The 72,089-nt window shown below is 33.3% G+C and overlaps 6 protein-coding genes and 2 pseudogenes across 7 annotated transcripts; 6 read left to right on the top strand and 2 right to left on the bottom strand.

Annotated features, from left to right (window-relative positions):
- Positions 1–17,935: 17,935 nt before the first annotated feature.
- LOC106427685 (cellulose synthase-like protein B3) lies at positions 17,936–24,795 on the bottom strand. The gene is made up of 10 exons (XM_048754955.1): positions 24,400–24,795; positions 23,972–24,269; positions 23,477–23,593; positions 23,280–23,402; positions 20,574–20,777; positions 20,308–20,443; positions 19,485–19,666; positions 19,265–19,399; positions 18,811–19,026; positions 17,936–18,606 (listed from the first exon to the last, which is right to left on the bottom strand). Exons 1-10 carry the CDS (start codon positions 24,660–24,662, stop codon positions 18,484–18,486), a joined length of 1,797 nt encoding a protein of 598 aa, XP_048610912.1. The 5' UTR covers positions 24,663–24,795; the 3' UTR covers positions 17,936–18,483.
- A 2,555-nt stretch (positions 24,796–27,350) lies between these two features.
- On the top strand, positions 27,351–30,583 carry LOC106427643 (annotated as a pseudogene).
- A 5,015-nt stretch (positions 30,584–35,598) lies between these two features.
- Positions 35,599–38,280, top strand: LOC106427664 (transcription factor MYB101-like). Its single transcript, XM_013868384.3, has 3 exons — positions 35,599–36,485; positions 36,711–37,530; positions 37,783–38,280. The coding sequence occupies exons 1-3, from the start codon at positions 36,186–36,188 to the stop codon at positions 38,082–38,084; spliced, it is 1,422 nt and encodes a 473-aa protein (XP_013723838.1). The 5' UTR covers positions 35,599–36,185; the 3' UTR covers positions 38,085–38,280.
- A 3,264-nt stretch (positions 38,281–41,544) lies between these two features.
- Positions 41,545–45,629, top strand: LOC106427697 (protein RRP6-like 3). 2 transcript variants are annotated; one of them, XM_013868414.3, is made up of 10 exons: positions 41,545–41,860; positions 41,945–42,189; positions 42,254–42,352; positions 42,497–42,667; positions 42,764–42,884; positions 43,107–43,291; positions 43,359–44,372; positions 44,456–44,597; positions 45,007–45,322; positions 45,401–45,629. In XM_013868414.3, exons 1-10 carry the CDS (start codon positions 41,632–41,634, stop codon positions 45,462–45,464), a joined length of 2,586 nt encoding a protein of 861 aa, XP_013723868.1. In that variant the 5' UTR covers positions 41,545–41,631; the 3' UTR covers positions 45,465–45,629. The 2 variants fall into 2 exon arrangements, with proteins under 2 accessions (XP_013723868.1, XP_013723866.1); XM_013868412.3 differs by having other exon boundaries at positions 43,104–43,291.
- Positions 45,630–47,922: 2,293 nt separating this feature from the next.
- LOC106427644 (F-box protein DOR-like) lies at positions 47,923–48,855 on the top strand. Its single transcript, XM_048756037.1, has 3 exons — positions 47,923–47,976; positions 48,043–48,575; positions 48,630–48,855. The coding sequence occupies exons 1-3, from the start codon at positions 47,923–47,925 to the stop codon at positions 48,853–48,855; spliced, it is 813 nt and encodes a 270-aa protein (XP_048611994.1).
- A 4,086-nt stretch (positions 48,856–52,941) lies between these two features.
- LOC106427698 lies at positions 52,942–55,543 on the bottom strand (annotated as a pseudogene).
- A 1,946-nt stretch (positions 55,544–57,489) lies between these two features.
- LOC106427659 (putative F-box protein At2g19630) lies at positions 57,490–59,205 on the top strand. The gene has a single exon (XM_013868381.3). The coding sequence runs from the start codon at positions 57,801–57,803 to the stop codon at positions 59,022–59,024; it is 1,224 nt and encodes a 407-aa protein (XP_013723835.2). The 5' UTR covers positions 57,490–57,800; the 3' UTR covers positions 59,025–59,205.
- An 8,460-nt stretch (positions 59,206–67,665) lies between these two features.
- On the top strand, positions 67,666–69,382 carry LOC106427676 (putative F-box protein At2g19630). The gene has a single exon (XM_013868396.3). The coding sequence runs from the start codon at positions 67,959–67,961 to the stop codon at positions 69,255–69,257; it is 1,299 nt and encodes a 432-aa protein (XP_013723850.2). The 5' UTR covers positions 67,666–67,958; the 3' UTR covers positions 69,258–69,382.
- Positions 69,383–72,089: the final 2,707 nt, after the last annotated feature.

Below are 72,089 nucleotides of genomic sequence, written 5' to 3'. Positions count from 1 at the left end.
TTATAATTTGATTGGCCGATGATTTTTAAATTTATTTATTATAATTATATCTAAAAGGAAAGGATAATTGAATTACAACTTTCTAAAATAATCTACATAATTTTAGAAATAATTATTTATGGTAACTAATTGTTGAGACTATGAAAGAGTAATAATGTGATCAATTTTTTTTATATATTTATAAATTACATAAAATAAGAAACAAAAATGTTTATTTGAATTGATATAATGATTTTATATTCGTATTGAAAGCCTTATATTTGTATATAAAGTATCATAATAACTATTAATGTCTAATAAATTCCATGCATGCTTTATAAATAATTTATTAAATTATAAATAAATTTATAAAATTTATTATATTGTAGACATGGATCTTTAAAATGTAATTTACATTGATGTTTTAACTAATTGTAACGTCTATAATAACTTACCTTAATTTTCTATTACTTGCGTAAGTTGCTAATATTTATTGCATTGTTTAAATGTAATTTACCTTATTGTTTTTAATAACTTACCTAAGTAACCTTAATGTTTATAATTTTTTTCCCGTTTATTTATAACTTTATCATTTTTTGAATTCCCCTATTACTTGCGCAAGTTGATAATAGTTAATGCATTCTAATTTGTTAGCTCGCTTTTAATAATTTACCCTTTTTGAATATGGATTACTTGCGCAAGTTGGTATTGTGTTTATTGCATTTCACCTTATGGCAATATAATTTTAATTTCTTTCTTGATAAAAATCATTTCGAAAACGTCATTTATTATGTAAAATATCCCCTAATAAATGTCTAACGTGGAAGGTAGACTATATATATATAACTGAGATCCCAAACGTCTAACGTCTTACAATACAACTATTCTCTTTTCCTAACAATTTTTAAAAATCCATCTCAAGATACATGGCGTATTGAAGTACGGATTCTTTGCTTGTGGAGATATTATAACAAAGAATCCGGCAACACCATCGAAATGGTATTTGTTTTTATTACTACATTTTTCAAAACTCAGAATCGTCATATATTATATTTACTTTACAATGAACAATATTTTTTTATAGTGTTTCATAACTACTTATTCTGCTTTTCGTCAACTCTTATAATTTATTTGTCTAACTCATAACTTTCATATATTCGACCAGGGACAGAATTTCATGCTTCAGTTTGTGAACAGCTCATCAAAAAATTTGAAGGTTGTCCAGTTATTCAAAGTGTACGATGCTATTGGTGATTATCGGACAAGCTCTCATCCGTACAAAATTGGGTTCTTCCACGTGACTTTTGTTGCAAAACCAAATGATTTTCCAAGTGAAGTTCCCGAGAAGTATTTGGCTGATTACACTGAAATTCCTGGTGGAAAAGCTGATAACAGCCGTTTGGTTGGTAAGTAATTTTCAACTTGGAATTGTTCATGCACTAATAATTTGTATATGATTTTAAAGCTATTAATCTGTTTGTTAAATAACTTTAATATTATACCTACTTAATTGAATTTTTAATGTTTAGATATTCTTTTGGTTTTGTATTATTTGTGTTAATTTAATTATTTTTATTTTGGAATGTAGATGTTGTTGGTCAAATAGTTAACTTCGGTTCTCTTGAAAACAAAATGATAAAAGGAAAAGATAACATGAGGCTCTTGATTGAGTTACGTGACCAAAATTAAGCTTAAGTACTTTACCTTTTCTTATTTGCTACCTAAATATGTATATTAGATTTATTAACTTAAGTTTATATTATACAGTAATGTGAAGATGATGTGTACTCTGTAGGATCGTTATGCTAAACAAGTATACGATTATAGTATGAGTAACATACCCACAATGATTATTTGTGTTAGTTCTCTTCTATTAAAGAGTGGAAAGATATATAATACATCTATCTTTCTAAAATAATTATATGTACAACATGTTAATAAAATCTATATATTATAGGTGCTTACTTCATATCTAGCGGGTGGAAATCCAAATTTTACTTAACCCAACATGGATTTGGTTGACCAGTTCAAAACAAGGTACTCCTCAAGTTAGTACTCTTTTGTTAGCTAATTTTGAATTTATATACATTACCTTGGCAACATAATACAATGTTTTTATAAGCTTGATTTATCTTGATTTTGCAGTCTCCCTAATGATTCACTTGCTCTTACAAACAACGATAGTACCCAATGGTCTATTGGTACTGCTACATCTGTTCGTGCCAAGTTTTTTGTTCTTAATGAGAAGAGAACCATAAGAGAGATCATTGATAGTACTCTGGTATATAAACTAAACTCTCCATTTTAGTTGACTACAATCCAGTTTTCACACTATTTCGATGATGGTATGTAAATTTAATATTATTTTCTATTCAAGAAAATTTAGAAATTTATAAATCTATGAAATTATTTTATTTCGTACAACTGCTTACAAAATTAATAATTTTTTGCATGTTTCTAACGGATTTTGTTTTCTTTATCGAAAATAGTACTTCTTAATTTATATTACTTATAGATTATATTCTGACTTTTATTATATTTTCCTTAAATATGTCATTATTTTTAAATACAATGGAAGATATATAGAGTTGGCAATCCAATCTCTTTGGCAAAACTTAATATGCAGAATATGTATGCATATGAAGCTCTATTTATAATAACATAGATCCATGAGAAATAATATATAGAATTTTGAAAATATATGCTAGCTAAAATTTATAAAATTATATATCTATGAAATTATTTTATTTCGTACAACTGCTTACAAAATTTAATAATTTTTTGCAGGTTTGTTTTCTTTATTGAGAATTGTACTTCTTAATTTATATTACTTATAGATTATATTTCGACTTTTATTATATTTTCTTTAAATATGTCACTATTTTAAAACGAAAAATATAAACATAAATATATTTGTCACCTAAAATACACAGTTACAACATATATACAATACAATTTTACTTAGTGATAATATAAAATCTGTAACTTCAACAACTGTATACTATTTATTCAACATTTTGAATATTTTTAAGTCCGCACAGGGTGCGGACCAGTCACCTAGTACAATGATTAAATAAAATGTATAAAAATCCCTTATATATTAATTGAGAAACATTACAACATTGTTTTGTAGGCACGTGTCACCATGAGAATAAAATTCAGAAATCTTAGAGAAATAGGTTGGTCCATCTTAACTTATATTATTCTTTTTATTAAACTAACTATTAAATTGATAAATAGCGTACAAAAGAATATTCTCACATTTTTTCTTATAATAGGGTTAAAATAGGGCTGAGTTAAAATAGGGTTGGGCTTATAATAAACAAAAGAGGATTGGGCCCTAACCCTGTAGTTAACATCCCTAGTCTAGTTGGGCTGAACACCAAATTTGCCCATGGAAAAGTTGGGCCAATCCAATTGCGTAATGGGTTAACCCATTACATAAAAAAATAGGTTTTTTAATATTAGGAGAAAATTGAAAAATCAATTATACGATTCATCTGCGATTTTGTGACTTGATTTCTCCGGCCTGAACCAGATTTCTCCATTATATAAATGGCAATTCTCCTAAATAGACTATTTTTAAGTTTTGATCACAAAAATAGATCACAAGGAGGAAAATGACCAAAATGTTTCTTTTAATAAGTAAAAAGACCATAATACTCTAGATATATAAAAAATTTTAAAAAAATTAAAAATTAAAAACAAATTAAGAAATTTTTTTTTATAGTTTTAGATTATATGTTTTCAAACTCGAACTTTTTTATAAAAACTTTTTTATAAAAATTTTTTTTTTTTTTTTTTTTCAAATTTTCTTTTTTGTAATTCGAAAATACTTTTTGAAACTATTTTAAAATTTTTTTTTTTCAAATTTTAAATATTTATTTTTATTTTATAAAATTTTAAATGTCAATTCCAAATCACCACCCCTTAACTCTAAACCCTAAGGTTTGGATTAGTTAACCCTAGAGGTATAAGTGTATATTTACCTCTTTAATGAAACATTTTGGTCATTTTGATCCTTAAAGTCTATATTTGTTACATAAACTTTTTTATTGCTATCTTAGGGTATTTTCCTTGTATAAAACAGAGTTACAATTTTTTTTTTACATAAAACAGGGAGTTATAATTTTTTTTAATATAAAACAGAGAGTTATAATTTTTTTTACATAAAACACAGTTATCAAAAATTGAAGTCTATTGAATTTATTTTACATCACATTTGTATTCATAATTTTTCAACTACATTAAAATTGGACTTAGATTGAGTTTAAACAGATTTACTTATAATTGGGCGGGCTTGGACTGTTCAGCTAGGTGATGGGTGAAATTGGGTTCGGGTGTTATTGTGTGTGGGCTAAATATGAGTCCGGGTGTTTTGGGTCAAAAAAAATATATGCCAAACTGGACACATCCATTTGGGTGTTAGCTGCCCAGTAGACATCCCTATGTGCTCTCATGTCCATCTCTCTATTCAACTTAACTGCAAAACACACTGCTTTGATGACGATCTCCGACGAGCTATGTGTTTTTCTGTAAACCTGGATTTTTTTCACTAATTCTTTGATTCTATATTGGACTATTGGAGTATATGAATTCAATAATAAATTTTACTATTGCATTGATACATGAGTCGGAATGGCGTATTCACACAAACTCAATCAGTACATGCACAGCCAGACGTGAGTTATGATCAAAGCCGGCCTGAGTTTTAGAAAGCGGCAAGCTACAGAGAAAATTAGGTCACTTTAATTAAGAAAAATGTAAAAGAACAACAAAAAAAATTGCATGTTCAAGATTCAAAGTTGTTATCTCTTTGAAGAAAAGCCTTTGTACTAAATATAGAACATATTGAAAATTAAAAGCTTATATTTTATTTAAAGGCTGCAAGCATGAGCGTGTTATGCTTGGACTAGGATCGGGCATGATTATCATTAATTATCGATTCTGAAATTTATTAGAAGTATATGATTCCATGGGTAATTTACATAATATGTGCAACTCTCTTTCAACTCCCTTCTTCTACTTTCATTCACTTATGTTTATGCATGGTCGGCTTAAACTTTTACTGGACTCCAGGACAAGTTTTTTAATTCATTATAGATGATTAAATATAATATTATGGATTTTTGCTAAAAAAATAAAAATTGAACCTCTTTTTATAGTTAAATTTGTTTGATTTTGGGATGGGCCATGGGCCTTTGCACTGCTGACCTTCCCTTTTGAGCCGGTATTTATGATATTAATAAAGAAACATTGGCAACCAAGAGCGGCCAACAAGAACTGAGGTAATCGTCCCACAAGAGATTGAATAAAATCCAAAATCCTTCGAAAAGAATGACCCGTAAGTAAACTATTTGATCAATACATTAATAAAGCATCTTTAACAAGTACTCTTATTTTTGAATGAAGAACATCTTTAAAAGAGGTCGAAGTTTGTTGCCCCAACAATGATATTTAAATCTATTTTCTAGAAAAATATTTATATTTTAGTCTTTAGTATAATTAGTTATTATATCCACTAAATTTTCGAAAATTAAAATATATAATAATTAATAACTACTATAATGTAACTAAAAATAATATAAAACATGTCAAAGATATAAGGAAAACTACTAGAAATAACATCAAGATTAGTCACATAAATGTGAAACATATATAATTATAATGACTAAAATGAAAATAAATAGTGTTTTGAGGAAGTAAATAATGCACATTTTAAAAATTTCAAATTGAAGAGGATATAAAGTTGTTACAATGCAAAAGCTTTAAAAATGAGATGATAAAGATTTGTTGGAAATGCTGAAAATCTACTATACGTCTCTACTTGATAAATCATAGAAAAATAGAGCATTTTTGTAATTTAGATACTGGCATGTCTTCTTCATTCGACATCATTCAAATAGGTGGGAAACACAAACAGTAACCAATATTAAATAAAATATTAAACGCGTCAGTAATTGTTACGTTACGTAATAAATTATGATAGATTTTATGGATCTGCGATGCCTGTAATCAGTTAATGTAATAGTACGGATGGAACATTTCCATCGACGCTATCTTGATTTTTTGCAATCGATGTTAAGGCTCTGAATATTGACGGTGGATTTGGCATTAAAAACGGTGCAGAATTAAATTGCGGGAAGGTGCAACTGCTGTTATGCAGAATTAGAATACGATACGGAATAATTGCGGTTTTAAGTAAAAAGCGGTGCGAAATATTGTTTGATTGGTGACAATACATATTTGCGGTATTGAATAATTATTTAATAAATAAAATAATAATGATATAGAATATATTAACATAATCAGGGCCGGCTCAATGGTGTCATGGACCCTAGGACAAAAAAAAGAAGTTATTCCCAAACTATTATTTTTCTTTAAAAAATCTGACAGATATATGTTTTTTTCACAATACCAGAAGTATTTTTAAAAATAAATCTATGAAAATAAAAAAATACTTTCATATAAAAAAGGTTTGAGTCCATTTTCTTATTTTTAATATAAAAATACAGGTATTTTTTTAAAAAAAATCAGTCTCTTATCTATTAAGAAATAGGGGACAACGAATTGGGTCCGGGGCGGTCGCACCGCTCGCCCTCCTATCTAAGCCGGCCCTGAACATAATATATATGATTTAAAATAAAAATTTCTTTAAATGAAATGTGTTTGATAAGTGTGATTTTGATAAAATAAGCGATACATAATAATGTTTGATTGGTGAAAAATATTTTGCGGTTTTGTTAGATAAATATTAAAAACAGTGTGAAATATAAAATTTTATTTCGATTTTTGGTTTCTAGAGATATAAGATTTGTTCGGATAATTGGTGTGATCCAAACCCGAACCGACCCGAAAAGAGGTCTGGTATGGTTCATTTTTTTGGTTCAGGATAAATGTACACATGGCTATATATCCCTATATTTAATAAGTTTTGTTTTGTTATTATTTTTTTTTATCTTTTTGAATACATATTTTGAAAACTATTTCTAATAATTATTAACAAGTTCAATTTAAATATCCATGATGTAAAAGTAAGTAAAGACTGATTACCTATAATATAAGCTTTTATTAAGTTTATATAGTGTCTGTTTTACAAATCTGATTAAAATAATGTGGCTTGAAACCTTTAAGAGTATAAAAATAACTCACAAGTATCCCCTATATATTAATTGAGAAGCATTTGAAAAATTAGAACCTTAATTTTGTATTAATTAAAAAAAAACTCAAATCCTAGGTGGCACTCTAAATGCCTTCTAAATTCCATTTCAAAGAATTCTAGAGCATCTAATATAAAGTATAGTTTAATCTAATGGTGTCACATTATTCCATAATTATATAACACTAGAGAACATTATATTAACATAAAATATAAGAAGTGTGTATTCTTTCCTTAAATAAAAGCTACGGAATTACCTAATATGATTTACATATATATGCCAATTAATGATTATGAATAATAAAGATTTGATAACAATTTTTGCATCCTTCTTCATTTTTGTTTAAATTTATATTATTAAAAAAAATTAAACAATTACATTAACCATATAATAAAAAATTAGTTTTTTTTCTTATATGTTATATTTTTAATTTTTTAAAATGACTTTAAATTACAAAAATGAGGAAACCTTATATGTTATATATATTTTTTTTAAAACGACTTTAAAATACAAAAACGAGGACACCTTATATGTTATATTTTTCTTATATGTTAGAATTTCCTTATATGTTATAGTTTGAATTTTTTTAAAACGACTTTAAATTACAAAAATGTAAGTTTTCCTTAAGTATACGACTAAAAACATTAAAATGACATATATCAATTCGATGGTTGATTTGAAAGCTTTCAAAACTATATGGAAGATAAAAGTCAAAATAATTTAACTGTGGAAACAATACTGTTCACTTTTTTCAAGAATGTGTTTGATGGAAAAAATAAAGTTTTTATGTCATAATTTGTTTAATGTCCACTAGAGAACATTATATTAACCTAAAATATAAGAAATGTGTATTATTTCCTTAAATAAAAGCTACAGAATTACCTAATGTGATTTACATATATATGACAATTAATGATTATGAATAATAAAGATTTGATAACAATTTTTGCATCCTTCTTCATTTTTGTTTAATTTTATTTTATTAAAAAACATAGACAATCATATCAACCATGCATATAATAAAAAATTATATTTTTTTTATATGTTATATTTTGATTTTTTTAAAATGACTTTAAACTACAAAAATGAGGAAACCTTATATGTTATATTTTTTTTAAACGACTTTAAAATACAAAAATAAGAACACCTTATATGTTATATTTTTCTTATATGTTAGATTTTTTCTTATATGTTATATTTTGAATTTTTTAAAACGACTTTAAATTACAAAAATGTAAGTTTTTCTTAAGTATACGACTAAAAACATTAAAATGACATGTATCAGTTCGATGGTTGATTTGAAAGCTTTCAAAATCATATGTAAGATAAAAGTCAAAATAATTCAACTGTGAAAACAATACTGTTCACTTTTTCAAGAATGTGTTCCAGGGAAAAAATAAGGTTTTTATGTCATAATTTGTTTAATGTCCACTAGAGAACATTATATTAACCTAAAATATATGAAGTGTGTATTCTTTTCCTAAATAAAAGCTACGAAATTACCTAATATGATTTACATATATATGACAATTAATGATTATGAATAATAAAGATTTGATAACAATTTTTGCATCCTTCTTCATTTTGTTTAATTTTATATTATTAAAAAAATAAACAATCACATTAACCAAATAATAAAAAAATTATATTTTTTCTTATATGTTATATTTTGAATTTTTTAAAATGATTTTAAATTACAAAAATGAGGAAACCTTATATGTTATATTTTTTTTAAAACGACTTTAAAAAACAAAAATGAGGACACTTTATATGTTATATTTTTCTTATATGTTAGATTTTTTCTTATATGTTATATTTTGAATTTTTTAAAACGACTTTAGATATTTTTTCTTATATGTTATATTTTGAATTTTTTAAAACGACTTTAGATTACAAAAATGTAAGTTTTCCTTAAGTATACGACTAAAAACATTAAAATGACATGTATCAATTCGATGGTTGATTTGAAAGCTTTCAAAACCATATGGAAGATAAAAGTCAAAATAATTCAACTGTGAAAACAATACTGTTCACTTTTTTCAAGAATGTGTTCGATGGAAAAAATATGGTTTTTATGTCATAATTTGTTTAATGTCCAATCCGATCAACCCATGATGTATTAATTATAGTTTTGTTCCATTATTTTTAATAAAAATTGATCCGATCCATCGGAAATAAATTATATAATAACAACAAAAAATATTTTATATATATAAATAAAATGATCAATTATATAATAAAAACTATCGATAATATATACAAATAAACTCACCCTGCGCAAGGCGCAGGTCTTATCCTAGTAAATTATTAATAACAACATTTATCTACAGGTTCAGAAAGGTAACAGACGGTTGAGCGGTGCGGGACAAGCGGTTCAACTGTAGTGCGATTCTAACAGTTATAAAAACGTATAGATATGTGATAAAGATTTTTGTTACTGTTAACTGTGGTGCGTGCGGGGCGGATTAAAACAAATATTTTATCAGTGCAAGAAATTCCGTGAAATACTACGTGGAGAGTGTGTTATTTATACCAAGTGCGTTTTTGCAAAATGGTGAATTAACAAAAAAAAAATTGCTTTTGTTTTTACATGTGTGTTTTTACGTAAAATACGTCTCGCTTTAGCATATTTGGGTGAATGGCAACTTAGTGCGTTTTCTGTTTCATAATTACAAATATGCACTGCAGTCTGCAGACAAGTATCCATTCATAACCTAATTTTATCCATGTTTATCACGCTAGGCGTGAATATGACAATTTGGACCTAGCAAATTGTAGAAAATTTTGGATACTTATGATTTTTATATAAGTAAATTTATTATATATTTAATTTCAAGAAGAGGAAAGAGGAATCAACGTGGTGTAGTGGCAGGAAGGCGTGTTTAGTCATCCTATCTTTAGTTTGAAACGAAAGCTAACTCGGATTCCAAGCTATTAGAAGACGCTTTTTCCAATTCTACGGTCAAGACTCAAGACACCGCGTCAAGCCTCTGATCTGCTTCTCTTCACCACTGTGACTCTCCGATCAATAACTATTATCTAGTTTCCTCTAGACCTGAGCATTTTTACCCCGAGTTAAAGTCTCTACTTTGACCTGAACCGAAAAACCAAATCTGATCCGAATTGTTATTCAAAATTATCTGGACGAGACTTAAGAGCTTGATACATTAGAGTTTGGGTACAATTTTAACTGAACCAAAATCCAAAATATAAACTGAAAATATCCAAAAATAGTTAAATATGTTAATGTTCTTATGTATGCTAAAGTAATTTAGATGTTTAAATGTTCAAAAATAAAAATAAAAAAAAATTAGATGTTTTGGAGTATTTTAAAGATTATTAGTTTATTTGTTATTTAGAATATCTTTAAGTTAGTTTGGGTAGTTTAAATAGTTTTTAATTATATTTATGAATAATTTTTATATTTTGAGTATATTTGTCATTTTCTTTATTTTTTAAAAAACTATTCATGGACGATTTCAGAGATTGGTTATAATCCGATCTGAACCAAATCTGGAAGAAACCAAATCAAACCCAATAGGATTTTTGAGAATATTACCAAAACCCAAAAATCTGAATCAACCGAACCGAATTCGACAGACCCCTGAACACACATGCCTAGTTTTGTCGTTTCATATTAACTATTATTATAGATTTTAATACAAATTATATCATTAATTTATCTTATTACCGAAATCCAAAAATCTGAATCAACTGAACCGAATTCGCCAGGCCCTCTGAACACCTATGCCTAGTTCCGTCATTTCGTACTAACTGTTATTATAGCGTAAATTTTTTGTTACAAAATAGGTATTATTTTAAGATTTTAATACAAACTATATCATTAGTTTATCTTTTTATCCTTACATAAATTAAGAAAAATAAAACAACATAATTCTACTTTTTATGTTTCATAAAAGATTTTCGCTCCGACAATTTTCACACAAATTAAAAACTGATTGAAATATATTTATGTTTTTATTAATTACACATATAACTAATAGTATTTGAGATAAATAAAATTATTAATAAAATTAATACATTTTGTTATTAATATTGAAATTAAAATAAATTTAAATTTAAATTCTAAAATGACGTTCTTTATATAACAAAAAATGTTAAAATGAGATTTTTTATGATAAAAAATAAAAAAATAAAAGCAAGATTGAACATATAACTCTTTTTTAATTGGTGTGAAAAATCTAGAATGATATATAATCTAAAATGGAATGAGTATTATATTCTTGGCAACGCTTATCTATATTTTGCATTAGATCGAATTCAGATCTTCCGTACATCTATATTATTAAAAGAGAAGTACCCATTAAAAAATACCTCTAAGTTTTCTAACTTATTTACACTTCCATGCCACTGAGAATTAAATTAAACTACATATTTTAATACTTGTCTTTTCCAGTTAAATTAATAAGTTTTCCTTAATCAAATTTAAATGGGAAAATTACATGTTTACCACTTTCATGCTACCACTTTTCATTTTTACCATCACTAAAGAGATATTTTCAAAAATATCTACTTCATTAAGTTGCAAGAGACTCTTATGTCCTTGTTCTTTATATATATATAATAAATAAATATTTAAATAAATAAAAGTCTAAAAAAATAAAAATTAACTTTTTAAATTTTTTTTTCGAATTATACTATTTCGAAATTTAAACTCTAAACCCTAAAACTCAACTCTAAACCCTAAACCATCAATCCTGCACCTTTTTTTTTTTGAAATACGAACCCTAAACCCTATACACCATCAATCCTAAACCCTTTTTTTTTTAAATACGAACCACCCAGAAACATCAACTCTAAACCCTAAACCACGAAACATAAACTTTAAACCCTAAACCCTAAACCTTCAACTCTAAACCCTAAAACATCAACTCTAAACCTTAAACCCCAAAACTTCAACTCTAAACCCTAAACCCTAAAAAGTAAACTCTAAACCCTAAATCCTAAAAGATTAACCCTAAACCTTAAAACATCAACTCTAAACCCTAAACCCTAAACCCTAAACCTTCAACTCTAAACCCTAAATCCTAAACCCTAAATCCTAAACCCTAAACCCTAAACCCCTAGAGTTGATGTTTTAGGGTTTAGATTTGAAGGTTTAAGTTTTTAGGGTTTAGGGTTTACGTTTAGGGTTTAGAGTTGATGTTTTAGGGTTTAGATTTGAAGGTTTAGGGTTTAGGGTTTACGTTTAGGGTTTAGACTTGATGTTTTAGGGTTTAGATTTGAAGGTTTAGAGTTTAGGGTTTAGAGTTGATGTTTCGGGGTTTAGGGTTTAGAGTTGATGTTTCATGGTTTAGGGTTTAGAGTTGATGATTTAGGGTTTAAAGTTGATGTTTTAAGTTTAGATTTAGGGTTTAGGGTTTACGTTTAGGGTTTAGAGTTGATGTTTTAGGGTTTAGATTTAAAGGTTTAGGGTTTAGGGTTTAAGGTTTAGGGTTTAGAGTTGATGTATCGGAGTTTAGAGTTGATGACTTAGGGTTTAAAATTGATGTTTTAACTTTAGATTAGTTAACCATATGTTTTTTTTGTCAAAGTTAATGAAAAGGTTATAAATGTCCGTTACCCTTCATTAAAGATGAGGGTAAATGTGGTCTGTGTAATCATGAAAAAATGGTACTTTGAAAATAGTACTTTTGGCAATTTCCCAATTTAAATTTAATGTCATTAAATGAACCTACCTATTTTAATGCTTGTCTTTTCCAGTTAAATTAATGAGTTTTCCTTAATGAAATTTAAACTTAATGTCATTAAATGAACCTAAAAATACATCATATTTAATGTAGCTTATTACGGACGAGTAGGGCCCAATAATGAACTTGAATTTTATTTTTACGAAAACGTGAATCACTTGAGTTATATAATATTTAAAATATATTAACTACAATATAACAAATGCATATAACCTACCTATACTTTAGTTTGAAATGATCATGCTCAAGTTTTATATAGTCAACTTACATCATGCATCGATCGATGTACAATAGTCAAACCACCTATAGTTTTCGTTTTCTTTATAGGATGTATCAACCAACCAATCATCCCACTGATTTTCTAAGCTTTATAAAAATACAAATCAATAAATACAAACTCAAAATCCAATATCTTCTATTAATCAAAAAAGAATATCTTCAAAGTCGTATATTTAATGTACCTATTAAATATAGAAACTGTAACCATAATTACACTAATTATAAGAATAGATTTGATTCCAACCAATTGATCTATTACTTCGCTAATTGATTTGCTTGCAGAAGAGGAAACAATAAATTTAAAATTTATAAGAATATAAAGATATAGAGATTCCAACCAATTGCCTATATTTGCGTATGATTTTCGCATAATAAGCTTCAAATTGAACATTGAAAAAGATAGAGAGATTTTTTTTAATCTTTTACCGACACAGAACTTAAACAAAACAAAGAGTTAAAGGTAATTTTTTTTGTTACACTTCCCGGAAAAAAGGTTACAACATGGGCTTTCATAATATGACCTTTTAACATATTAATGTTATGGACATTTAATAATTACACTACAAGAAAACAGCGGTATTCTGACGGACATTCCGACGGAAAAAGAAATCCTCGGAATATCCCGAGAAATTTCCTAGGAAACTCCGAGGAAACACAAAATTTGGTTTCCTCGGAATTTCCTCGGAATTTCCTCGGAATATACCGACGGATTTCCGAGGAAATATCAATCCGTCGGAATATTTCGAGAAAATTCCGAGGAAAAATGTGTTCTTCAGAAAAAACCGATGAATTCCGAGGAAATATTATAGCCGTTGGAGAGCCGTTGGGGGGATTTTACAAAATTCCGAGGAAATTCCGACGAACTAGCCGTTGGCGTCGGAATTCCGTTGGAATTTCCTCGGTCTGTCGGCAGGATTTAAACTATAAATACAAGCAGTCCTCTTCCTCTTCATTCACTCCATATATTCATCCTCCCTCTTACTCTATTTACACACGAATTTGATTCATAAAAAATAAGTCTTCTTCAAATTATTTTCGTTCTTGGATCGATCGACCTCATTTGGATCCGAACACGAGATTGCTTACGGAAGAATACCAACGAGGTATAACCGAATTCATGGGGTTAGTTCACCGACAACCGGAAGCAAAAACATGTATGTTAAGATGTCCTTGCTCTAATTGTAAAAATAGAAAGGTTATTAAAGAGTGGGATGTTTGGACTCATCTATATTTGAGTGGGTTTACACGAAGTTACAAAATTTGGTATCATCATGGGGAAACTGATTATGAACATGGTAGTACTAGCGAACCTAGTGTATACCATCGATCGATCGGGTTTTGATCCAAAAAGTTTGGGTTTTGCCTTATAATTCTGTTTCCCGCACACGCATCGATCGATGCGTTTTTGTACAAATACGGATCGATCGATGCGTTTAAAAAAAGGCTCCCGAGATTTTGTTCGATCCATTGATGGGATAATCTAATCGATCGATCACATTGTTACGCTTTTGTCCATCTTAGTGATCGATCGATGCGTTTTCGGACATATATCCATCGTTCGATCCGTTTATACAAAAACTTACAAGATTTTCCGAGGACATTCCGAGGAACGCTTGAGATTCTCGATCGATCGATGGGATAATCTAATCGATCGATCACATTGTTACGCTTTGGTCCATCTTAGTGATCGATCGATGCGTTTTTGGATATATATACATCGATCGATCCGTTTATAAAAAAACGTACGAGATTTTGTTCTCGATCGATCACATTGTTACCCCAAACTCTGTTTCCTCGGAAAAGCCTCGGAATATTCCGAGGAAATTCCGAGGAACACCTGATATACTCTATCGATCGATGCGTTTTGGTATATATATCCATCGATCGATCCGTTTAAAAAAAAATTGACGTATTGAAACCCAAACACTAGTTCCTCGGAATTTCCTCGGAATATTCCGACGGAATTCCGAGGAAGAAAAGGGTTTCCTCGGAGTTCCCTCGGAATAATCCGAGGAAATAGGGTTTTTAAACCGAAAACAACGTTTTGCGGTTTGAATAACACCTATATAACCCTTATTAAGTGTCTTACGTTCATTATGAAGTCAAAAATTTGTTCCTTACCGTATAATTAACACTTTTCCGATTGTATGAACAAAATCCCACAACATAAGAGAAACACTTATACCTATTAATGAACGGTAAAGGGAATACTTTCAATTAGTTTTGAAATTTGTTATTTTATGGTTTATGCTCATCTATACAAAGAATCCTCAATGGTATGCATTACAATTGTATAAGAAATGAAATACGGCAAAAAAAATTAATGTTTTGAAACCTCAAACACTAGGTCCTCGGTATTTCCTCGGAATATTCCGAGGAAGTTCCGACGGATATTTTACTATCCATCGGAATTTCCTCGGAATATTTTTATTTTACCGGGAAAATATTTCGCGAAAATTGAAATTAGAATTCCGACGGAATTCCGACGGATAATGTCCGTCGGACCCTAGGTTTTATAACCACGAGCCTCTTCTTCTTCCCCATTTCTCTCTTCTTCCTCTGCGCGACTCCTCTCTTCTCTCCGGCGATTTCCCCCTGAAATCCGACGATATCTCCGGCGATCTCCCCCTTCTCTTACACAAATCATGTAAGGACCCTATCCCACTCTCTTAGGTTCTATTTGTTAGGTTTTTGTGTAGTTTTGATAGATTTTTGTTAGGGTGATTGGTTAGGATTGTGATTTGGTTGTATAATAGGTTTAGAATTGTGATTTGGTTGAATAATTTGTTTTGTTGAATTGATTTAGAATTTTTTAATAATTTTTCTATTTTTTTTGTATTTATAAAATCGATTTTTGTATTTTACAAAACGATTTTTCTATATAAATTCGATTTTTTGGATTTTACAAAATATTTTTTGTATATAAATTCGATTTTTTGGATTTTACAAGAAGACCGGCCAGATTGATGACGGTCTTGTGAGGGACGTGGTCGACCTGGTCCAAACTCAGGTGGTAGACGAAGTGTCTCAGCTTCAAACCGAGGATGACGCTTCGACGGCTTTGACCAACTTGTCCCGGTTTCGAATCAACGAAATCGTTGAATCCGTAAGTTCTTTTTTTTTAAAGTTCAATTCATTTATTTCTTGGTTTAAATTTGTAAATTTGGCTATTTTCTATTCAGTCGGTTTCCAAAGAAGAAGGGACGTTTGGTCGGTTTGGGTCGTCGCACCCGGTCGGTTCTTCCCTCTTCTGCATCACCGCCCTTTGTTGATCCAGAAGTACTTACGGCTCAGTTGAAGGACAAGGATGATCACATATCTTTGTTGGAGACCCAGATGGCGGCTCAACAGGCGGGCTATGAGGCACAGAGGAGGCTGAACATGCAAATGATGGAGATGATGCAAAGGATGTACCCGATCGAGGTGTTCCCGGACGTGCCATACCCGTAGTTTTTTTTTTTCCAAAAACTCGGAATGTTTTATTTTTATTTGTGAAACTTTGAATATTAATTAATATTATTTTAATTTTAATTTTAATTTTATATTTCGAATTTAAATTTCAAAAATTTTATTTTTTTAAAAAAATTAATATTTTTTACATTCCGAAGAAATTAATTATATTTTTTACTCGATCGATCGATGCGTTTTTGGACATATATCCATCGATCGATCTGTTTATAAAAAATGTTCGGAATATACCGAGGGACATCTTCCTCGGAATATACCGAGGGACACCTTTCCTCGGAATATACCGAGGGACATGTTCCTCGGAATATACCGAGGGACATGTTCCTCGGAATATTCCGAGGAAGATGTCCTTCGGTATATTCCGAACGTTTTTTTATAAACGGATAGACCGATGGATATATGCCCAAAAATGCATCGATCGATGAACTTCCGAGGAAATATCCCGACGAAGTTCTGCCTCGGTATATTCCGAGGAGATTTCCGACAAACTAGTGATCCTCGGAATTTCTTCGGAAATTTGTTTCCTCGGAATTCCGTAGGAAATTTCCGAGGGATTTCCGAGGAAAGAAGAAATTCCTAGGAATTATTTCCGAGGACTTGTTTCGTCGGTATGTCGTCGGAATAACGTTATTCCGACGAAATTCCGACGATTTTTTTCCTCAGTATCCTTGCTGTTTTCTTGTAGTGTTATCTTGACGAAAAACAAAGACTTAACTAATTTATTATTAACAAAAATATGAAATTATTTACAATTTGATGACTAATTCATCACCCTTTTTTATATGTTAAATTTTTCATAGAAGTTTAAAAATCATTTTATTTTCTTTAAACATGTATAACTAATTTATTATCTTTTATGCCATACTAAGTCATGATATAATATTTCTTCATATTTTACATTAATAACCATTGTTTTTATATATCGTCTACAATTCTCTAATTATGTCTATTTGTTCAATTTTGTATATGATATCGAATATTCATCACAAATAGATGGTTTAAGATGCCAAAAAATTATTTACTTGGTGAATATAATACATCAAATATTACAAATACATCATTTAGTTAAATAAATAACCATAAACCGAAAATTCATACCCGCGCTAGCGCGCGGATCATTGTCTAGTAAATAATGAAAACTGGTGTACTGATCAATTCCGAGGTCTTTACCGCTAAGTCATTGAAATGCTCTTAACATTTTTTACCAAAAAAAAAAAAAAAGTCATTGAAATGCGCCAGTGCTAGCGTGGTGGTTCAAATTCATCTCAAGCATGTGCATGCTCACGTCAAGGAACCCTTTTTCATCAATTTGGTGGAACTATTATTTTATGACTCTAATAAATAAAAACTAATTTCATAAAATATCATTAATTATTCACTGCGACAATGTCATGATAAACTTAGTTTTGTTGCATAAAAAACCCACATCGCTATATAAACTACTTTCCTACAGAAAATACAACAAATAACACTGCTAAAAATGCAGCTTTAGAGAACGTAGACAATAGAATACCATATTTTCCCTTCTCAAATAAACCCTTTAGAAATGGAAGAAACAACATAACCACCAAAATACATGCACAAGCCTCTACAAAAGTCGAACCACCTCCTCCGTAGATATGACTTACTGGTTGTAGACCCACTAAAAACCCGGCTATAGCGGCTAGATTGACCAACACAATGAACGTGCCAGGCAAAAAATAAACTGAGTCGTCAAATTCAAATTTACCAGCATTTGGGTCCGCACTACAAGATGCATGGTCCATCCCCAGTCCCTGACCTTGTCTCGGTGAAAGTCTTTTTTGTAACAATGAACACGGTTTTCGAAACTCCAAGAAGCTTGAATATGATATCAGTGATACTAAATAACCAAATACAAGTAGCTTTTATCCTCCAAAATGACTGGGAGGTATACCATGAATGTACCGAAAACAAAGGCTCACAAATTCCCATAGAGTGTAAAGGCAATGCATCCCCACAAGTGTGACACTTATGCCTGAACAAAGTCCCTAAAGCCACACAAAACAAGGTATTTCTAATTATTTATGATATAAATAGAACCATATTAATAACGATATTATGATACCTTCCATAGTTTCATATTAACTGCCGTTTCAAATAAGAATTTTTAAAAAATATTTGTCTGCAAAAACTTTAAACAACAAACGGATGAAACATATATTAAAGTGAGAGAGAGAAAGTCACCTACTCACCTTTGGAAACAATGCCGAGTTGTGGAGTAGACAAAAAGCAGGCAAGAGACAATAAGCGAGCTCAGGGATTGACCTTAAACCCCAAGTGAAGATGTGAATATAAGCCAATCGTTGTCGAAATCTCAATTTTTGACTAAAGATACCAATCAAGGGGCTATGTTTGTTGAAAAGGACTTCGAGCATGCCCGTCCCCCATCGCCGTTGCTGAACCATGGCCTCTGGCAGTGGCGGACCTACAGAGGAAGATGGGGTTGCACCTGACACCCCTTAAATCTCAATACATATAAGTTTGGTTGATAAGACGTTAAGGAATTGGTAGTTCTGCTGGTAAAATGCTCCCACTGACCACCTTAAACCAAGGTTCGAAACTCATTGGTGACACTTTTTATTTATATTTTTCATTTTAAATATAAATTTGACCAAGGTAAAATTAATCCCTGGGTCCGCCACTGGCCTCTGGTCCTCCTGGTGGCATACAACCTAGAAATGCGGGTTGAACCGGATATATATATGAACTAGTCCATCCTCTCGAATGGATATCTATACTCGTGTTCACATCTTCCGCTGTTGAATCGTACAACCACCCGATCTACATGATATATATAATATAACAAACAATATAAATATTTGTGTTTTATTATAGACTATTATGATTAAAGTGAGAAGAGTGTTACGGTTTTCCCCCAACTCGTTTGGGACTCGTATTGACACTGCCCTACTTCTCTGGCCTCGTCAAGAAAGTTTGTAAGAATATTATGAGAATTTGATTTTCTTTGCAATGCATTGGCCACCGATTTCTTTATCTCCTTTGAACTCCCAAATTTTCTCGCCAAACTTTCTTCATCCAAAAATTTCCCTTGATGAAATAAGATGAGGCGTATGATTTGATAAAAATGAATAATTTATGGGGCTTATTTGCCGAATAACCAAAAAAATGGAAAATAGATTTGTAAAGAAAGGTAAAGAAAGATAGAAGAGAGAGTAGAAGAGAGGGGGTGGTTTTTGGGTAGTTGAATTTGTAGTTTTTGGTTAGTAGACCTAATTTTCCATGATTATAATAGACTAGTAGAACAACAAAACTATTGAGCAAATATTGTATGATAGAATAAAAAGGTGAATATAATAGTGATATATGCATGAAACTTTGTTAAAATAATATTTTAACAAAATATATGACAGTGTGATATACCTAGTATCTCTTAGGCCACCATTATCGCGGAACTTTAGTGGGGTTCTAAAAAAAAATTATTGCGTAGGCCCCACAAAAACCATAAGAATCGGTCACAGAAGTTATGAAATAAGGACCAATTTTGGAGTGTTTCTTGCACTGTTCGCGAGTCCCACTGACACGTGGCAGCCCGCGATTGGTTCGCTTTTGAATTTTTTTTTTTCAGAGAAAAAAAACAAAGAAAAAAAAAACAAAAAAGGTTTTCTAAAAACTGTGCCAGTGATTTCAGCGATAATTATGCTTTTATGGTTTTTGCCAATAGTACTTACTTGCATTAACTGAAGAAGGACTCCCATCTTCTTCTAAATCGTCTACTGAGAGACCGTACATAACTCTTCTAGTGTGGAAACATCCCGACCCTGAGTAAATTGATCCTTGGATTCCCGCAAATCCTCGTGACAAATGCTAATTTCCACAAGTAAACAAACAAAATAGTAGCAATCAAAGACCGATTAAGCATTGATTGAAAAAATTAATGAATTTTATATATGGATACTATAAATAAACAAATAAAAGTTAGGATGAGAAACCGCACTGATTGTAAGACGACGAGTTCCTCGCAGTTAGAATCATAGAAATCTTGAGGGTATTGAACAAAAGCACAATGATTTATTGAATTCTTTGATTTTTGCAAAAGTATACACATTGCTTGTCGCACCACATCTGCTTCATTCACAAACATGTCACAGTCTACGTTTAACATGTATGGTGCGTTTGTCATCAGCCCTGACACTCGGACCTGTTCAAATTCATCTTGCGATCATTACATTTTTAATTATTATAACAAACAAATAAAACTAATTAAGACCTACAATCATTAATTGTTGCAAAAACTGATGCTTCAAAAAAATTAAACTATATAGACTTCCATTCGAATTTTATTGATCTAATGTAGTTTGTATGGCATGTCATATATACGATATGATTTTTAAATATAAATTTCAAGGCAAGACCACCATGATTATAATTTGGTTATTACATGATTATTAATTGAACATAATACATGATTACCTTTTCACTTCAACAATTATTAATTTTAAAATGTCACCTCCAATAAATTGAATGTTATTCAAAAAAATAAATAATAGTTGGGCCCAATTATCTCACTCAAAAAATACATTATAACTAGATTAAAATTCGTGCCTTGAATAATTATTATATATATATATATATATATATATATATATATCAAATAATTGAGAAACTGATAAATATTATGTATATAATTAAATTATGTATATAATTAAATTGGTGAGAGCACCTTAATCAAACAATCGCTGTTATTTATGTAAATAAATCCAAACAATGACTTTTATCTATTGTATATGATATCTAATTAAATTTAAAAGAAATCAACATATATTTATTGTATTTTAATATATTTATCTATTAAATGAGGTTTCCTATTCATATGGGTTTTGCTATAATTTGTATTTTATAACAAAAAAATTAAATTACTTTAATAGTTTTAAAGTAATTAACAAACAAAATTAATATAAAATTTTAATAGTTTAATAATTTATAATTGGTTTTAATTTAAATATAAATTGTAAAATTAAAATATTAAATTTCACTACTTTTTCAATGCAATTTTTGAAATTTAACTACTCGTGTATTTTTATATGATATATATTTTAATTTTAATGATATTAATATATTAATATATATATATATATATATATATATATATAATCTGAATATCTATTAAATGATACTTCCTACAAATATAATTTATGACTATTTGTATTTTGTTATAAAAAAATTAAAGCTTTTGAGCACAAAATTTTCAATGCGGAATTTGTAATAGTTTTATTAATTTATAATTGTTTTGAAGATTTAAAAATATAACATATAAGGAAGAATCTAAATTTTTATCGTATGGTCGATGTGATTGTTTAATTTATTTTAATAGTATAAAATTAATGACACCAATAAAATAATATATAGGGGTAGGGAAGAAAATCATCTCATTCTCTTACTTTTTTGTGACTAGAATTTTTTTTTTTTTTTTTGTAACTTGACTAGAATGTTTCTGGGTGAGATTCTTAGGGGGGGGGGGGGTTATTAGAACATGAATTTATGTGGAATTTGATGATTTTAATAGTTGAGAAGATTTTACAAGTTAACTAGATTTAACAAATTTTATCAAATACTTTTACATAGATTTTCATTACTTGTTTATAAAATTCTATTGATTGTTATTAACTTTTAAAGTAAAAAATTAATGGTGGTAGAAAAAAATGGAAAGAAAATCATTTCAATTAAGGCAATTCTTAAACAACTTTTAAAAAAGTTTTTCTCACAAAAAAGATCTCAAGAAATAAAATTCCCAAAAAATTTAATTTCTACTTTTTACTTTATACATATATAAATAATAAATAATAAAAATATTTTTATATAATTTCGAAATATATGTTTTAAATTTGAATTTTTGTAAAAAATTTTGAATTATTATTTTTGAAATGTTTTTTTTTTAAATTCGAAAGTGCTTTTTAAAACTATTTTTACAATTTTTATTTTAAATTTTTAATATTATTTTCTATTTTTTTAAGTTGTGAATTGTATTATGTTAAAGTTGTGATTTTTATATTATTTCATTCTTCAATTTGAGTTTTTGTGTGTGAGTGTATTTTATTACATTGGTTTCAAAAATCTTATGGGTATAGATGATATTCTCAAAGTTGAGTACTATGAGTAAAAACAAAGAAAATTTACATCCCAATAACAATAGATTTTAATAGAATCTTAAAATCAATGAAAACTAAATTTTTTCAATAACAAAGGATTTTGAGTGGAATTTAAAAATCATCACTCCAATAACAATGGATTCTATTTAGATTTTAAAAATTCACAAACCAATAACAACGGAATCTCAAAATTTAATAATTCCTCTAGAATTCTTTGCCCAAAATTTAATAATTCCTCTATTTATAGTCCTGAAGTACGACTCGATCATGCGATTCTTATAGTCATTTTATATATTACCTTCCCTTAAATATAAATAAATAAATAAATATATATATATACATATATATATATATATATATATATATATATATTATATATATCAACGCTCATGATTTATTTTGCAAGCATGTTATAGCAAAATTAAAATAATGAGGTCAAATGTTTGATCTCGTATCTCAGCCAATGTTGTAATGATGGCACGGGACTCTAACACAATTAGGTACCAAAAAGTACACTAAATGAAAAAAAGAGAGATATGTGAGAAATCACTTACCAGAAAGTTCATGGCTCCAGCTTTGTAATGATGTAAATAGTTTGGCCTTTTCTCTCTTGAAACGTAGACAAAATGAGGGACCTCTTTTTCATCTCCCACACCTCCTTTGTTCTCCCATACCACCTTCAGATTTTATATATGTGACGGTAACTAATATTTTTATAACTAACTCTTTTATAATATAATTGTTGAAATACCTTAACTATAGTTGAATGATCATTTGGTTTTGTGTTTGAGAAAGCTTCAAAATCATCGTCAGCGTCCCAATCTCTGGTGGCATCTTCCACTTTCCCGCTTAACTTCTCGTACTCCCTCTTGAATATCATATCATTACATAAATTAGAAAGAATAAGAACATCAGATTTTGTAGATTTATTAATAACAGGAAAGCTAAGAGCAATTTCTCGGAAAACTTTTTTCTCTTGTTTTTTTTTTGAACATTATGTTTTTTGTTGACTAATTAATTTTTCTTTTTCTTCTATTTTCTATAAAGATTGATTTCTTCTTTTTTTTTAACCATCATTTAAGGAATTTGTAAACTTTCCATCTGCTTGCAGTTTTAATGTTTGATAATTAGAAAAAAAGGGGAAGGTCTTGTGTTTTACTTTAAAGTTTAAAGTAACATGATATAATTAATTTGTTGTAAACGTAGAAACAAATTCATAGACCTAAAAATATAATCAAATACTGACCTTCGTCATTTTCCAATCCCTACTGAATTCTGAATCCTCTTTTGCGTCGACAGATTTCAAGAAATATCTAAAAGAAGCTCTAACTCTAACGTTATATTTTGTGCAGAAAGGAACCCAAATTTTGGCGAAGTTAGAAGCTTCCTTGAGAGAGAAGTAAGTGAGAGGTGAGCATGCTAATTTATTCGCCGGATAATTCACAGCTAGCAGTGAAAGCACAGTGTTCACAACAAGAATCGGCGGCTCCCGAACCGGATCCGCCGTGGTTACAAACATATCTACCGATGGAAGCTCATGAACCCTGAAATCAATAGTTAGTTCATAAAAATAGACTTAATTAGAGCATGGTAGCAGCTACCTAGAGGCCTAGATCTTTATACAAAAATTGATAAGCATATATGCTTTCTGTGTGCATATATATACTGTGATACCTTTCATCAAGTCGATCCGGATACGGTTTATGCTCAGCAGGGGTCCATTTTATGCAAGTAATAAGCAGCCATATGAAAGTGAAAAAAGATTCACACAAGAAAGCTACGACCCAAACGTTGTCGTTTTGGCTCATATGTAGAATCCGGTACAAGAGAAGAGAAAAGAGAAGCCCGAGCATCGTGAAATCAACAGCTCTCAGAAAATATCTTTTGTATGAGATCTTTTCGAAAAGGGAAGGGAGCGAAGAGCTAGAATCCGCCATGGGAGGAGCTTTATTGTGAGCTTTCTAAATAGTTTTACGTCTACCAAAGCTTGTACTCATAATGTGTATAGTGTTATGAAACGGAGTATACATATATATTATAATAAAAAAAAAAGGACTGGTGAGAAGATATTGAGTAGATTTTTTGTTAACAAAAAACGGGTGACAAGAGAAATTGTAGCCACGATTAAACAAAAATGGACTACTGTGTCCTTTAGATACAATACAATGATTAAATAAAATGTATAAAAATCCGATATATATTAATTGAGAAACATTGCAACATTGTTTTGTAGCCACGTGTCACCATGAGAATAAAATTCAGAAATCTTAGAGAAATAGGTTGGTACATCTTAACTTATATTATTCCTTTTTATTAAACTAACTATTAAATTGATAAATAGCGTACAAAAGAATATTCTCACATTTTTCTTAAATAAAAGCTACAGAATTGCCTAATATGATTAACGTATATATGACAATCAATGATTATGAATATCAAATATTTGATAATAATTTTTGTATCTTAGCTCTTTTTTATTTAATTTTATATTATTAAAACATATTAAACAACCATATTAATCATTTAATAAAAAAATAATTTTTTTCTTATATGTTATATTTTGAATTTTTAAAACGACTATAAATTAATAAAAACGTTAAATGTCTCACACTAAAATTTTGTGATCAATGATTTAACTTTTTTTGGTAATAAGAAGATACAAATGATCATAAATCTTATGAATATGAAGTCTCATTTACTAGACATTCATATTATATATTAATATAGTTTAAAATTAAACTATATAACATAGAAAAATATTTAAATATGATAATTCCTAAATTTGTATTAAAAAATATTGAAATCTTAATATATTAGTTTTGAAATTTGCATTCAAAAAATCGCACATTAAAAATTTTGTATTTATCATATGAGTATGAATTCTCAATGATAAATATTTATATTCAAAATATTATATAAAATAAATAAAATGACTGTTTTGATTTATTTACCAAAAAATATCACAAATAAAAAAAATATATTGTTTTGATTTATGTCTTTACTCTAATTTAATTATATATATAATAATTATATAAATACAAATAAATAATAATAGATAAAAAATAATTATATATATAATAATTATATAAATACAAATAAATAATAATAGTTTTATATATAACATTCATTCCGCGCGGGTCTTGTGGTTATTAAACCGTATACTTAAAAAAAAACGTATTGCTGTTATATTCTCAGTGATGTGTACATATTTTTGGGTATTTGAGGCGTTTCTTTTGTGGTCTGATTCGATTTAGGATAACGATAGAGTTTTGTCTTTTTACTCCGTTTTCTCTTGCGTGTAGTGTGATAAGTCTAAAGTCATGGATGAGTGGTCGTCGCAAAAAAAAAAGAGAAAAACATCACGTAATGGTTTTTCATTATTTTCTAGCTACATAAAGTATAGAAAATATTTTCTCTCTAAGGCACATTTCATCTTATTTATTACACTATAAGTCACATTATTCTACACACTTTCTATAACTATTCCATTCATTCTTAACTAAATTAGTTATCTGTTAGTTCAATCATAAAAACCTACTTCCCTTATAAAATAGATAAGTGGCGTGCTTTCACCACAACCATTGATATGTCTCCAATTTCGACGGTCAAAATCTATTTTTCCAGATCTTGATTAGACTTATATCTACCAATATTCATAACCATTAGATTAATTCATGTTCTTTCATCATCTACGACCAAGATTATTAAGCAAAATCATCATCTTTCTTGTTTTTGTTTACTTTTTTTTTTCTTCAGATTGCATCTTCCAAATCTCATAATTGAAAACTTGGCTCACTACACAGTTCCAATCCGATGGCAAAAAGTTCCAATTTCTATTCCACTCATCGAAGAATCACTCATCTATACAACCTCACCACCCATTCTCAAACCAAGTCTCATGCTACAACCATCATCGCCAACGCCTTCCGTGGAAAGGGTTATGAATACCATGCTCAAGGTACTTCCTTTTAATCTCAAAGTTTGTACCTTTAGCTCCAAATTGACTGCTTCAATGGAGTTTTTGATATGTGTTACTACGTTGATGTAGTGGCTCGCATAAGAGAGATGTTAGAGCGTGTCTGAATGGCACAAAAGAGCTTACTGTCCAATGTTTATGAGGACATCCTACGCTGGCGCGCGGGTCAGGGTCTAGTTTAGTCTTACGATGGTATGCTGGTTTAATAGTTTTAGGGCATAATTGGTTTTCCCGTTACCACTCACAAACGTAGCTTTTGAGTTTAGTAGCGGTTATTGGCGTTTTGTAACAATCACAAAGAACACTATAAATCGCTTTAAACCGCTTTAAGCTTCTAAAATTCAAAAGTTGGTTCAAGCTATCGTTTACGGTTGCGGGAGGATAAAACAATTTTGTTTTTTCAAAAACCTATATAAATATAAAAATAATATTTCCAATTAAATTTTTTAATTAAAATAATAGAAATACCAAAAATATATATTGTATTCTAATTTATCTTATAAAGTTTTAAAAAAATTCTATAACTTTTTAAAAAAAAATTAATAATATAATTTTATAAATATAAATTTTATATTTATTATAACAATATGATTTAAAATATTTTTATAATTATAAAAATGTAAATATTGTTAATTTATTATTTAACCATCGGTGCATTTGGTAGTTAACCAGTCATAAATATCCCGCAAACGCACAAATTTCTAATCGTTGTGCCAGTCGTACAAATCTCTTAATAACGTTTAAAACCGCAATCACTCGCATCCGCAAACGCCTCCAACCGCACTCGAAACCGCTGCGGTTACGCGAGTCAGGTTTTTAGAAGTTGTAGGAATAACGACAAATATAAGATAGTAATTATGTCCACTAGGAATATGAAATACGTCCAATGGACAACTGTCTTATATTACACGCATATATATTTCATTGAAATATAAAAATAAACATTAGGTTTCGTTTTCGAGAAACGGAATTTCACGCCTGAAGAGACTCTCAAGAAAACGATCTCTGATGCTAAAGACTGGATGGTGGCTCAAACCCCTACAGTCACTCCCCCTTGAAACCTTTGATCAAAACTGAACCAAACCCTAATCAATCGGGTCTACGCTTTGTGTTCACAGATGCAGTATGGAACTTCTCAATGGGTTGTGCATGCTTTTGTTGGATCATTGATGATCTGGTTTCGGCATCACAACATGCAGCAATTTTGACTTTTGTCTCCTCGCCCTTTAAGGCAGAAATTTTGGTTGTACTTACAGCCATGAACTTTGCCCTTGATTGCAGAATCAACTCCATCTCAGTGTTTTCTGACTTTCAGGTTCTCATCAACACGATTAACATATATGAGATGAAGCTAGAGATCTTTGGCGTTCTTTGTGATATCTACCTTCTCTAGTTCTCATTTGAGACAATCAAGTTTAGTTTTATTCCAAGATCCGTTAATGTTAGAACAGATTCTGTTGCTGAACAGGCCTTGTGGGCTTTGAACCGAGTTTAAATTTTCTTTGATTAATGAAAATCGGTTTGCACAACAAAAAAACATTAGGTTTCGTGGTCATCTAGCCCCATATATATCCGGCTACTAAAGCCCAAAAACATCAGTTCCATTGATGCTATTATGTAATTTTAGCAAGGCCCATTATATAACAACGTTAAAAAAGAGAAATTTGATGAGAGATTTATTGTTTTGACTTTTGAGTTCTATTAAATCCCCCATCCAATTACACACAGAGAGCCTAGGCACGACTCTGTTTTACTCATTATCTTACTCTGCTGACTCTATCAATGGCTCTAATCACACCCAAACCCATCTCCACTTCCCACGAAACCATGCTATTAAACATCTCTTCCTCTCCAATATCTCATCGAAATCCTCACTTCCTCTCCAGTTTCAACACTCCTACATCATATCTCCCTCTATCGATCCAAAACCCATCTCTCAAAATCACACCTTTACCCAAACCTCTCTGCTTTACTGGCCACTTCCTCGCAAGGGATGTGAGTAAGTTCGCAATAGGGTTTGGTCCGATTCTAGCTAAGTTCGACTTCAAGAACGTCGAGTACTCTCTCTTAGGGCTTTCCCTTTGGGGTGGGTTCGTTGGTTTCCCTGATAATGATCTCTACCGACGATGAGAATCTTCTCAAGAACAGACCGGTTTTAGATAGATCGATTGTAGTTTCAGCTGGAATCATAGCCAACGTGATCTTTGTTTACGTTATAATTTTTGTCCAAGTGTTATCAGTTGGTTTGCCTGTGATGGGTTGCTTGCTGGTGACGTTATCATAGCTGTTGACGGCACTAATCTCTCTAAGACAGGCCCTGACGCCGTCTCTAAGGTTGTTGACATTGTTAAAAGAAACCCTAAGAGTGATGTCTTGTTTAGAATCGAAAGATGGAATCAATATTTCGATATTAGGGTACACCGGATAAGAACTTTGATGGTGCAGGGAAGATCGGTGTTCAGTTGTCTCCAAATGTAAGAATCACTAAGGTGAGACCGAGGAACATACCTGAAACGTTTAGGTTCGGGGGAAAGGAGTTCATGGAGCTGTATTCTAATGTCTTGTACGGTCTGAAGCAAACTTTCTTTAACTTCTCTCACACGGCAAGTCAAGTGTCAGGTCCTGTGGCGATCATTGCAGTGGAGAAGTGGCGAGATCAAACATCGACGGGCTTTACCAGTTTGCAGCGTTGCTGAATGTCAACCTCGCCGTGCTCATTCTCTTGCCGTTGCCTGCTCCTGACGGTGGAACATTGGCGTTGATAGTGTTGGAAGCGGTTAGAAAAGGGAGGAAGCTTCCTGTAGAGGTGGAACAAGGGATCATGTCTTCAGGGATCATGCTTGTGGTATTCATTGGATTGTTTCTCATCGTCAAGGACACACTTAGCCTTGATTTTATTAGAGAAAGGTTGTAGTTATATCTATTTTGCCACAGTAAGTGTGTTTTGATAGTAATGTCTTTAGTATGAAGATAGTTGAGAGTTTAGACAAAATACAATTTCGTTTCCAATACAAACGAAATATCTCTACTATGTTATCGACCAATAAAATATGTTACTTCTACATATGTTTTAGATGGATACTGGAATTATCATTATTGGTGCCTTAGTGGATTAATAGGAGGTTATTAGCTTACAGTTAGTTATAATTCTTGGTAAGAGGCAGATGGTAAGTTAAAACTTGAAAAGAGATACTTGTATCTCAAGTTATAGTGTAAAGTGTAATTTTACAGTTCATATAGCAAACCAATTAATTATTTAGAGATTTTGTTCCTTCTCTCTATCGACCTAATTTGTTTTTTGTCAAAGAGTTTTCATCTCTCTCTCCCTCCCTCTGTCTCGAACTGTTTCCCACTTCTGCATTTCTCTTGAGCTTGAGACTTTGCTAAGAAGATAAAACATTAGGTTCTGACAAAGAATATTAAAGCCCAATGAAGTATATATAATAGTCGAGATATTGACATATTCATGCTTCTATGTAACTCAAAACAATGTGTCTAAAGCTAATAAATTGCGCACACATATATTTTAACTCAATTATTTAAAAATTTACATATCCATATTCTTAAGTTGTAGTCGGTATATCCCTTTGAAGAAGTCAAATGATAAGTTATGTTGAGTCAATTACCACATCATATAAAACATTTGTCACTGAATCATCTACCATTTGAGAAGCCATCACTAATACATTACTAAAACACCTTCATTACATGAGTACAATAACATACGAAATGATTTGATAATTGTTTTTAATTTAGAAATACATATTTTATGAAGTTTTCGTTAAAATACTATGATGTTTTCCAATGAATTTTATTTATCGCAAAAAAAAATAGGGTTTTTTGCAAAATTGACCTAGAACTCAAAGTCAAACACAAAACTAACCTCATTTTTTTGGAAATTAGTTTTGCTCTATTCACCCCACAAGTTCATATAATTCACGAAAATGCCATCAAATTTTTTTTTCTTTCGAAAATGACATTTTCTCTCTCACCTTATCATCTTCAAGTAATTACAAGATTGTCATTGTCATCAATACCCCAACCACCATGAACAACCATTTTGAAGCTCTTAATGCTCCCAAAATCGATTTACCCTTCTTCTTTCTCCATTCTTATGAACTAAACACAACATCTCTCTCACTTTCTCTTCACATTCAGTTAAAAAAACCCCAAGATTTTGATTCTACATTTTTTATGGTTCATAGAGTCATAGAAGCTAACGATTCTGGGTGGGTCACTTTCGTTTGAGATTCTGTGTGCTTGAAGAAGCCTTATGTGTGCTAAGTAAGTTATCTCACCAATTTAAGGTATGAAATCAAGTTTTTTCCAGATCTGTTCGTCCAGAAGACTTACCTGGAAGTCGTCTGGTCAATACAAATGTTATTTTTGCAATTGACTTTTAAATCAGTTTTCTGAGACGACTGAAAGTTAAGTCGTCTGCTTTTGTTTGGTTACAAAAAAATCTCCAAAGAACCTAGACGACTTACATGTAAAACGACTTACATGTAAACATGTAATTAAACGATTTACCTGTAAACAAATTATTTCAATTTTACATGTAAGTCGTCATAGGTTAGTTTTGCATTTGACTGGATTTTTTTCGGAATTTTGATTTTCCTGGACGACTTATTTTTCAGTCGTCTAGTGGAAAATTGAAATATCAATATTTTATTAAAACCCGACGACTTACATGTAAGTCGTCGTAGGTTAGTTTTGCCTTTGAAAAAAAAAACTTTAATATTTAATTATACCCAGACAACTTACAATTCAGTCGTCCGTCCGACGACTTACATGTAAGTCGTCGGACGGACGACTGAATTGTAAGTCGTCTATATATAATTAAATATTGAAGTTTTTTTTTCAATTGCAAAACTAATCTATGACGACTTAATTGTAAGTCGTCGAGTTTTAATAAAATATTGATATTTCAATTTTTCACCAGACGACTGAAATGTAAGTCGTCCAGGAAAGTCAAACTTCTGAAATAATCTAGTCAAATGCAAAACTAACCTACAACGACTTAAATGTAAGTCGTCTAGCTTTTTTGGAGGTTTTTTTTAACCAAACAAAAGTAGACGACTTATTTTTCAGTCGTCTCAGATAAGAGATTTCAAAGTCAATTTCAAAAATAACCTCTGCATTGACCAGACGACGTATATTTTAGTCGTCTGGAAGACTCATATTGAAGTCGTCTGCGTCGATCTTTAATAAACTTTCGTTTTCTTTGTTTTATGTTTGCTAATGTGTTTTATTTTGACTTTTTCAGATGATGTGTCAGTTACATGCAGTGTATGTGAGAATGATTGTTGAAAGATGAATGTTGGAATATACAAATCAACGAAAATTCTCTTTGTGGCAACATGTCGTGTTAGTGGTTGTCAATGGAAGGTCAGAGCAAGTGTGAAACATGGGACTAAAACGTTTTGCGTAACCAAGTTTTACTAAATTTGACTAAGTTTTTCAACACAAACTTGTAAAAAATGTGATATGCTTTGACTAGTTACTATTGTTTGTTTCCATCTCTTAAGTATTATTGTTATAGACACCAATGATGATTATTGTTATGAGTTGGAAGAAGGGTTAAAATGCTTCTTAAAATGTTATATCAATATGAGGCTACCAACGTTCTTGTTTATTAAGATGAGAAGAAGACCATTGGAGTTTATTATTGTATATGAGAGATCCAAAGATAAGAAAAAGTCTATTGAAGTATATTATTTCATTGATTTGTAAATGTGTAAACACATTGTTAGCACATGTATTACATCTTGGGAAACATTATTACTGATTTTACAAAAAATTCACAAATAAAAGAGTAGACATGCAAATCACAAAACATACCACAAACAAAACTATTATAGATCATTTCTCTACAAAGACAAGCTTGGACTCTACTTGATATGGAAGAAGACTTCCTGGAAGTCGTCTGGAAGACTTCCTGGAAGACTTCCTGAAAGTCATCTGGAAGAATTCCTGGAAGTCGTCTGGAAGACTTCTTGGAAGTCGTTTAGCGCATTATATTTTAGACGACTAACAGGTAAGTCGTCTCAGAAGTCTTTCAGATCTGAAAAACCTGCATATCAAATCCAGATATGAAAAATCTGCATATAAAAAAATGTTCAAATGACTTAAAAACAGAGAAAATGAGTGGAAGATTAGATAAATCTACCTTTATAGAACACACAAAAATACATATCTAAAATTAATAGATCTACCTTTAAATGAGTAGAAGATGAGAGCCATCTGATTAAAAACCTGTAAAAAAAAGATATATTAGTGAGAAAGACATGAGACAAAGCTAAAAAATTCATATAAAGTTTGGTGTTTTTAAGTCAAAGAGATTAGAGTGGGTTTGAAGAGTTTTAGTTCGGGAAAAAAGTAAAAACTTTATACAACAGAAAGTTACCAAATGAAGAAAAATCAGACATAAAAACTTACCAAAATGCTCAGATCTGTTATGAAAGAGAGAGAAATGGGAGAAGACTCCGTCAGACGACTTCCAGGAAGTCCAGACGACTGAAATGTAAGTCGTCTGGAAGACTTCCTGGAAGTCGTCTAGCGCATTATATTTTAGACGACTAACAGGTAAGTCGTCCCAGACGTCTTTCAGATCTGAAAAACCTACATATCCAAATCCAGATCTGAAAAACCTGCATATCCAAAAACATTCAAATGGCTTAAAACAGAGAAAATTAACGGAAGATTAGATAAATTTACCATTATAGAACACACAAAAATACATATCTAAAATTGATAGAGCTACCTTTAAATGAGTGGAAGATGAGAACCATCTGATTAAAAACATGCAAAAATAAGAAAAATTAGTAAGAAAGACATGAGACAAAAACAATAAATTGATATAAAGCTTAGTGTTTATAAGTTCAAAGAGATCAGAGAGAGGTTAAAGAGTTTTAGAATGATGAACATTACATTTTTGTTGCAGCCATTTGAGAGAATGAAAGAGAATGTTTAATTTTTTCTTTATATAGGGAGACAAAAAATCTAATTATGTTAAATATTTTTGATTCAGACAACTTCTTAGACGACTTACTTGTAAGTCACCCAGAAGACTTTAATATTTTAGCGGAAAACTAAAATAGAAGACTTCCTAGACGACTTACAAGTAAGTCGTCTGGTTTGAAATATTTAAGCTGGAAAATAATTTTTTTAAAAATTTTAGGCGGGAATATTTGGACGACTGAAATATAAGTCGTCTGGGTAAAATTATTCACCAGACGACTGAAATATAAGTCGTCCACATCCTAAACATAACCCCTAAACTTAATTATCTAATTAAACACTTCATAAAATCAGATCAAACTTGAAAAATGTTTATTATACACAGAAATAAACACATATAGGTGAAAATTAATTTTTGAAAAAAACATTTCAGTTTTCCAAAATCTAACCCTAAGAATACATACAATACTACAACATATGTTTGCCAAACCCCTAAACCAAAGAATATCATGATTCACTACTTCCACTCATCTATCTTGAAAACAAATCATTTTTATCATATCTTAATTTATATCACTTAAAACTGTTTATAGTTACATGATTTTATTTTTCACTCATCAAAATATTTTTTACAAAATTTATAAATTATTTTTAAGATAAACTGGTACCAGGCGACTTACAACATCTCAGACTACTCAGACGATTTACTAGAGCTATATTCGTAAAAATGGCTTCTGTTTTTTTGTTTGGTCACAAGGGGCTGGACTGTAGTTTCACGAGGTTTTTATGTTAGTTTTGCATTTGATTCAAGTTTTGGTATAAGTTTGGGGTTAAAATCAAGTTGTGAGTTAGTTTTGGCAAATTCTATCAGAAATAATGTATGTTATTCATTTTAGGTGGTAATAATGTTAATTATTTAGAAATAGTGTTGATGTTAAAAATAATTATTTTTATATAAATGACACACTCCACAAGTTATATGTTTCACTATAACTACGAGCTTTGCCAGCTAAAATATACAATAATCACTTTATTTCTAAATAAAAACATTTAAATGAATCAATGCTAATCAGTTTTTTATAACAAAAATAAGTTGTGTAACTCGTGAAATATGTTTATACGACAAAAAATATTACCAACAATTTATTTAAATTATTTATTACCTTTCTCTTCTCTTTGTTAATAGCTATTAATTGCTTCTAGACCCAACTCATTTTTAAACATCTCTCTGTCACCACTTAATAGTGCTTTAATGAAAAACTTAAAGAATCTTTGAAGAGGAGTGTTCAAAACTTCAAATACAATTTGACACTTTGGGGAATTTTCTCTAAAAAGAAGTATTTGCTTGTAAGACACAAACTCTTGTGATAAAAATGTGCCCATATGAAAAGTGATCATGCCAACGTAATTTTGCATGAAATATCGCACAAAATCACCTTTGATTCATATTTCTTTCTCTGACTTAAATAAAAATGTAATAATCTATAAATCATTACATTATTTATTTTGGCGTTTGGAAAAAGAATTTAAACAAAGCGAGAAGAAAGATAGAAAATGAGCAAGAGTAGTAGTGCAAGAGAAAAACGCGTCTTTGAAGAGAACGTCCCACATTCCATTAGGCTTGCAATGCGCGGCCGTGAAAGAAGCTCACTCCTCTCCTTTATTTATTTATATAAATCTCAATTTAATTAATGTTTTTTTTAGAACAATCAACTTAATTAATGTTTATAGCTTGGTCATACACTCATACTTAATTCGAGTGTTTGCCTATGTTTCATAAAAAATATTAATGGGTCTAACAAGTCATTTTCCATTAGATTCTCTGTTAACATCAAATACACGGCGCTTTGACTGAGTACCACGGAATACTGTAATGAGAACGACTTATAAACATACAAATAAAGAATAAAAGAGTTGAAATACATTGTAAAATATGAACTTAAGTCACTAAAAAGTGTTTCTTTTTTGAAAATCATATAGGATTTTTCAGTATTAAATTGAAAAATCTATATCGGATTCGAAACTAAATAAAATTATAAATTTCTAAATCTATTAAGATACATACACAAACATCTCTAAAAGTTGATAGATTTTTCTTTAAAAAAAACATGTGGACTTCTCATAGTTATCACAATATCTCTAATTGGTCTAAATACATACAATTATATTTTCTTTCTCTCAACGCCTGTAATTTCTTGAATCCTCTCTGTCTTCTCTTGTGGAAAAGACCAAAGAGATAGAAAGAGACAAAAGAACGCATTAATGTTTACATAAAGCACGTAATAACAACAAATTATTACGTAATAATTAATATAAAATTTAATCACTTCCAAATATATACACCAAACACCCCCAAAAAGACAATTCACCCTTTCTTTCTTTCTTTCTTTATATATCTAATTTTCATAACACATAAAAATACTTATATATACAAATATACACTCTTACAAACATCGTATACATCAAGTAATAGAGAAAACAAGTCCTCTTTTTCCTCCTTAGAGTTCCCGTCTTCCTTCCGAATATGGACGGTGGTGGAGAGACGTCGACAGCGGCGAAGGAGGCGAGAGGGCTGAAGAAAGGTCCATGGACGACGACAGAGGATGCGATCTTGACGGAGTACGTGAGGAAACGCGGTGAAGGTAACTGGAACGCGGTGCAGAAGAACTCAGGCTTGCTCCGGTGTGGGAAAAGCTGCCGTCTACGGTGGGCGAACCATCTCCGGCCAAATCTAAGAAAAGGATCCTTTAGTCCTGATGAAGAGAAGATCATCATCGAGCTTCACGCTAAGTTGGGTAACAAATGGGCTCGTATGGCTTCTCAGGTTTATTTTCTCATAAACAATATTTTTTCATTTGTTACTTCAATTCTAGAATTAAAGAGCTTTAAATTTTTATATGCAATTAAAATTTTCCAGTTAAACACATAAATTGCATGTTTCAGTGTGTTTTGAATCTACCGTCTCTTTGGTTTGGCATGATTAATCTTGCATCTCTTCTATTGCTTTTATTTTTATCCTTAGTTGTAAAGTTTTTTTTTTATATTGTAGTTACCTGGAAGAACGGACAACGAGATCAAGAACTATTGGAACACGAGGACGAAGAGAAGACAACGAGCTGGTTTGCCTTTATACCCTCACGAGATTCAGCATCGAGGGATTGGTAATGATGATGAGTTTGAGTTTAGTTCCTTTCAGTTCCCAAACCAAGACCATCCTAATCACCAAAATCTGATTCAATACACTAATTCCTCTAATAATTCATCATCCTCGTCTTCATTCTCTTCATCATCTTCTCAACCTCCAAAAGAGCTGTGTTTAAATCCCCTAATCTCTACTAATCCCGGCCTTAACCAGATCCCCAATATGTTCTCTCCTTACAACAATAGCTTTGAGAATGACAATAACCAGTTTGGTTTCTCTCTTCCTTTTTCCTCATCCTCATCGTCGAATGAGTTATGTAATCCCGACCAACTTCTTGAACTCATGTCAGAGAATTTGGACACAAACGTTATCAGTAAGAAAGACATTGACGCTACGAGTCTTATTAGAGATCATGAGACGATACCGAGTTATTTCTCTTTAGGACTAGACACTACCGTCCTAGAGCTTCCTTCAAACCAAACACCGACTCAATCGTGCACTTCTAATATTATGCTTGACAATAATGTCCATCTTGATTCACCTGCGGGGAACAGTGGATTACTTGACGCCCTCTTGGAGGAATCTCGAGCCTTGTCTCGCGGCGGAATCTTCAGGGACGCTAGGGTTTCTTCGAGTGGTCTATGTGAGGATCAAGACAAGAGAGTGAAGATGGATTTTGAGAATCGGTTGATAGATCATCTAAGCTCTTCTCATCAATCATCATTTGGTAAGAAGCGTTATATGAATTCAAACCATTTTCACTTATACATTATTTTTTGCTATAACCATTAATTTATATTTAATAGAAGGCCTAGTAGAGATGATTTGATCCAAAAAAAAAGCCAAGTAGATGTGTTTAATCAAAGTGAAACCGAATCTAGTTTGGATCTTCGGTAATATCGAATACATATTTGATTTTTACTAATCATGTATTTCATGTTAATTTGTGTTTAATACATATTAATCTTAAAATGAACAGAATCAAACTCTAATCTTTACGAGAAGCACAATGACGCAACGATGTTGAAGGCAACAGTGGATGATGATGACGACGACATGTTGAAGAGCCTTCTCAACAGTTTCCCTTCAACCACACCGTTACCTGATTGGTACCAGACGACAGAGATCCTAAAGGAGGCCTCACCGAGTGGAATATTGATAGGACACCATCAGGGTAATAACAGGGTGGAGCCACACAAGCCACCACCTTCTTCCAATGTAGATCCTATGGCCTCCTTAGGGTCATCATCCTACTGGGGAAACATACCTAGAATCTGCTAGTATGAAGCCTCCCCATGAGCAGAATTATTTATTTAGTATTGGAAAGAAGAAACAAAAAGAGCTATTGTGAGCTTAATCGTCTCTGGCTGTGATAAATCTTCTTTATGTTGTTTATTCTGTTTGGGATGTGCTAAGAACTCTATGTTAACATGTTTTCAAGACACCAAAAAAAAGCAAATGAGAAATTCAAATGAAATGAGCTCAGTTTTTTTTCTTAAATTAATGTCATACTGAATCTATTTTATACAAGGATGGCACACACTGACACGCAAATCAAGTTTGTAGCTGAACAAGATTTGTTTACAAGAACAATAATTACACCACCATGTGGTGACTAAATAATACGGATGCGTGATATAAAATATTAAAAAGTTTATCATCTCACAGCAATTAACATTAGTGGGTTATTCCATAATCTTGATGTACTAGACAAAACAAAGATTTCATGTCAAACATTAACAATGGTACTACTGATAAACCCATCACTACATATTGAAGCTCTCAATAGATTAAACCGGGACGGTTGACGCCAGTTGATTAGCTTATATGTAATTTGATTTTCACCAAGGAGAAGAATGATCACAGACGTTAGAGAGTTGAATATGAGTATGAAATTAGGGAGGAGTAATGTGATTGGGTAGCGAGACGCCTAGCGAGTTGCACCACTACCATCGGCTTATGTCATTTGCAAATTATTCCAGACACTTCCAAGAAATAATCTCCTTAAATTTCGGCACTCCAAGAAAGAACAATAAAATGAAGATAAACAATAAATAATATATGCAAGTAGTCGGTGTATATTTTTCCTGGTAGTTTTATATACCTTCACCTTATCTGAGCTCTGAAATCACACTGCAGTTCTTAGATCAGAAGTCTCTTTTAATGATCTACATTTCATTTTACTTTATTTCTTTTATATGTCACTCCAGACTAAAGAAAAGAAAACAAAACATGACCTCAAAATAAAACTATTTTTCTTATGTTTCTCAAAATCAGATAGTACCATACTATACCATGAGAGAAAAAGGTACTACTACTTTAAATGCTAAAAATAACAGGATTAGCATTAATATTCAAGTATTGATTCTAGATTCTGGTCTGGGATCTGATTTTGACATTATGACATAGCCGGTCTTATAAGCCTATTTTAAAAAAGAAATATTTATTAGTTCTTGAAGACTCGGCCAAGCCTGCAAAGAATACCATATACCTAGGCCTGGAACTTTTATCCGAGATCCGGATTCGATCCGTGATCCGATCCGAAAATCCGGATATCCGGAGAGGCCGAATCCAGATCCGGATAGTAAAATGTTGGATCCGTCAAAGCCGAATCCGGATCCGGATATCTTGATTTTTTAGTCCGGATATCCGGATCCGTAAATTTTATTAATAACTATTTCAAAAATAGTAATATCTATATATAAAAACTAATTTTATTTAATATATTTTCATTTTTATAATAGTATATATAAATTTTATGTAAATTTTGTAATATTATACATATAAATAATTAAAAACATTCTATATATTTTTATTTTTAAATTATTGTTAATATTTTATATATATTAATATTGTTTTTTATTTATTTTAAGGATCCAAATCCGGATCCGGATATCCGCCGGATATTATAATTTTTAGAAGGATATCCGACATCCGGATATCCGCGAACCCCGGATCCGGTTAAGGATAGTAAAATTATGGATCCGCCGGATAAGGATCCGGATCCGGATATCTTAAAATTGTCCGGATACCCGATCCGTCCCAGGCCTACATATACCATTCACGACCATTGACAAAGTCATAAATCTGAAATTGAGTGGAAACAATAATATTTAAGGTTTTTTTTTAAATCTCAAATTCTAGAGTACACAATGAAATCACAGTTGCTCACCAACAAACAGCGCATCAAAACAATTTTTTTTTTTTTTTTTTTTTATTTTTTTTTGTCAGCAACAAACCAGATTCATATAGACTCTGTAAACTAAACTGGTAGTTCGCATCCATATGGACTACAAACGAGGATTGCCTTCTTGCACTACGTGCTAGACTATCCACCCTTGAATTATGCGTCCTTGGTATATGAATGAGCTCTGAGGTGTGGAAACTTCCTTTCAGGATCTTTATATCTTCTAGATAACTTGCAAATGCGGACCATTCTTCGGGTTCAGAAACCATCTTCACCAACTGAGAACAATCTGTCGCAAAAGTGACAGTAAACTGTCTTAAGTTCCTCATACATTCCATTGCCCAAATGAACGACTCTATCTCCGAATGAAGTGGTGATTGACTCACTCTAGTGTTCCTTGCTCCCATTAAACTATCAAAACTTTCCAGAGTGCTGCACCATCTTTGTCCTGAAAATCAAAACAATTTAAGAATCAACAAAATGTGGAAACTAAACCACAAATTAAGAAACAACAAACTTATAACCCATATTCTCTTAATTTTTATTCCTCCTGAAGTTTAATGTTGAATAATGTTACTTAAAGTATCAGTTTCTCCATGAACTTCTAACATTTCGCTCATTCGTTGTGATGGTATGTGCTATGTGGATAGCTCTCAACATTTTCAGGTATTTGATGGCTTCCACTTTTGTAACCTGAGAGTCTCATACTTATACTACTAACGTTTTTGGGCCAACCAAACTAAATTTATAGGTAGGACTGGACACGAATCGGATATCCGGGTTTTTGAAGGTATTTGTGATTTGCTTCGTATGTTACGGATATCTAATTTTTCGATTTGCTTTACTTCGGAAAAATACGGATATCCAAAAAATAAATAGATATTTACGGATATTTACGAATACTTACGGATATCTAATTCGCTTTGATTAATACAAATACTCTTAAAAAATTAATACAAATTTATTTTTTAATATATTTTTTTGCATGATATACAAAATAAAAACTAAAAAAAATAGTGAAACTACATATTTTGTAAATTTTAAACTTAGTTAACAATTATAATAACACAAAACTTAAGAAAAAAGTTATAATTGTTTTATAAATTTTGTTCTCTTCTTTTTTATGTAATATTTTTATATAAGTAATAATGTGAATAGAATTTGTCAAATCATATGTTATAATAATAATTATATAAACTTATACATTTAAAACATTAAGTATAATCAAGATGTATATATATTTATATATTTCTGGATCAGAGCGCTTCCCAAAATTTTGATATTTGTGATTTGCTTCGATTTTATCGGATATTGATTTTTAGTATTTGATTTGCTTCGAAATTTTACGGATATCCGGAAATTTTGGATCGAGTCGAGATAAATAACAAATCGAATAATTTAACGGATAAAATGTTCAGGACTATGTATAGGTACACTTAACAGGCATGTTTAGATTATAATCAAGACACGTGTCAACATCTCTACGGACCTTTTCTTAAACACGTGTTAAGATCTCCATGGGTCTCTGTCGCCGTTGACAATGAAACTGCTTTAAGGTAACCTAAACACGGAGGTGGCGGCAAGATTTGGTCTGAAAAACACCAACGAACAGTTTTGATTCGAGATTCGAAGATACTCATAATGGTGGTCAACGAAAAGGTCCAACTCGCAATTACCGTAGCCTCTCTTGTGGCGGCGACAGTTCTGTTCGCGGCGGAGTATCGGCGGCGGAGGAGGAAGCCGACATCTTCTCCGAGCTCGTGTTATCTGCGCTCCGAAACTAAGCCGCAGTTCGGCTTCAAACGCGTCCTTGCGGACAACTCATACTCTGGATTCAAACACTTGAAGAAGAAGAAGCTCGAGGATGGAGGTGGTTTCAACATCTCATAAAGACAAGATTTTTAAATGTTTATTTACATGTCTGATTGTGTAGTTTTGATTTGTACCAATGCAGACAAACCTTTAAACTCTCATCCGTACGAAAGTGAGATCACTGCTTTGTTAGAGAATCCTCGTCTTGATGAGTTTGAGTTCTTGAGAGGAGAGTATTCGCTGGAGATGAGTGACTCATACGTGTGGGTTGAGACTGAGTCTGAGTTGAAGAAGCTTGCGGAAACATTGGCTAAAGAGAAAGTTTTTGCGGTTGATACAGAGCAGCATAGCTTAAGATCGTTTCTTGGTTTCACTGCTTTGATTCAGGTGACTGTTAAATCTTGTTCTTGTACTTTTGATTTTTGGTATAAACTTTTCTTGACACTTGCAGATTTCTACGCAAGAGGAGGATTTTTTGGTGGACACGATTGCGTTACATGATGTGATGAGTATACTTCGTCCTGTTTTCTCCAATCCTGATATTTGTAAGGTAATTATATATAGAGGTTCATTGTTAGAATCTATTGGCTTTGATTGTTTCAGATTCTTATAAAACGCTTCATATGTTTCTTAATAATTTATGTAAGGTTTTATATCCTTATTTGAATATTAATCTAAAATTGTGCTTTTTAAGGTGTTTCATGGAGCCGACAACGATGTTATCTGGCTTCAAAGAGACTTCCATATATATGTTGTTAATATGTTTGATACTGCCAAGGCATGTGAGGTGTTGGCAAAGCCTCAAAGGTCACTGGCATATTTACTCGAGTCAGTTTGTGGAGTGTCTACTAACAAATTGCTTCAAGTGAGTCCTTTAACATTAATGAATATATATTTTGTTTTTTCTCGTCCACAATCTATTGGTATCTATGCTAAGCTTAAATCATATTCTTCCATGAAGCGTGAAGACTGGAGACAGCGTCCACTCTCCGAAGAGATGGTGCGGTATGCCAGAACAGATGCACACTATCTACTCTACATTGCCGATACTATGACTGCCGAGCTCAGACAACTAGGCACTGGTAGGCATCTTTACTAACCACCAACATATTTGTATATGATGGACACTTAGGCCTAACTCGGTGATATTAGTGTCAACTATAGTTTAGGAACATATTGAGCTTAGGAACATAGTGCTCACTCGGAGATAGTGTCAACTAGTATAATTTATGAAGAACATTTTTTTTAAAGGACTATTGTTTTATTGTTGCAAAGAAAGTTCTAAAATATTATTGCATCAGAAGATTCTTCTAGCACCGATGACAAATTCAGTTTTCTTCTCGAGGCTAGTAGACGCTCAAACATGACCTGTTTACAACTCTACACCAAAGAGACCGAAGATTTTCCTGGGAATGCTGCTGCTTCCTCATTAATTTACCGTCATTTAAACGGCCATGAAGACAACTCTACCATCTCCTTGGATCCAAAGGTATCTCTTCCCCTCATTCCCATTATGTTTTATCCAATTAGACACCATGTTGATGCCCTCCTTTCAGTTCCAGGAGCTTGTAAGAGAACTTTGCGCATGGAGAGACTTAATGGCACGGATTCACGACGAAAGCACACGATATGTCTTGTCTGACCAAGCCGTCATCGCTCTTGCTTCTAACCATCCATCTACACCTGAAGAAATACATGATTCAATAGCTCAAGCTGACTTGGCTTCAGACTCTACCCCATCTGCTGTTATTTGTAGCCATCTGGATGATGTTTTTCAACTGACTCAACACAAGTTAGGCAAGCTCGACGTTATCTTACCGCTAGTCCTCGACAAATGCTTGGGAACAGAAGGAACATGCCCCATCTCCGTCTTCAACTACTCGCTCTTAATCAACTTCAACACAAAGCTAACCACCAACCGCTCTACCCCCAAGAGACACAAGAGCCTCAAGAGGTTCACACGGAAGACATCAAGAGACCTCTTCGTCAAAAAATTCTCCTGCAAGGCTCCTGTTTACCACAACTGCAGAATCTACGCAAACGACGGGCGGTTACTATGCTACTGCGATAGAAGAAAGCTAGAATGGTACATGAGCCGTGGTCTTGCCAAACTAGTTGAAGAAGATCCCCTCGCGATAATGCTGTTGTTCGAACCAAAGGGACGTCCTGAAGACGAAGGGAATGATTTTTACATCCAGAGCAAGAAGAACATTTGCGTTGGGTGTGGCGAAGGGGATCACTATCTTCGTTACAGGATAATACCTTCTTGCTATAGAGTTCATTTCCCTGAGCATTTGAAGAGTCACAGGTCTCATGATATAGTGCTGCTTTGTGTGGACTGCCATGAGGTCGCGCACGCTGCTGCCGAGAGGTATAAGAAAGAAGTGGCTAAGGAGTTTGGGATCCCTCTCTTTGTTCGTAGAGTGCTTGATTCGGTGGAGTGTGAATCATCAGCAGGTGGTGACTCTGAAGATGCGGGTGTGTCTCCGTTGCATCTTAGAACAGCTGCGATGGCGCTGTTGAGGCATGGGAATAGGATGCCATCTAGTCGCCGTGAGGAGTTGTTGCAGGTATAATAGTAATAATGGGATCATCTTCTTATCGTTGGTTCGTTTCAAGGTGTTTGATGGCTGTTTTGGGTTTTGTATTATAGACTGTGAAGATGTATTACGGTGGAAGGGACATAACTGAAGAAGATTTGGAAAAGGCTTTGCTTATTGGGATGAGTCCTCACGAGAGAAGAAAACTCGAAAGGAAGAAAGGTGTCTCTCTCAAACAAGAAAACAGTAGCAATGGTAATCTTATATGATACATACTAGTCAATAGGCCTGCGGATTCGGTTTTTCCGGTTCGGATATTTTCGGTTTCGGTTAATTTGGCTCAGCCACAATCCCACCGAAATGATCTGAAAATAAAATCGGTTCGGTTTTCGGTTATTTTTGTTTTTAGAATTTCTTCCAAAAATAACCGATTTTTAGGATTTTGGTATAATTATTTAAACTATTTATAAAATTCGGTAAGTTTGGTTAATTCGGTTTGGTTATTGTGGTTATTTTCGGTTAATTTTTGTTTTTGAAAATGGCAAACCGAACCGAAGAAAACCGAATTATTTTTCAAAATCATTCCGAACTCAACCGAATTCAAAATTGTAAAGGTTCGGACAAAGGCTAATGCATTAATGATATATTGTTGTATTTGCTACAGATGCTGATGCAAACAGCTTTGAGGAAGCTCCTCCTGGAGGTGATACGAATGGAGAAAGTAGCGTGGTTGGTGATGATAGTGGAGGAGATGGAGCTCCAGAGCTAAATGATACTCAATGTAATGGAAACATATTGCACCAACAGAACTCGAAGCTCTCTTTGTTGGGACATGGGCCGCACGGGAAACAGGTTGTAGAGTATCTTTTGAATGAGTATGGAGAGGATGGTGTTCGAGATTTCTGTCAGAGATGGAGGAAAGTGTTTGTTGATGCTCTTCATCCTCGTCATTTGCCTGGTGGCTGGGATGTTACTCACAGGTAGCCGCAATACTTAAACCACATTTGCCATTATTAACTTGAGAGATTCTTACAAGAATTTGATTGTTTTGTTGCCAGTGGACGAAGAGACTTTGGCGAATTCAGCGTTTATAATCCAACAAAGAAAGTCTCCACCGGGTAACTCAACTTTGTATCTTTGTCTGTTTTTTTTGCTACATCTCTGTTTTGACAATTTTGTCATCAACTAGGAAACGAGTCCATTCAGTTGTTTGTTGTATTCTTTAGTAGACCTCTCTATATACTTTGTTTTAGTTAACAATCTGATATTTCGAGACTATTAGCATGATCTTGCCTTGCCAATCAGTAAGAAATGACGAGCTCGTCGGTTTTGAAACCGAGGCTCAAGAATCAAAACATACATTTACCTCAGTCGAAGCTGTTTCTGTGCAGAAATGAGCTCTAAAAAGTCTGGTGCATGGAAGAAATGAAACCTTTTTTCAAACTTTGTATTGAGTATTAAAAGTTAAGTTGGAGTTCTCGGTAGCAGCCTAAGAGCATCATTAAAGAGTGCTTAAAAAACTTTTTTTATTTTTTATTTTTGTCTGAAAAACAAAAATAAAAAAAAATTAAAAAAACAACCAATTGCGAATCGCCATGTGTCAGTGAAATCCGCAAACAGTGGAAGCAACAACAGCTTGTGACGTCTAATTAAGCGCTGATGCGTTTTCTTCTTCTCTTTCCTTTTTTTAATTAAAAAATTGCTAAGCTACCAGAGTTAATAATGCTCTTAGAATGTTGTGTCAAACACTGAGAATTGTGATCAATGCCGTTGCAGATAAATTTTTAAATTAAAATGGCAATCATGTAATAAGTCAAAACTTTACATGTATACAACATATTAAGGCTATAGTTTTTTTTCATGCTTTTTTTTAACATATGTCAAAACAAGGTCTAAAGTAAAGTAGCTGCATTAAAAACAAAGGTATGATGGAATAGGCTTTGTGGAAAGCATGTACACATTTAAAAGCATGTACACATTTATCAGGAATCAAAGAATCAAGCTAAACCGAAAAGTAAGTTCAGCTCAAGTTTGGATCCTATCAATTATCCGACCGGATCCTATATCTCTAAAACCAAAATAGTAAAATCGAACTGGAAACAAACCAAAAACCGAATAAGTATCCGAATTTCGATGATACAGTTTATATACCTATAAATATTAATTATATAATTTTAAAATAAATAAATATTTTAAAAATTCTTTTTATAAACCAAATTATTCAAAAGAAAACAATCACCCGAATATATTTCATCAAAAATATTTAAAATTATTAGAATTATCCAAATTTTTTATCTGAAACCCAAAAATCTGATATTTAATTCAACAAACCCAAAATTTCTGACTTTTTAAACCTAAATTAACTAAAAAAACAAAACCGAACCAGAACCGAATTGAACCCAGAATTATCTCGGATATTAGCCGGTTCACAACTTTTTTGTTACACAAACTGAACTGAAAACCGAAATAACCGAAACACACCGAGTTTCCTAAACACCTGAACAAATCATATATCTTAGAACCAGATAAACCAAAATCAAAAACTAAAATAAACCGAACAGATATCTAAAATGCCCATACCTAAACCATATATTTTTAGCATTTCTTCTGTATAACAAAAGTCATTTTCTTTTATTCTTTTCATAATAATAATTTTTTATATCTTAAAAAAGTAAAGAATTCGTTCGCTTATACACTTTGTTCAGTGGTGTAGTCGATTCGGCAGTCGTAAAATCATTCGGCGGAAAGTGAACTTGGCGAGTTCAATCAAATTGGGTTGATTAATGCTGTCGTCCGCGTAAAATAGCGAAATGCGGGCGCGTTATTAACTAAAGCACCTATCTCAAATGCAATAATTTTTTATGTAAACTCATGTAAGCCAAAATTGATAAATTAATTTAAAACTCCATCTATTTTTAGAGCTCAATTGCCATAATTATCTTAAAAGCATATAGTTTTTGTTTAGAGAATTTTCACAAATTTAAGTGTTTTATTATATATAAAATTATATTATATATGAAAATGTTATTTTATACATAAATTATTGTATTGAGTACTTTTCAATTTTTTTTGGCGTTATCAATAACTTGCTAAGCTAGATTAAACCGGAGGCGTGAAAAAAGAAAGAAGAGAGTTTGCATTATTTTTGTGACGATGAATCATATAATTAAAAAAATAAAAATAAAAAAATAAAGTCCAATAAACCCTGCTTAAAAAATGAAATTTATTAGCTTTATCGATACATGCCCAAGTAATGTTGGCTTTAGCATCCATAATACGAAAACGGAGAGTTTAATTTCCAAAACAAAACGAACTCTCGTGATCCAATAAAAAGTAATACCAACTCTTCGGAATCTACTCAACCGTCACTTCCTCCAAGAAAACACAATACGAAATTCTTTGGAAACATACACTAAACATTGCATGCAGAAAGTGAAATTAATATCTTCTTCCATTTCTCTAATTATTAACCTTTACTTTAACCAATCATGCAGACACACTCCGTTTTCTCGTGTTGTATAAGAACAGAGATAAACTTCACTTCTCACTCTCAGATAATCATTACTCAAGTGTCTCCGCCATGAAACCGCAGCGGCAGAACGTCCTGGAGGGTGGTCTAACCATTTCTCGACGCGTAACGCGATCGATGACCAGACTTCATTAAAACACATTGCTGCTTCCTGATGATCTCATTTTGGAGATATTCTCAAGATTGCCGTCGAAGTCCATAGCGAGATGCCGTTGCTTATCCAAGCTATGGGCGTCAACGCTTCGAGGTCAAGGTTTCACAGAGTTGTTCTTGACCAGATCTCGCGCTCGCCCTCAGCTTCTATTCGCCTTCCAAGATGACAGTGAGGTTGTCTTTTTCTCGTCGCCTCAGCCTCAAAATCCGGAAGAGAACTCGTGGGTTGTAGCAACCAATCATCTTGCGCGTTTCCCATCTTACCATGGAATCTATAGTTGTTCTACCTATGGATTCTTCTGTTATAAAGCTGAAAAGGAGCAGAAAAGGCCAGTGTCAGTGTGTGTTCCGGCGATATGTAACCCCAACACGGGACAGTCCACCTTGCCAATATTGATCTCGAAAAAGAGGTATGGAGTGCAGAGCTATCTTGGATATGAGCCGATGGAGAAAGAACTCAAGTTATTGTCGATGAACAGCTCGCGTGATGGTGAGAGTATCTCTGTGGAGCGCCAAGTTCTGACATTAGGAACCAAGAATTTGTCATGGAGGTTGGTCGAATGTTGCGTACCTCATTATTTTTCTCTTAAGTGGATATGATTCAGTGGCGTTTTGTACTACGCAGCATCAGTCAACGATTCATCCCCGTATTCCATGGTAGCTTGTTTTGATTTGAGCTCTGAGAAATTCAGCTTTGTGAAGTTCGTGGAAACTTTCAGTAAATCAATGGAGTATTCAACGAAAATGGTAAACTACAATGGCAAGTTAGGCTTGCTTCTGTCGAGGGATTCTAGTTTTGTTACTCGAGCAAATACAAGTTTTGAACTGTGAGTTCTACAAGACGCTGCAAAACATGTTTGGTCCAAGCATGTTTATATGTTACCTGCTCTTTGGAAGGCTGTGGTTGTAGAAAGAATGTTAATTGATGGACTGGTTGGTACAAATGAAATCGTCTTGTCCCCGTCCATCACCAAAGGGCCTGCCTATGTCATCTACTACAATGTTGAGAGAAAGACGACCACGAAAGTGTTAGGAAATATGCGGTCAAATTTTGCGGTAAACCAGAATTTATGGGAGCGGGAAAGAAGCACACACACAAAATTGTTAATGGAGTTCGGCCAATGTTGCCTACGTCTCCGGACCTGCTACAGATCTTTTATTATCAACCAGGGAAATTTTACAAGCTTACAACTCACACCCCGATCCCAAATACACTCAGAAATTACTCGTAATTTCTTAAAGAAGATTTTTTTGTGAGAAAAAAAAACTTTTTTTTTTCCTTCTTCTCTTCTCTTCTCTTCTCTCGTTCTCTCTCTGTTTTCTTGTTTTTGGGATGCATTTCTTCTTCTCCTTAGCTCTCCTTTTATAAGCATGAAGAAGGTGTTTGGTGAGCTCACAATCTTTGACAAAACCAACATCAACAATTTCAGCTCACCGTCCATACCGTCACCGTCCATGCCGACCAACACGTAAAACGTGTTTTTTTGACTTACAATCTCCCACTTGAAGACTGATTTCAATCTGTCTTCACACATTGATCGATGTAGCAGGTCTCCCCAGCTTGTTACTCCAACAAGCCAACTGAGGTTGCACACAACCTCAGCTTATCATACGGCACGACCTTCGTCAACATGTCTGCCGGATTCTTGCTTCCTGGGATCTTCTCAAGCACCAACATTTCATCTTCCAACGCTGATCTGATGAAATGATACCGACGATGTATGTGCTTCGTCCGAGCATGGTAAACCGGATTCTTTGCCAAATCGATGGCACTTTTACTGTCACAGTACAACACACCTTTCCCTTGGTCATGGCCTAGCTCTTCTAGAAAAGACTGTAGCCATATCATCTCTTTTGTTGCCTCCGTTACAACAACATACTCAGCTTCACAGCTTGATAGAGATACAATTTTCTGCAACTTTTAAACCCAACAAATTGCAGTACCGCCAAAGGTGTAGACATACCCGGTTGTGCTATTCGTGCTGTCAATATGACCTCCATTGTCAGCATCAACATATCCCCGCAATCCCATCTCAGACTTCGTGAAACATAGCGACAAACTTGGATTTCCTTTTAGATATCTGAAAATCCACTTGACGGCTTCCCAATGTTCATTTCCTGGATTGCTCATAAATCTGCTGACGACTTCCACTGCATGTGCAATGTCTGGCCTTGTACATATCATCGCGTACATCAGGCTGCCTATAGCAGAAGCATATGGAACCTTATCCATACATGCCATCTCGTCTTCCGTTTTTGGAGACTGTTCTCTGGATAACCGAAAGTGACTTGCCTGGGGAGTACTGACTGGCTTTGCGTCATCCATGTTAAACCTCTTGAGGACTTTCTTCACATACTCCTCTTGTGATAGCTTAAGACCTTCCTTGCTCCTACTGATTCTCATTCCTAGAATCTGTCTTGCTTCTCCAAGGTCTTTCATCGCAAACTCTTCTGAGAGTTTCGTCTTCAAGCTATTGATCTCGTGCAAGTCTGCTCCTACTATCAGCATGTCATCGACATATAGGAGCAATATCAAGTAGGACTCTTCAAGCGTTTTGAAGTAACAACAGTGGTCAGCTTCACACCTCAAGAAACCAACGCCTTTAATAAAGTTGTCGAACCGTTTATACCACTGTCTTGGAGCTTGTTTTAAGCCGTACAAACTCTTTTTCAGCTTGCAAACAAGGCTTTCATTCCCTTTGATCTTAAAGCCTTCGGGTTGCTTCATATAAATTTCCTCATCCAAATCACCGTGAAGAAATGCTGTCTTCACATCCATCTGTTGAAGATGCAGATCTTCTTGTGCTACCAGCCCAAGAACCGTTCTAATGGTCACCATCTTGACTACAGGAGAGAAGATTTCGGTGTAGTCAACGCCTTCTTTTTGTTGGAATCCCTTCACAACAAGCCTCGCTTTATAGCGCTTACTCCCATTTAGGTTCTTCTTTTATTCGGTAGACCCACTTGTTATGCAATGCATTTTTCTCCTTAGGCAAATCTGCTAACTCCCACGTGTGATTGGATAACAACGAGTCCATCTCGTCGTTCATTGCAAGCTCCCACTTGATCGACTCATCAACTTGCATAGCTTCCTCATAACATTCAGGCTCGCCTCTGTCTGTGAGCAATATGTAGTTGAGCGATGGAGAGAATCTTACTGGCTTTCTGATGATTCTGCTTGACCGTCGTAACTCCGTGACTGGTGTATATGAGACCACTTCAGAATCATCACTTTCTTCAGCCTCACCACTCTCGTCTTGAGAGATTTCTTCTTCTGCTGTTGCGGTATCCTGTGGCAACTCCGGTGTCAGGATATCTTCTAAGTCAACAGCTCCAGGCTCTTTCTTCTCCGAGCCTTCTCTTAGCTTATCCTTGTACAACGCTTCTTCGTTGAACACAACATTCTTGCTGCGGATGATCTTCCGATTTTCATCATCCCAAAACCGGTAACCAAACTCCGCGTTACCATAACCGATGAAGTAACAGTTCTTAGACTTCGAGTCAAGTTTACTTCTTGCAGCATCATCAATATGAACATAAGCTAAGCATCCGAACACCTTTAGAGAAAGATTTACTTTCTTTCCGCTCCAAACTTCTTCAGGGATCTTAAATCCCAACGGTACAGACGGTCCTCTGTTTATTAAGAAGGCTGCGGTATTGATTGCATCTGCCCAAAACGTCTTTGGCAATCCACAGTGCAATCTCATGCTCCTTGCACGCTCATTCAAGGTTCGGTTCATCCTTTCCGCTATTCCATTCTGTTGAGGCATTCCAGGAATAGTCTTTTCCATCTTGATCCCATTATCAGCGCAATATCTCTTGAACTCGTCGATGATGTACTCTCCACCATTATCAGACCTTAAACACTTCAACTTGAGATTCGTCTCAATCTCAACCATGGCTTTCCATATTTTGAAAACCGAAAACACTTCATGTTTGTTCTTCATGAAGTAAACCCACACTTTTCTTGTGGAGTCATCAATAAAGGTCACATTGTAGTACGAACCTCCCAGCGATGCAACAGGAGCGGGTCCCCACACGTCAGTGTGCACCAGCTCTAACTTCTCAGATTTTGGCTCTCTTCCTCATTTAGAGAAACTAACTCGTTTCTGTTTCCCAAGGATGCAACTTTCACACATCTGATGATCCACCGTCTTCAGATCCGGAAGAGCACCATTTTCCACCATGAGTTTCATCTCTTTCTCACTCATGGGCCCCAACCTACAATGCCACAACTTGGTATGTTTGGCATTCTCGACAACAGCAACAATGTCTTGATAACTCGTCGTCATATAAAGAGTGCCTCTTTTATGACCTCTAGCCACCACCATGGAACCTTTCTTGACTCTCCAGGCTCCACCACCAAAATTAACATCGTGCCCCGTATCATCAAGTTGACCTACTGAGATCAGATTTCGCATCAACTTTGGCACATGTCTGACCTTCGTAATCTTCCACACACGTCCGTCTTACATTTTCAGGTTGATATCTCTAATACCAACTATGTCCAAAGGTAATCCATCAGCAAGATATACCTTTCCGTAATTTCCCGTAACATAATTCTCCATAATGTTATGGTGCGGTGTGGTGTGGAATGACGCTCCTGAGTCAAGAACCCATGAATCGACTGGGCTATCAACATAGGATATTGACGCTTTGGTGGTACTTGTAGCTGCATCATGATCTTCAATTTTCCTCGGGGAATCAACAGACACTACCAATGCATCAGCGATTTCACGTGTCACTACATTGGCTCCGCCTCTAGTGTTGTCTTCCTTCTTCGGTGGTGCTCGGCAATTATTCTTAATGTGCCCTGTCTTTCCACAATTCCAGCACTCTGCAGGCTGTCGGAATTTGAACTGACCCCGTCCATTCCTTGACTTTGATCTGCCATTACTCCGGTTATTTCTATCTGGGTTTCTCCCTCTGTTTTCCACGTTGAAAGCAGAGCTCGTTGATGCCTCCCCAGAGTCTATCCTTCGAACTTCCTCAGCAAGGATACGATCTCTAACATCATTGAATTTGAGCTTTTGAGTACCCACAGAATTACTAACCACTGCCCTCATTGGCTCCCAACTATTTGGCAGAGATGCCAACAAAATCAGTGCTCGCACTTCATCTTCAAACTCGATTTCAACTGATGACAGTTGATTGACAATCGTGTTGAACTCGTTCACATGTGCGGCAACCAGGCCACCTTCTTCCATCTTTAGATGAAAGAGTTTCTTCATGAGAAACACCTTATTGTTTGCCGAAGGTTTCTCATACATATCAGAGAGAACTTTCATGAGCCCTTCTGTGGTCTTCTCCTTCGCAACGTTGTGAGCAACGTTTTTCGACAGTGTTAACCTTATAACACCCAGAACTTGTCTGTCAAGGAGCTCCCACTCATCCTGATCCATCTTCTCAGGCTTTTTGCTCAGCGGTTGATGAAGCTTCTTTCCGTACAGATAATCTTCAATTTGCATTCTCCAAAATGCATAATCTGTACCGTCAAATTTCTCGATACTGTGCGCCGAACCGTCTTCGCCTCCCATCGTTTCTGGAACTACCGTGTATTAGAACACCTACGTCGACAAACCGATATTACCGACAAAAATTCACTATTCACGAATTACTGTTCACGTGAATAGTAAGTCCGCAAAAAATTTAACCGATCACCGTAACTCAAACTCTGATACCAGTTGTTAGGAAATATGCGGTCAAATTTTGCGGTAAACCAGAATTTATGGGAGCGGGAAAGAAGCACACACACAAAATTGTTAACGGAGTTCGGCCAATGTTGCCTACGTCTCCGGACCTGCTATAGATCTTTTATTATCAACCAGGGAAATTTTACAAGCTCACAACTCACACCCCGATCCCAAATACACTCAGAAATTACTCGTAATTTCTTAAAGAAGAATTTTTTGTGAGAAAAAAAAACTTTTTTTTTTCTTCTTCTCTTCTCTTCTCTCGTTCTCTCTGTTTTCTTGTTTTTGGGATGCATTTCTTCTTCTCCTTAGCTCTCCTTTTATAAGCATCAAGAAGGTGTTTGGTGAGCTCACAATCTTTGACAAAACCAACGTCAACAATTTCAGCTCACCGTCCATGCCGTCACCGTCCATGCCCACCAACACGTAAAACGTGTTTTTTTGACTTACAGAAAGTTGAAATCCAAGAAATGGAAGCGTATCAGGGTAAGAGTTTCCGTACCTGTCTCAACTATATTGAAAATGTGCAGATTCTTTAAACATTTTAAGTGAGATCAAGTGTAGTTTTTGTTTTGCGTGTCGTTAATCTTTAGTTACATTCTTCGAGTGTTTATCACAAGTCAAAATTTCTTATGATATAATTGAGAAAGACACAAAAAATTTAACGAAAATCTATAGATGATGATAGTTCAATTTTGAAGAAGGTTGAACCAAAGTTACCAAACTGAGATGTTTATTGTGTTATTTTGCTCTTCCACGTAAACGTTCAAAGCACTTAGTCAAATAAGACTTGGAACTCGTGCATAATACCAAGTCAGTCTAACAAGGGTAGATTAGCTACACTCACGCCAAAGTAGATACATTGAGCTGTGGCATATAGACTAATCCCCCTCTTGCTGTGAAAGTCTCCACAGGGTAGCTCTACCTTGTTTCTTTGTCTGTTTCTGCTACGTCTCTGTTCTTTCGCCAGTTTTGTCATCATCAACCAGGAAACGAGTCCATTCAGTTGTTTTGTTGTATTCTTTTGTATACTTCTCTATACTAGAAACAATCTGTTGTTTTTACTTTGTTTTGGAACTATGAGCATGATTTTGCCTTGCCAATCAGTAATAAATGGTGAGCTCGTCGGTTTTGAAACCGCGGCTCAAGTATCAAAAGGTACATTACATCAGGACTTTGAAGCTGTTCCTATGGAGATTGAAACTCTAATTGGTCTTGTGCATGGCAGAAAGGAAAACTCCAAACTGTACTCAGTAGATTTTTCAACTCAAGTTGGGTATTAAAAGTTAAGTTGGAGTTCTCTGTAGCCACCAGAGCCTAAGAATCTGCTATAATGTCAAAGACTGAGAATAGTGATCAATGCTGTTGAAGATGAAGGTTCCAACATTGGAATAAACTGCAAACATCTGGAAGACATGAAAAAGGTAAATGTTTAGCCGCAGAATCCAACACATTTTGATACTGCAGCAACCATTTTGAGAGGTAAGTGTTATATTTTTTTGTTATATTAACTGAAGTCAAAACAAGTTATAAAAGTAAAGTGTCTGCATAAAAGAAAACAGAGATATTATGATTAGGCTTTAGAAGTGAGTGGGAAGGAAAGTGGCTGCCTAACAAGCACATTTATTTTTCTTTTCTATAACCAAAAATCCTTTTTTCTTTTATTTTGAGATACAAAACAGAGAAGTCTAAGATCATAAAACTATTGTTAGATGCAAGAAATCATCAAATTTTTGCTATTTTTGTTTAAAATGTAAGGGTATTCAATCCGGTAAAACCGAACTGAAATAGAGAAAGTGATTTGGATTTGGTAATACCGAATATATCAAATGTATGCTATTTTTTTAAAAAAACACGCGGTATATGGATATGGTTTGGTATATAAACCTATTAAACCGAATAAACCGATTAATGAAAATATAGTAGTATAAGTATATGTAAGTTATATAATATAATTAATAATAAATACATAATTTATTTAAAATGTTGATTTTGGTAATTTAATATTTATTTTAAGTTAAAGTTAAAAAAAAGTTAAAAGTTATTTTCTCCATTTTTATTTTCTCCATTTTTATCGAATTAAATAAAACATAAATTGGATTTTTTAATGCTTTTTCATATCTGGTTAATTTTTGTATAATGTGTAAGAGTTTTTTTTTTTTTTTTGATAAATCCTATCGGCTGATCCGGTCAGCCTCGGGAGAAATGTACTTAGTGTTACAGAATGGACTAGCCCGAAAGCGTACCACACTGTCTGACCCATGTTTGGAATACCTTCCGACTAATGCCAGGGGTAAACCGATCATCTGTTACGGTCCACCATGTAAACCACTTGGATCGAAGCCCAAACCCAGACTGCTCTGATAATTTAGTTCCTAAAGGAATTGAACCCATGAGTGTTAGAGTTTTTTTAAGAAGATCATTGTTTTGTTGCCAGTGGACGAAGAGACTTTGACGAATTCGGCCTTTATAATCCAACAAAGAAAGTTGTGGAAACTCAACTTTGTATCTTTGTCTGTATTTTTGCTACATCTCTGTTTTGACAATTTTGTCATCAACTAGGAAACGAGTCTATTCAGTTGTTTGTTGTATTCTTTTGTAGACCTCTCTGTATTCTTTGTTTCTAACTTTCTAGTCAACAATCTGTTATTTTGAGACTAGTGGCATGATTTTGCCTTGCTAATAAGTAAGAAATGGTTTTGAAACCGTGGTTCAAGAAACAAAAGATACATTTCATCAGGAATTCAAAGCTGTTTCTATTTGAGCTTTAATTACTCTGATGCATAACAGAAATAAAAACTCCAGACTGTATTTTTTTGGAAATACGATTGTTGACTACATGAAGTATTGGCCAATCACATGGCTAACCATGCAAACTAAACTAATGTATACCTAGCAACACGAAGTATATATTATGCATGACAACATCCATCAACTTAATTATGTTATGTAGTTAACATCACAAGTTTAATTTCATTGATAAAAAAAATTGATGTGGATGTCGAAGACCGTTTATATCTCCCGTTTTTATCAATTAAAATATGGTGTACCTCACGGTAATTTAACTAAATATGAAAGTTATATAAAATATAATTTAATTTTGGTTTTAAATTATTTTAATCTGTTTTGTTATCAACTATTAATAAAATTTATGCAATTCGTTTGATTAATTGTGTGATATATACTTATTTTATTATTTTTATTATAATACTTATTTCATGTCAATTTACTGATTCTAACATTTTATTTGTTTGATATAAGTTAAATTAAATTAATGAATTATTTTATTTATATTTTCATAAACAAAAAATTGTATCCATTTAAAAATGTATCAAATAAGTATATATCACACAACTAATCAAACAAATTACAGAAATTTTATTAAATTTTTTTAAGAAAACAGATTAAAATAATTAAAAAAAAATATCTTAGATAACTTTCATTTTTAATATAAATAAAAATAATATAATTATATATTTTTTAAATGCATTAAAATAAAAATGTTAAAACACTACTTATCAAAAAATGTTAAAACATACTGATTTGTAATTTAGATTTTCTTAAAAATATTCTTAAGCTTTTAAAATGTGAGTTAAAATCTCATTTAGTCAAATTACAGTCGGGTTTGTTATATTTTAATTGATAAAACGAGATATTTAGATGGTCTCTGACATCAACATCAAATTTTGGATGAACGAAATTAAACTCATGATGTTAACTTATAAAAACGAGTATTATAAGTTAAGTGGAGTTCTCTGTAGCCGCCAGATTGAGAATTATGATCAATGTTTTTATACTGCAGCAACCATTCAGAGAGACAATTGTTATAATTTGGATTTGTTATATTACGGAAGTAAAAAAAAGTTGTAAAAGTAAAGCGGCTGCATAAAAGAAAACACGAAGAGTTCGTGCATGGGCTTTATCATGCATAATCTCTAATTCTTGATTTTCTTTTTTTATAATAAAGATAAAGACTTTCAAAACCAATACGAACTCTCCCTCCAAGAAATAAACACACAAAGAGTTCGATACGAACTAAGTCTTTCCAGAACGATAACGAACTCTACTCAAAGTGTCTCCGCCATGCAACCACCGCGGCAGAACGTCTCGAAGGACGGCGAGCTAACCATTTATGGAGGCGTTACACGATCGATGACCAGACGTCATCGGAACTCATTGCCGGTTCCTGACGATCTCGCTATGGAGATATTCACGAGGCTGCCGTCGAAGGCGATGGCGAGATGCCGTTGCGCATGCAAGCTCTGGTCCTCCGTGCTTCGCAGTCAAGATTTCACAGAGCTTTTCTTGACCAAATCTTGCGCTCGCCCCCAGCTCCTTTTCGTCAGGGAAGATTACAGCGTCAGAGAGATTGTCTTCATCACGTCACCTCAGCCTGAAAATCCGGAAGAGAACTCGTACGTTGTAGCAACCAATCATCTTGCGCGTTTCCCACGTTCCAACGGATTCTATGGTTGTACTTGTACCAGTGGCTTCTTCTGTTATGGAGATAACCGGAACCTTAAGGGGCTGCAAAGACCAGTGCGTGTTCCGGTGATATCGAACCCCAGCACGGGACAGTCCTTGACCTTACCAAGGTGGAACTCGAAAAAGAAGTATGGAGTGGAAGGCTATCTTGGATATGATCCCATTGCGAAAGAGTTCAAGGTGTTGTCGATGAATAAGTCGCGTGTTAGTGAAGGTTGGATCTCAGTGGAGCACCAAGTTCTGACATTAGGAACCAAGAAACTGTCATGGAGGTTGGTCGAGTGTTGCATCCCACATCGTTCTTCAAGTAAGTGGATATGCATCAGTGGCGTTCTTTACTACGCAGCTAGTGCAGCTGGATCTTCCGAGAATTCTATGGTCGTTTGTTTTGACTTGAGGTCTGAGGAGTTCAGCTCTGTCAAGTTCGGTAAAGCAATGCCTGATTCAACAACTCTGGTAAACTACGATGGGAAACTAGGTTTGCTTATGTCTGGAGATTCTCATGATGTTAGTGGAGCAAGAACAAGTTTTGAGCTGTGGGTTGTACGAGACGCTGTAAAGCACGAGTGGTTCAATCACATATACGTATTGCCACCTTCCTGGGAGGATGTGGTTGCGGCGGAGACAATGTGCATTGCTGGAATGGTTGGTGTAAATGAAATCGTCTTGGCCCCCTGGTTCCAAAGACTGCCTTACTATGTCATCTACTTCAACGTGGAGAGAAAGACCATCACAAAAGTTGGAATCCAAGGACTAGAAGCGTTTCATGGTGGGAGTTTCCACACCTATCTTAACTACGTTGAGAATGTGAAGCTTCTTTAAGCATTTTATAAGTGAGAGACAAGTGTAGTTTTCATTTTGTGTGTTTCGTTTTCTTCTAGCCTCTTAGTTTGAAAAGGTCCACCTGTTGTGGATGATATAGGTAATCTTCTTGTTACAGACTCTTTACAAATGTATACACTAATCCAAAACAGAGAGTTTAGAATATGATCTTTGAATGTAATGATCGAGAGTAAGAGTTTCTACTTTCTAGATCCATGAAATTAGCAGAATGTTATTATTTTGTTTAACATCTCACTTAACCTAGCCAGAAAATGATGTTTGTCCAGACCCTTGTAGACGATATGATAAATCACAAGGTGTACGTCTAATTTTTGTGCCGTTTTTGGATTTGTATCGAGTAGAATCTTGAGTTCATGATGGTGATTCAATTATTAAGAAGCTTGATCCAAACCGAGATGTTTATTCCTGTTATCTATCTCTTCCAAGTAAACGTTTAAAGCACCGAGTCGAATAAGACTGGGAACTCGTGTATCTATATATTCAGTTATAAACTTATAAAGGGTAGATTAGCTACACTCACGCCAACGTAGATACATAAAAATCCCCCCGGCCCGCTATGGAAGAATGTAGTTGCAGAGGCCAAGTTATACTTTATCGGAGTGGCTGGTACCAATGAAAATTATGTTGTCACCGCGTTATCCATCCTAATTGTACTGTATACAAGCCAACATTTCAATTAACAGACAATATAACTATTGTTGTAATTAGAGAGTTTTGAGACTGAATATTTATGTGTTATTATTAATGATCAAGAGGGTTCTTTTATATAAGTATTACAAGATGAAGATAAATGAAAAGTATCTAAAACCTAAACTCACTAGGATTAGGAAAACTACTAATACATAATAATGGAAAGATTACATCTACTAGGAAAATGAAAGGGTTTCCTTTTCTCCAAGATTTGTGGCCGTCTCTCTCTCTCCTAAAGTCGGCTCTCTCTCTCCTCTCTCTAGGGCTTCGGCCGTCTCTCCATCTTCTAGGTATTGGGCCGGTCTTGGACCGGGCCTGGTTAATGGCAATCCACCCCATGATTTATAACACTCCCCCTTGGATGCCATAACCATATAGGATTTGTAGTACGCTTCATGTTGCCTCATTAAAACCTTATCAGGAAAACCCAGTGGGACAAAACCATGATGAAGGAAAAAAAGTACAACACGCACTAAACCCCCTGATGTGAACCTCACTGTAGGTTTCTACATTCTACGCATCTGATGCGTGATCTTTCCTGTATATGTAGGAAGGGAGTAATCGGCCAAGTTCATTACTAAGCCATATCTAGACCACTTCGACCTCTTAGGTCGTTTCTCATGTCTCTTGACATCGAGTGTCCCGGTAAAGCATGTGTGCTAAATAATGTGAACCATATTGTTCTCGGGGATCACTATTGGGTCTTTGCAAATCTTGTTTGCATGTGTCCATAGTCTAGACGTGATCGTCTACTCTTAACTCTTTACTATGGTCGGATAAACCAAGTACTTATGGACAGTGTACTAGACATGGTTATCATGAACCTATGTCTCGATCTGGCCGATCCATGTCTGGGTCATAGACCTTTTCTATACATGTCCACTACTTGTCTCATGAGTGTTCAAGATCAATGATCATTGCTGTGAGTTTATAATCTCTTATTAGCTCTGCGGCCGAACACTCTCATGGATGTGGACATCGATTTCTTTGCCTTAGGTAATGTCGTATTCATTTTGCATTCCTATCTTAATGATGGCGTCTCATGACCTCAGTTGCTGTGGATCATATCACACACTAAGTATATATTATTAGGTCATGGATTTCGTCTCTCACAAGCTTATGGACTATAATACATTTGTATCCGATTGATCTTCTGTCTCTACTAGCCCGTGATCAAGAATAAGGGCCAGACGCCTTTTAGTCTTAAAAGCCGGACGCGTCTAGTAGAAGAGCCAGGCGTTCTTTGCTGAAGAACCGGACGCCCTTAGACGGACAGAGTCGGACATCTTTAATTTGAAGGGCCGGGGCCGGACGCTTTTTGATCGGACACCCACATAGATTTATCCTATGCTTACTAACCTCTTTTAGGTTTAGTATAATCACAAGCAATTTCAAATATATGGACTGTATTGGATTGTCTTTTATACAACTCCAAGATCAATGATCATGCGTGATCAATTTCTTTTACATACTATATGCAGCTGCTTTATGTTTCAGTCCATGAATCAGCTTAGGAACGAAGCTGTTCTTTCATCTTATCCAGTGATCCATATGCTGCTTACTACATCATTGTATCTAATTTCTTTCTTATGACCAGACCATTTTCAATTTCAAAAATCTGTAGCAGCATCTACCACATAGGAGTTTATCTCCTTATAATCTGTTCCTTTGATCTCTGTGAGTACCTTGTGTAACAAGCTATAATCTAATGCTGTTAAGTAGGAAGACATGAACACTCTTAAACCTCGTCATCATGTGCCTTCTCTCACGGTTTCTTTATCTCACAAGATCCATCTATTTCACTGGTTTATCAGATGGCGTTTCTGTATATGTATATGGCCAATACGCCCATCTCTCTTTTAGATACTTTGAACCTCCACGTTTTATTTTTTCTAATCTCTATGATCTTTTATGATTGTATGAGTACTCTTTCGTGGGTTCATGATCCTCGTTCATTTCTTTATGTTCAAGTGCTATAACTTTATGTATCTTTATACAAATATGTGTGTGTGTGTCGATACTTTCATGTGGTTCCATTATGTTCCAGACATGATCTGTAGATTTGAGATCTTATTATCCAGGACCTTTATTACCTAGTAGCTTGGCGTCCCATGACTACATGGTTTGGTACCTTAGATGTGTAGCTGCGCAGCCTTTTCTCAATGTCTGGTATGGTTTCTCTTATAATCTCGGATCTGTATTCCATGCACCATTTTTTTCTATCCGAGATTCCTTTATCTTATGGAACACTTGGTCTATCTTGTATAGACTCTATAGCAACTTGATTATGTCTCTTCTAGGACATTCATTTGGTGCTAAGCTGGTTAGTCATTTCTCGGGTCAGTGTCTGACATTTCTATTAGCTTCTCAATTAGCTAGCTTTATATAATCTTTCTTTGGACGTCTTAAATCATAATGTATAGTCCGAGGATCTTTGCCAAGACAATGATGGTTAAAACCATTCGTACTTTTAACATCCTTTTATCCAGCTCATAATCTTTCTCCTTTGATATTCGGATTCATTTGTTTCATGCAATCCGCACCTGGCCACTATTTGATCACCCATGTTTTGGCTCACGGTCCTTTTGATTTCGTGGAGAAGATATTATTCTTATATATTTCCAATCCTCTTTTGAGGTTCCATCTTAGACGGCACATGTATGTATGTGGTGGTTTATTCAAAATCTCTTAAGATGGTGTATGTCTGGTTTTATGACCCGTATTCAATCTGAGATGGGAATATCTATGCTCACTTATATGGCCTGATGCATATGATCATATCATCATTCTATACATGTAAAACATAATTTCTCCAAGCTTATAGACTTTAAAATCTTAGTCTTATAGATAATGGCTTACATGGCCGAACCTTTTATAGGTAATGGCTTATGTGCGGCCAAGCCTGCACTATGCATATACAAGTCATGGCCAAGCCGTGTATAGGTGATGGTCTTTGCAGCCGACCATAACATGGTCTCTTCGGCCGAGTAATGGCCTCTTCGGTCTGGCCGTTTGTATCATGGCCTCTACGGCCGAGGAATGGTCCTTTATGGCCGAGCCATACACGAACTTGTAGTATTGATCATGGGTTTATCCTCTCTCCCCCTCATGACCATACTATAAGGTCGTGGTGCTTGGGACAATTAAGCCTAATGAGTTTCCCTTTGTGTACATGTTTCACAACGTGAGATCTTTTACGGGATAACTCTGTGCCTTTTTAATCTTTGCATCAAGTTTAGACTTTAGGATGGCTAATCCTATCATGCCATATAGTGTAAAATTTCGTGGGATATATCAGTATAGTCACCACTTCTCTTGCCTCTTATCATACTGATCTTATAGCATAGTTTTAAATCAGTAGAGAACATAGGTATAGTCTCGACCACTTACAAGGTCTTAGGCATTTTATTTTTCTTAAAATCTAAAGGAACTTGTTTCCTTCCTTACCCATTGTTTCTACTTGGAAACCATACATTATAACTTCAATGGGTCACATGTTCTTTTGGGTGTGTATAATGCCTTTTAAGGCAATGCCTTAGCCATAGTTTCTTTACTAGGTTTACTATACCCCTTTTATGATTTCTTACTTGGTTTTATGCCCTTTAGGCAACTCTTTAAAATCATTTATATGTTCAAGTAAGATCAGACAAGACAATAAATTCAAAATCAATTCCATTGTATATATAAAATCGTGAACCATCAAGTAGGTTAAAAGCAAATCACAAAACAAGAACTTTAAAATAAAATTATTATGTCGAGATCTTTCTTTAGTCAAGGTATAAGCCGGCCTCACAATCTATATTTTCCCTGGCGGCTTTCTTGGATTCTTCCTTATCATTTCTAGCCTCATTGGCTTCAGGAAGTCTCATCTCACTATCTCGTTGCTCAATGTATCTTTTCTGAAGTTTCTCAAATCGACTAATAGTATTTTTAAGTTTCTGCTCTCTTTGCTTGATTGCAAATAGGTATGACAATAGGTCATTATAGGTTGTGAAAACCTTAGCCTTATGTGATAACAGTACATCCTTTGGATGGAATGTGGAGTATGTTTTATATAGTAAATCATCGTCTGTTACCACTTCACCACATTGTTCAAGACTATGGGCGATTTTCATTAGAGCAGAATTATATTCTTCCACGGATTCAAAATCCTGGAAACTGAGAAGCTTTCATTCATTCATGGTCTTTCGCCAAAATATCATTGAGTATCTGGATTCTAGTCTTGTCCAAAGTTCACAAGGATCCTCTATATTTTCATACTGATTTCTCAGTTCCTCAGTGGGATGGTAGCGCATAATTGTTATGGCTTTATGCTTTTCACTTTCAATTGCATTATTGCCTTCAATGATACATCTCCTGAGTCCTCTAGACTCCAGGGCAATTGAAATGTTCATTTCCCATTCTTGATAATTATCTCCAGAGAGATTTATGGCAGCATAATCTGAAGGCTCAAATCTCGACATCTGAAATCATTTAATCAATTTATGATTTAGAATTCTTGCAACCAATTTATATAACCAGTGCACATGATTTCATAAGTCTATTTATGATGCTTAAGCCACACGGCTTTGCATTGTGATGCTTAGGCTTCACGATGGTTATGTGATACAACGATCTTAAGGATCGGATCATGATGCAATCCGGTTTATAACCATCCGGATACTAGGCCACACGGTCACTTTGATATTCACCAAGCCACACGGCTTTTAATCAATCAAGGGCACAAGGCCGCAAGTATGAACAATGTATTAGGCCACACGGCCATATACAAAACGGGATCTAGATGCATTCAATCTTATTTCTTAGTTGCATATATATTAAGTTTTAGAATTAAATAATCTAGCAACCTAACTCTCATTCAATATGTAAATTCTTTAAATCTATCTTTCAAGCTTTAAGTAACGAGAGATTTAAGGTTTCAAGGCCTTTAGAAATATCAATCAAGATTAAGAGTTTCAAGGCCATTAGGAATTTTAAAATTCGAGATTAGGGTTTTAATTTAAACAAGATTCAGATTCAAGTTTTAAAAACAATCCTAATCATAGCTCTAGGCGATCAATCAAACACTCAAGTTTCAAATCAAAATTAAAATCCGATTTTCCAAAATTAGGGTTTTAGGGGATTTCGAAAACTTTGATCTTTGATCAAGGGGATTTGATTTGAGATTCAAAAACCTTTAAGGTTCTGATTTTAATTGATCAATGGATCAATCTCGTTTTTAGGTTTAGATCGAACTTATAGAGCTTCGATTTACTCATAGGGGATTGATCTATTAACCTATGGTTTTTAGTTTTAGAGATTATCTTTTAGGGTTTCAATCTTTACAAAACAACCACGTTCGATTCATGTTCTCAGAATTAGGATTACCTTTGTTTTACAGATTGTAGAAACTGGACCTCCAAGATGAACGGATGAACCTTGGACGCGGGACGGCTCCTATCGGGTCTCGTTGCCGAGGGCTATCGCGAGCTGGGGCTGAGCGCAAGCTGAGGCTGAGACGAGGACACGAGCTGGGCCTGAGAGCGTCAGACGCGAACGGGGAACGCCTAGGGTTAGGGTTCATCGGGTTCGTCGGATGGTGAGCGCCTCTCGCAAACGGGCTGAGGCTGAACGTCTGCTCGGGATCGAGAGCGGAGGCTGAGACGGACGTAAGACGCGATTGAGTTTAGGGTTCTACGCGATCTGAGTTGGAGCGGGACGCATCTTCTTTCTATCAGGTTCGCGGGCGTCTGTTTTGGAACGCGAGCTGGCTGTGATGCCGAATGTGAAGCTGAGGACGTTCGGGATGCAAGCTGAGGACGTAAGAGATTGTCTGAGCTAAGATTGTATCAGGCTGAGACGGCAAAGCTTTCTGGAACGCAAGCAAGAACAATTTAGGGTTCTTCGGGATTAGGGTTTTAACAAGACCAAGACGGCGCTGCATATTGTTTCTGCGAGTGTGGGCGCGTCTGAGATCGGATCGTCGAACGGTTTGCGCTGATGGATTCGTCTCGTCAAGCGCTTCAATTTCATATGTGGCTCGTCATCTGGTTCCTCGGGGGTTTGAGAGATAGATCGATTTAGAGTTTATTTGTGATGGATTTTAGGTTAGGTTTTGTCTCAGGATTTTGGAGTCTATCGTGCTGATAACATGTTGTAATTAGAGAGTTTTGAGACTGAATATTTCTGTGTTATTATTAATGATCAAGAGGGTTCCTTTATATAAGGATTACAAGATGAAGATAAATGAAAAGTATCCAAAACCTAAACTCACTAGGATTAGGAAAACTACTAATACATAATAATGGAAAGATTACATCTACTAGAAAAAGGAAAGGGTTTCCTTTTCTCCAAGCTTTGTGGCCGTCTCTTTCCTAAAGTCGGCTCTCTCTCTCCTCTCTCTAGGGCTTCGGCCGTCTCTCCATCTTCTAGGTATTGGGCTGGTCTTGAACCGGGTCTGGTTAATGGCAATCCACCCCATAATTTATAACAACTATTACGTTATTTGATTATAACATAAGTGAATATTTATAATCTAATATTGGCACATACATATTTTTAAAAATGTTACTCCTATACAAGGTGTTCTTTTAGTACGGTGAGTAGACGAGACCACTACATTTTAGTTATATAACCCTCTATTCCAAACTTACGAGATGAACATGAATCTATATTGTCAGATGCCAAATCTCAGCAAAAATACACTTCGATCATCTATCTTTTTTTTTTGAAAAAACACTTCGATTATCTATCATCTGACATGTCTCTTATCAAAGACATTTTTGGCAAAACGCATTAATTCTTTTTAAAGATTAAAGCTTTCAGATGCATGTTGTGTTGTCACAGTTCATTTTCAGCCTAATTTTATTCATTGAACAGCCAAGCAAATGGGCTAGCCAAATGAGAACCAAACCTACCAATATTTACTACTTTCTTAAGTCTTAAGTCTTATGTAAAATATCTAGGGCAATCTAAAATGTTATGGAAAGATATGTATATGTTATATGTAATACTAGGTAATAACCCGCGCCTTGCGCGAAATGTGATTATTAGTTTCGTTATTTTTTAATAAAGAGACATTGATCTATTTAATCTAGATATCTGTTCGGTTTTAGGTTGTTTTTTAGTTTTTAATCTCCTAAAATATAACTATCATTTTAAATCAATATTTATTTGGTTTGTTCGGTTAAAATGTTTGATGTTTTTTTTTTCTCTGTGATGATCAAAAATTACTATTATTTGTTTGTTTTCATGTTATGAATCTTAGATAGTCGTGATGTCGAACCAATGGTTTCATATTATAGTTTCTAAACGAATAATAGTTAAAAAAAGAAAAGAAAATTATTAAGACAAATCATTTTACTACAATTTGGTCGATAGTGAAAGAAGTATAAAGAAAAAGAATATTTTAACTTCCAAAAAAATTAGATATTTCAGTGGTGGTAAATACTTAGTTATAAGGTGCTCACGTCAATGTGCACATGTATGTGTATGTAAGAGTATATAAAGATGGTTGATAAATATATAAAGATACTGTTAATTAAATATTAAATCACATTTTTAAAAAAATAATACATGAAAAATAAAATTCTTTAAATGAAATTATTTAAAACAAAAATATTGTAAAATTTATATAAACTATAATATATAACTTATATATAATTCTTTAAATATGTGTATATATATATGCATATAACAAATCAAATTGGATATATGTTCCTATAAATATTGATATTTGTGATTTCTTTTTTTTTACGGATATTGCATTTTAGTATTTGATTTGCTTCGTAAAATAACGGATATCCAGATTTTTTGGTTCGAATCAAAATGGATAACGAATCGAATCAAAATTTATGAATAATTTGTTCAGCTCTATTCGTAAACAGTAAAAATAACGTAAAGAAAAACCATGCATGTGAGTTTTATATTAGGTAAAGTACATAGTGTGAACATATTTATGTAGAGTTTTGCTGAGAAGCTCTCTACATGTAACATGTATCTATTTTAGTGTGAACGCATTTATTACAATGCTTCTATACGTTACATGTGTCCAGTTTAGTGTGAACGCATTTATTACAATGCTTCTTCTTTAATATATAAGAGATATATTACCTGACAAAGCAAATAAGAGATAAGCTTTAAAAAAAAGTGTTGGGAGTAAGAAATATTTTTCAGTCATAAGATCCAATTTGATCTTCACTTTCTATTCAGAAGAAGCCATGTATATAAAGGGGGTCATGGGCAATGGCCTCATTTGTATCATGCAGAATGTGTAATTCTTGGCTTTCCTTCTTTAGAATAAATACAGAGATTTTATTTCCAAAACAAAACAAACTCTTTGGTCCTAAGAAAAAAAACACCAACTCTTCGGAATCCGTTTCTGCCATGAACGTCTCGGTTCTAACATTTTCTCCGCACCTTGAGAGAAGTTCATTGCCAATTCCTGATGACCTCGTTTTCGAGATATTCTCGAGGTTGCCGTCAAAGGCGATTGCGAGATGTTGTTGCATATCCAAGTTCTGGGCGTCTATGCTTCGCAGTCAAGATTTCACAGAGTTGTTTTTGACCAAATCTTTTGCTCACCCTCAGCTTCTATTCGTCTTCAAAGAGGACAGAGAGATTGTCTTTTTCTCGTCGCCTCAGCCTGAAAATCCAGAAGAGAACTCGTATGTTGTAGCCGCCAATCATCTTGCACGTTTCCCCGGAAGAGAATTTAGTTACACCACTGGCTTCTTGTGTTATGGAGTTAACCTGATCCGGAATTGTGAGTTTGAAAAGGTGATATGTAACCCCAGCACGGGACAGGCCTTGACCTTGCCAAGATTAAACTCGAGGTTGAGGGTTGGAATGGACAGCTATCTTGGATATGACTCTATTGCGAAAGAATTTAAGCTATTGTCAATGAACAGCTCGCGTGTAACTGATCGTTGGATCTCTAAGGAGCACCAAGTTCTGACATTAGGAACCAAGAATTCGTCATGGAGGTTGGTCGAATGTTGCATACCACATTATACTTCTCGTAAGTGGTTATGCATCAGTGGTGTTCTATACTACGCAGCTTCAGTCAACAGTTCTTCCTTGAATTCTATGGTAGCTTGTTTTGATTTGAGGTCTGAGAAGTTCAGCTTTGTCAAGTTCATGGAAACTTTCAGTAGAACAATGCATCATTCGACAACCTTGGTAAACTACGATGGCAAACTAGGTTTGATTATGTCGAGGAGTTCTCGTCATGTTAGTCAAGCAAATAAAAGTCTTGAGCTGTGGGTTCTACGAGATGCTGCAAAACATGAGTGGTCCAAACATGTATATGTATTACCACCTTCGTGGAAGGATGTGGTTACAGAGACCATGCGCATTATTGGAATGGTTGGTACCAGTGAAATCGTCTTGTCCCCCAGCTTTCAATACGTGCCTTCCTATATCATCTACTTCAATATCGAGAGCAAGAGGATCAGAAAAGTTGGAATCCAAGGACTGGAAGCGTTTCAGGGTAAAAGATCCTACACGTATCTCAACTATGTCGAGAATGTGAAGTTTATTTAAGCATTTTAGTGAGGAAAATGTAGTTTTCATTTAGTGTTTTTCTTTTAACGTCTTAGTTTGAACAATCCATCTCTTGTCGAAGATTACACACGGGGACTATATAAAATATTATTTTCATATAACAATAGAATATCTATGAGAATTATCTTTTTTTTTTTTAAATATGTTTTTTTTGTCTTTTTGACTAAAATTCTTAAATGCTTATCTTAGATTTATATGTCTTTTGACAAAAAAAAAATATTTAAAAAAACAGACAATTCTCATAGATATTCTGTTGTTATATGAAAATAATATTTTATATAGTATTTTATAAATATGTTTTTATTTTTAATAATTTTATTATATTAATTTACAATCGATGAGCTAATAGAACATATAAATCTAATATAATTAATATAAAATTTGTTTTTACTTATACAATAAATTATATAAAATTTTATTAAGGGTATCATTGACTTTAACCGCTCCAACTTTTAACGTGATAGCTCGTATACGAAAAATCACTCCGTAAATAATATTATATAGGTTTTTTGCCCGCACATACATGCATAATTTCCCTACAAATAATTATTAGTTTGTAACTTATTAATTCAAACACTAACATAATAAGTTATTATTTATGTTTTCAAAATTTTTAATTCAAATATCAAATTATTTATATATGACAATTTTTTTAATCAAAATATATATGCTTATTATTGGTTTAGATTTAAAAAAAAATTCACATATTAGAAATACTTTTAGAAAATATCTTTATACAAATATTTTTGCTTGATTAATATTTAATTATAAATGGTTTTATATCTTACCTTTTTAACTTTTATAATAGAAAATGTTATTTCGAGATAACAATACAATACATATAAGAATTATCTTATTTTTTAAGATATGTTTTTATTTTTGACACTTTTTAAAATAATATATATATATATATATATATATATATAGACAACTAAAATAAACAGAAACTAAATTTATACATTTATATATATAAATATTATGATAAACATAGACATAAATCCAATATAATGTAAAATAAAATTTATTTTCTAAAATTTGAATTTAATGAAATCTAAAATATAAAAGTTTTATAAGCCAAACAAAAAAAGTAATTCTAAAAATATTATACTATATACAAAATAAAACTTTATTTTATATGTTTTCTACTAGAAAAAAATATCAGAGGCATTTAGGCAAAACCCAATAAAACATTGGCCTTAGTCTCTAAAATAATTCGTAGACTTTTTGCATAATGTCTCCATATTATGAAAAATTTATAAAAATTTTAGAAAAAAATATTTATAATCTTCAAATTCTTAGATCCAACTCTGTTTACGTGAAACTTTATGAAAATGGTTAGGACTTTGTAATTTGAGATTGTAAAAGAATCATAGCTTTTTAGTTAGCAGTTGTTTATGTTATTCAATCAACTATTTACTGGTTATTATAGGCTCCCCTGGAGGAAATGGTTGTTAAAGTATAAGTTTTAGCCTTTAGTCTCTTCATGAGTAAGTCACAAAGTGAATTGTGTTAGTGCAGCTCGGCGGTGGTAGCTGGTACGGTGGAATGCTGTAAGTGATGGATCAAATGCTAGTATGGACCATTTGGGGGTCCAAAAAATCTCATTTAGACCCATCCTTTTTTCTTTTCAATTTGTATTTAAATTTAAATAGAAATTTAAGTAAAATAACTAAAAAACCTAAAGATTTAAACATATTTACTTACCCATGCCATTATTATCCGATCCAGAATCCGACCCACCCGAAACCCGACCCAACTAACCTAAATCTTCTTCTTCTTCTTCCCCCTTTCTTCTCCATCGATAGTTTTTATTTTTTAAAATAAAATCAAAAAAGTTTTTCAATTATCCGCTAATTTTCTCTTTCTTATACCAAATCGATCAACCCATAATCATATTCAATCAATTATAACTTACCCAGAATCAAATTTCATCTTTTACGTACTAGATTCAAAATAAAAAAACGCAGAGTATTACTAGTATAACTAGTACAACTCAAATTAATACAACTAGTATAACTAAAACAAGTATAACTAGTACAAATAGATTGAGTATAACTAATATAACTGGTATAAATACAATGCATATAACTAGTACAACTTTGCAATTAATATGATGATATTTGGTTTTTGTTGTCAGTGCTATAAAAGATGATAATGCAGAACCAATAAAAATATTGGTATAATCCTCCTGCTTATATGTGTCAAAATATGTTAATAATATTTTTTCGATAATATTTAATTTGAATAATGACTTTGTTTTACTAGTTATACTAGTGTACTATTTAGGAAAAAAATGCATCTTCATTCTTTATGTTCTAGTAGCAAAAGAAGGCGGCTGCAAAGCTTAGGGGTGGATGTTCGGGTACCCATTCGGATTCAGTTTGTATCTATTTGGATTTTGTGTTTTCGGGTTTAAAGATTCTGGCTCCGTTTAAATTATTTAAATAAATTTTAAATTCATATATAATTTAAATTTCTCAAAATCTATAAATAAAAATAATATATAACATAAAATTTTGAATAATGTATGCTAAAATACCTATACTTAACCTAAAAATTAGTTTAGCTTGAAAATTTGGATGGAGAATCAATCAATAGACATTTTAAGTATTTTGGTGTTTTGAGTTATCTATTTTAGATATTTATTTTTGACTATTTGTATATATTTTTAAATATTTTAGACAATTTCAAAATATCTTATACATTTTAGATATTTTTTTGGATATTATATCTAAAAATAGCTAACATATTCAGGTACATAATTCTAATTTGGATATATTCGGGTATCTATAATATTTCGGTTTGGATCGG

This window comes from Brassica napus, chromosome C4 (genome assembly GCF_020379485.1).
Source record: "Brassica napus cultivar Da-Ae chromosome C4, Da-Ae, whole genome shotgun sequence".
Classification (NCBI taxonomy): Eukaryota; Viridiplantae; Streptophyta; class Magnoliopsida; order Brassicales; family Brassicaceae; genus Brassica; species Brassica napus.
The sequence above is the reverse complement of the archived record's forward strand: the minus strand, read 5'-3'. Positions and strand labels throughout refer to the sequence as shown.

Excerpts from the sequence above, each read along its gene's own strand:
- LOC106427697 (XM_013868412.3), top strand. The coding sequence starts at position 41,632 with ATGGTGGTCAACGAAAAGGTCCAACTCGCAATTACCGTAGCCTCTCTT. Across the intron at positions 41,861-41,944 it reads GAAGAAGCTCGAGGATGGAG|ACAAACCTTTAAACTCTCAT; the intron begins GTGGTTTCAACA and ends GTACCAATGCAG. Across the intron at positions 42,353-42,496 it reads CCAATCCTGATATTTGTAAG|GTGTTTCATGGAGCCGACAA; the intron begins GTAATTATATAT and ends GTGCTTTTTAAG.
- LOC106427676 (XM_013868396.3), top strand. The coding sequence starts at position 67,959 with ATGGCCTCATTTGTATCATGCAGAATGTGTAATTCTTGGCTTTCCTTC.
- LOC106427659 (XM_013868381.3), top strand. The coding sequence starts at position 57,801 with ATGCAACCACCGCGGCAGAACGTCTCGAAGGACGGCGAGCTAACCATT.
- LOC106427685 (XM_048754955.1), bottom strand. The coding sequence starts at position 24,662 with ATGGCGGATTCTAGCTCTTCGCTCCCTTCCCTTTTCGAAAAGATCTCA. Across the intron at positions 24,270-24,399 it reads CCGGATCGACTTGATGAAAG|GGTTCATGAGCTTCCATCGG; the intron begins GTATCACAGTAT and ends TATTGATTTCAG. Across the intron at positions 19,027-19,264 it reads TGCCACCAGGAGGACCAGAG|GCCATGGTTCAGCAACGGCG; the intron begins GCCAGTGGCGGA and ends CCACTGCCAGAG.
- LOC106427644 (XM_048756037.1), top strand. The coding sequence starts at position 47,923 with ATGAAACCGCAGCGGCAGAACGTCCTGGAGGGTGGTCTAACCATTTCT. Across the intron at positions 47,977-48,042 it reads GTCTAACCATTTCTCGACGC|ATATTCTCAAGATTGCCGTC; the intron begins GTAACGCGATCG and ends CTCATTTTGGAG. Across the intron at positions 48,576-48,629 it reads ACCAAGAATTTGTCATGGAG|TGGCGTTTTGTACTACGCAG; the intron begins GTTGGTCGAATG and ends GATATGATTCAG.
- LOC106427664 (XM_013868384.3), top strand. The coding sequence starts at position 36,186 with ATGGACGGTGGTGGAGAGACGTCGACAGCGGCGAAGGAGGCGAGAGGG. Across the intron at positions 36,486-36,710 it reads GGGCTCGTATGGCTTCTCAG|TTACCTGGAAGAACGGACAA; the intron begins GTTTATTTTCTC and ends TTTATATTGTAG. Across the intron at positions 37,531-37,782 it reads TTCTCATCAATCATCATTTG|AATCAAACTCTAATCTTTAC; the intron begins GTAAGAAGCGTT and ends TAAAATGAACAG.